Below are 72,089 nucleotides of genomic sequence, written 5' to 3'. Positions count from 1 at the left end.
AAATTTTGACAATGTCAGATTGGAGGTACCAAATTCCTGAGTACTGATACTGCCTCAGTCAATGATGGAAAGAAATACCAACTACAGCAATAATGGCAAAGAACAAGAGCTAGGCTGTTCCTCAGCTATTATTTCCATTCACTCTGGGATCTGCAGGAACTCTGTAAAAATCTGGGAAGAACTATGTTCCCATCAAGTTACTCTCCTCATAATAAAAATGCCAGAATCCTCTTTGGCATCCCTCTATAAATGTCACATGTTTAGCAATAATTTAATGTTTAAGAGGCTAGGACTTGGATGACACTGCCAATGTCTGTATCCACAAGGAAGGTCACTGCTACTTAGCCAAACACCAATAATTCAAGGCTGTGTGGATTTCTGCTCTGACATAGTTGTCAAATTAGCACCTGGGAGTTTACAATCACATCTTAGCTGCGGGTACTCTTAATTAATGGTGGATACATTTTTCCTACAGAGGAGCTAAAATTACTTTGTCTCCTCTGGCTACTTTCCCAACCTATCATCACAATCTCAGTTAATCTGAGTTGATCTTCAGATAGCTAATTAATATCTCTGCTTTGCTCTTCTTTGTGAACCGAAGTGTTGCATCATCCATTATAACTGGAAGATAGAGATTTATACACATTTTCTTCATAAATAGATTAAAAATTAAAAGATCACACACTTCCTAAGGGTGGGATTCATCTAATTTAACTTTTATCCACCTGAAGCCCAATCTGGTTTCCCATACCACCACAAAAAATAAAATAAAATAAATTTTTTTAAAAATTGAGAAAAGTAATAAGCATATTCAGAAGACAAGGTGTTAGACCTAGTTCAAACTTCTGCTTTCAAAGCCTCCTTCTCTCTCTCTCTTGCTTCATTGTCACTGACTGAGGATAATCAAAGTGTCTAGCTCAGATTTGGCCAGATTTTTTTGACCCCAAAGTTAGATCCCACACTAACACCCAAATGGCTCCTTTTCTGTTTGAACACCTAACCAGTGACCAGCCCTATCCTCACTAGAATGATGTTTCAGGGAAAAAAAATATCCATACTCATCTCCTGAAATCTGCCTAAAATGAAGAAAGCAGATATTGAATAGTTTCATCCTACTCTGATAAGATACCAGTCAGTCACTTTACAGTCCTTCACAGGCAACAGTGGTGAAAGCAGTTGTAATCTTTAAAGCAAGTGAAAAAACATCTACTCCAAATCATCAACTACTGCTTACACAGATGCTGTCAACCACCTCAATCTCTCTGGCAGAGCCATCCTCAATTTTTACATCCCGGTGCTCCAAGCTCTCAGTTTTAAAAGCTCTGTAAGAATTCACTTCATAATGAGGCAGGCTGTAATACCCTGAAGAGGACGCAGGTTTTCATTGGCTTCCAGTTAATTTTTTTCCAAAGACCATCCAAAATCATGGGTTTACAGAAAAAGAAAAAAATAATCAAACAAAATCCAAATACTTGCTAAATTGTTCAAAGATATATGGAACCAAGTATAGTCTCCTTGCAATAAAAAAAAAAAAATTAAAAATATAGCTTTTATTTACAAATACTTGATATTCAGAGTTGACTACTGTCAATAAGTATTCTCTTTTGGAAGTCAACATTTTTCACCTGTGTTGCTTTAACAGTTCAAGAAGAGACATTGTTACTTTGACAATATATTTAGCTTTTTAGAATCTAGGATCTACAATGAAAATTTCACAGATTTAGGTGCTGTGTGCTCATGTAGAAAAGCTTTTCCCTTTCTAGATTTCAGATGTCCTGGCTAAATAAATGTCTATTCCTTTTCTGTCAACTTCAAGGGATCTTATAGAAATGGCAAGTAACGAAAAGAACTAAGAGAAAACTTTATTCTTAGTACTTTGACTGGGACACTATTTCCTAGCATTATAATAAGATTTCCTGGAAAGCTAGTGCCCAAAAATGAAAAAAATGGAAAAAACCCAAACTAAACCGAACAAAAAACCCCAAACAAAAACAAACAAAAAAAACCAACAAAAAGAAATTACAACTATTTACCTAATATACTTTGCTGTTTTGTCTTTAAATTTAAGGAATGTATTTAACTTGCAGAGAGAATTCTGATGATGTCTCTGCACGTTTGGAAGCCCAACTAGAATTGAATCTGCTGGCTTACATGTTTTCCAGCACAGAGCACAGTATCACCCTTGATCTAGCACAGTGTAATTGCCACCCATTTATGAAGCAAGAACACAACACTACTGCAGCCCTTCACACACAGAATGATGCAACACAGCATGCAGGGGATCATTAACAGAGCATGCAGTCTTTGACTAATGAGCCACGAGCCAAGGCTGCTTACTCCATCATTAGGGTGAAAAAGTGTCAGAGTAGTTCTATAATTTCTGCATCAGCTCATCACCCAAAGTGCAAGGCAGCTTGCTGAAGCAATGAAGCCCAGAGACCTATTCCTTTCCAGCCTACTGAGCCATTTGTTATCAGTATTGTGCTTTCAAAAATAAAACAATTTCTCTGCCGGGAAAAGAGGTAAATTTGCGTTCTTAGAAGAAATCTGTTTTTTTTCATTAAGACTCAAAAAGAATAAACCAAAACATTAATCAAGGTGTCACAGTAGTGAACCCAGTGTGACATAGGGTTATTTAAAGAGGCTTTCTTTAGCCCAGGAATGCAAATATTCAGAGTAGTCCCTGCAGAAGGAACACATGCTCTTAGAAGTACATTTGAGAGCAGGCTCTGAAACACAGGTGCTCTGACTTATCCACTGAAGGAACCTCTTGATTGTAAGTCAAATTTTCTCAAGCTCCCTGCAAGCCTGACCTTTTCTGGGTTTCATTACCTTTGTAAAACTCCTTGTCCCCAAAGAGAGGAAAAGCTACCACTTTTGACTGATGCTAGCAACTCCTCTCCTAGGGAGTAAGGAAGAGAGAATCAGACATAATTATAGGGAAGAACTTAGTTCATTTTTCACCCATCACATGGGAGCTAAGCCATTGCTGCAATTAGAAGTTGTTAGCTGTTCCCTGGCCAGTATAAACTAGTAACCAGAAGCTGCACCTGCTTTGTACTACATTACACAGGAGAAGCTGCTGCTAGTAATAAATCAGCATAATTTAATTTTGATTTAATGTTTATCTTTTTTCCTTTAGTAGCTACCAGTATTTTGATCCCTCTAAAACATTTTCTCTCACTGTAGTGCTCATTTTGATAAGATGCTGTAAACATATCAAACTTTAGCTTTGAGAACACCTTTTTTCCCACAAGCCTTCTATCTGTAGAGCGCCACTGCATCTCCTCTAATATTTAAGTGATAAACCTATTTAATTACCAATATGTTACTTGAAATCTTTGTTTCACTTGTGGAACTTCCTGTGACAGCTCAGGTTTGGAGAGAGGGGGGTGTTATGTTTACAGTAAAAACAAGCTGTAATTATGAGCTGTGGATATAAATATGCACCTCCAAACCACAGAGAAAGTGAGTCGTTTTAGCCATTAAAGTTATCCAGCAGTGTAAACATTTCAATACTTGTAATGACAGCTTGTTCTCATTTCCTTGCTTACAGAAATTGGGCTGCTTCTGGCTGCTATCAATTAGCACATCCCAACACTTTGCAGGAATGTGGCTGTCAGCGACCTCACATTCATGTGTCAAGATAGAAGCCACGTGCATCTGAATATCTGTCCTTGGCTTTCCTAAGCTTGATGACAGCTTGGGTTGCTAAAACACTCAGTCTGGCACTTCACTGAGCAACAGCTTGCAAGAGCAATAATAATAATAACAACACATCTTTATAATATGGTAATACGCTTATAATAAATAGAATCTATTTCTAACTGGAGAATAACAGGCTACACTGTAACAAGATGATTTCATCTTGATATCCTAGTCCAGTACTTAGCACCTACAGTAGGGCATCAAAAATAAGTCTCATATTTTATTTATAAAAAGCCCAGCTTTTTTAAGAATTGTTGGAAATGGAAGAAGAGATGTATCAGTGAATATTTTAGCAGTCTAAATAAATAAAGCATAAGTAATGAAATGTGAGACTAGGTAATTTTTGAGTCTTCTTTAAACAATGGCTTAGGTGCCTGAGAGCTCAGAAAGGAACTATTGATCTTTACATCTTTCATGTAAAGTATTTTCTCAATGCCTTTGCTTTAACAATTTCAGTAGTTAAACTTATGCTTCCTACAATACTGCTTCCTTCAAAAATTCATTTGAAGTGTTTTGGTAGAGGTAGGCTGCCTCCTCCAAGCATTTTTGCCGCTCTCCTTATTTTGGGTGAGACAGTCAGATCTGGAAAAGTTATAGTTAGCCTAAGTCACTGCCACTACAGCTGGCCTTCCTCAGTAGCTCAGATAATCTCATGCATTGCCCGGGGTCATTAGATGTGGCATAACCCTAAATGCTGAAAATTTACGAACAACTAGCAGTAAACATGAAACCAAAATTTTCCCTTTTCAGGAATTACTCTTGGTTGCTTTAACTCACCCCCATTTCAGCTCATACTATGAGTGATGGAAACCATGAATTTCCACAGTACTTAATTCCAGCTATCAGGATCTTGAATTAAATTCCCAGAGCCTCCAGTCTGACACAATGTGATATTATCATATGTAAAGGCATTTGAGAAGGTTTTAAGCTATTTAAATTTAGAAAAATCAGTTGCATTTAAATGAACTCTCTATTAATTAGAATTTGATTCAGTATAGACATCTTTGATTTCTCTAATAGGGGAAAGTAACCACATATTTATGACCAACTTAAGTCCTCCCTTGTTGAAAGGAAGCAAAAGTAAGTTGTCTTTCTTTCTTGCCACACTGATAAACATTCAATTGTTTGAAACAAATGGGGTCCTCTGAGCATGCCAAAGCATTTCAATCAGTTGGCAAGGTCATTGGAACAATTTGGACTGTGTTTCAGATTATTTGCCAGACTTAACATTCAAAATGCTACATCTTATAAAACCCTTTTAGAATCATAGAATGATCTGTAGTAGAAGGAACCTTTAAGATCATCGATGGGCAGGACACCTCCTACTAGACCAGGTTGCTCAGGGTCCCATCCAACCTGGTCCTGAACACTTCCAGGGATGGGGTATCCACATCATCTCTGGGCAATCTGCTCCAGTGCCTCACTGCCAATAACTTTCTCTTAATACCTAATCTGAATTTACTCTTTTTTAGCTTGAATCCATCCCCCTTTTTCCTGTCACTACATGCTCTTACAAAAAGTCCCTCTCTGTCTTTCCTGTAGGCTCCCTTCAGGTACAGGAAGGCTGCAGTTAGGTCAGTCCTAAGACAGATATTTTCCAGGCTGAACAAATTCAATTCTCTCAGCCTTTCCTCAGATGAGAGGTGTTCCATCTTTGTGTCCCTCTGGACTCTTTCCAACAGGCCCATGTTTTTCTTGTGCTGAGAACTCCAGGGCTGGATTCAGTACTCCAGGTGGAGTCTCATCAGAGTGGAAAGGAAGTGGCTTAATGTTTGTCCATCTTATATTTAACAACTATTTTACAATAAAATTTCCCTCATTTTCATTTCATTAATTCTTCTCCATAAATATTGAACTTGTTGAGAAGAAAATTTCAATTATTTTCAATTTATTTGAAAATTAATATTACATCACAAGTTTTGGAGAAAGGAATAGGCTCACAGAGAGGGTCTGAGCATCAGCCTCTTCCTTGACTCCATCAGAATACAGGATAACTTGGAGGAGGTCGTTCTCACACCTCCTTGTTGAAGTTATGACATTTGAAGAAATGTGTCCTTATCCCCAAAAAAACAAATGCTCCAGATTAGTAGGAAGAATACTTTGGGGCACTTTGTGAGCCACTACCCATGGAGTCTACTTGCTAGTCCTGCAGATATTGGCATTGTACAGTTTGCCATGAAGTAACGACTTGGGAACAATCATGACTTATCTGCACCTTAGGATTTTGGGAAAAAGCATGCAAAGTAACTAAATTCCCCTTAGTGTATAAGGAAACTAAATCTCCTTATCTCATACTCTAGCCAAACACTTCACATACTTTTGTAAAGATATAGGTGAACTTATATCACAGACAAAGTTAAAAAAAATTATATCACCAAATCAGGAAGCTGACAGAGAACACTTGGCTGTGAAAGCCAACAGCGTGCAAAGGAACAGAGAATGAAATGTTCTTTGTTTTAGACTTGTAATAAAACTTTCAGTGCTTCCCAGTGCCTCTTCAGACCCTCTCAAAGGAATTGTGACTCATCAGCTTAAGAATGTGAGTCTGGGGCTCACTTTTTTTTTTTTGGAGACCATGCCACCTTCACTTTAGTGCCTACATCGATAACAGAAGTTGAAAATGTTATGATTCTGCACTGTTCGGCACATTCCACACTCCTGGGAATAAAATGGTTTTGCTGGAAAGAAGGGCAGATGTGATTATGTAAAACATTCTTACATTTCCAACAAGTTATTGCTCTTTCTATACAAGTAAGTCATGGTTAAAATTTCATGTTAATAGCATTGGGGAGTAGCAGGAGACAAAGCCAATGTAATGAAAGAGGCTAATAAAGTAAGGCATCTTTTGGCCTTCTGCCTCCCTCTGTTATCTATACTGTACTTTAATTCAGCTGCACATCCTAAATATTTTGTTAATACAAACATGAAAACTCTAATTGGGAACACTTTGGCTAATGTATATGTGAATCAAGAAGGCTTTTGATAAAACTGAAGAAACAAAGAAAAACCCCATCGGACATGAATGCTCCAGAACATTTTTGTGTGGGTTTCTGGGTTGTGTGTATTTACAGATCTTCATGCTCCAAAACAACTAATGTGGAACACATAGGGAAGGGAAACTGGGTCAGAAACATTCCTATGAGTTTTAATTTTCTTTGAATGAAAAACAACTTCAAAAAGACCTGGAAAGCTTAAAAGATGATATTTCAATGCCAGAATAATGACAACATTTGTGACACTGTTATTGCAAATCAATATCAGAGTGACATGAGGTCAGTACAAGTTATCCTGCTATGGAAACAAACACACCAGGAAATTTAAGACCTAATGATGTTATGTGTGGAAAACTTGTAGCAAGAGATACAAAGAGGGGAGTTGGTGCTGTATCAGTAAATCTGAGGCCTAAATCAAGTAGAAAAACAAACATAGAAGCTGTAAAAAATCCATTACTTAGTAATGTATTTCCTCCTCTGAATTGCATCAGTAACCATGAATAACGTTGGTTCTTTGTCCAGACAGAATATTGCTTACCACAGGAAAGAAGAAGATAGAAAGAAGGTGGATCTGCCTGGCCAAATTCTAAGATTTCCAGAGTCTCTCTGACACAGACATAAATCAGAGCCTCATGTCAGGAGCACTTTCAGCTGGGGAAATAGGCTGAGTTAATAGTACATTTTTATGGCAAAAAAAAGGGGCTGCAGAAGAATGAAGAATAAGGCCTGTCATGTGCAAATAATGTAGGATGAGGTGAGAATTAGGATCTTGACAAGTAATAATAAGAGCTTTTAGGCAACAGGCAGCTGATTCTGCTAAGGAGAGAACTTTCAGCCTGAAAAAGCTGCTGGGACCTTTCCTTACTAAGACCAATGCCCTGAAAGGATGTCAGGACTTAGAAGTATTTCTGTACAGCTCACTCCCAAACCCATTTCACACGCTCTGATTAGCCCCACTCTTTGCTCAGAGCCAGGTGTACAGCATGGTTGAAAACAATGAGGAGACAGATGGACTTGGATGGGAATATTGTTACCAAGAATAGTGGGAACATGACCCAAAAAGATCACAAACCAGCATTAGGTGTAAATTTTAAAACTGTGAAAATTCCACGATTCATTACAAAAATGCTTGAACTGCATTGATGTCAGTGGATCAGGACCATTTGAATACAAGAAAAAATCAGGAAGCGTGCCAGAACAAAACCTATGTCACAGCCTCAATATTATATAACAAAGAATCAGAAAACTATGGAAATTATTGGAAGAGATAAAGGGAATGCAAGGCATAGACTTTGCCTGTTTTAGTAATTTACAGAGGCTTAATTGTGGAGCTTTCCAACTTTGTAGCTGAGAGAGAACTTTATATAAGATCAGATAACGGTAAGATCAGATAAGATCAGACCATTTAGTTGAATAACCAAACAATCAAAAATTATTTTCATATCTTCTGCAAAGCACTACAGAAGTAAAGAAGATCTGTAGAACTGTTTATTGCTTATGCAAACTTAATTAAGCTGAACTCAAGAATCTGTACTAATGCAAATAGGTTAGGCCTTGGGCTCAGAATGTGCAGCCAAGTGCTTATTATACTTATTAACTCCTTAGTGCACTTTTTACTTTTCCTTCCCTTCTGCTGCCTGCTATATATCATCAGCAATTTTTTTAGCTTGATTTTTTCACTTGAAAAAATTAATTTGGGAATTTTACAAATAAATGAAGCAAAACCACACACACTTCTACAAGAATATTCCTTAATGAAGAAGCACACACACACACACACATACACACACCTGCGTTCTTCTGCAAACAATTTCCTGTTCAGGTAGGCACTTTCAGCAGGGCTTATAAAAAAAATAGATTATTTAGGAAGCTGTAGGGCAACTTCACCATGTGGTATGCCCAAAGAATACACTAACAGCCCATCATGTCATACTTCTGTATTAAACATCCCTCATTGACTCCACTTGTAGCACAGGTCTGAACCAGAAAACATGAGTAAATGCATACATGACAGTTCTCATTCCCCAAGTAGTTCATAGCAAAAATGATATCTAAGGAATGAAATAAAAATGTGCAGGGAGAATAAAAACTGTATTGAGCAGATCAAATATTACCTTTTATCTTCCTGAATGTTTTCCATGTTCAGTAACATGCAGGCCATCCAGTGCAGAAAGGTAAGGGTACTGCCCCAGGGCCTAAGTTGCTGTATTATTATATGAGAAATACTATATTATATTATATTATATTATATTATATTATATTATATTATATTATATTATATTATATTATATTATATTATATTATATTATATTATATTATATTATATTATATTATATTATATTATATTATATTATATTATATTATATTATATTATATTATATTATATTGTATTATATTATATTATATTATATTATGTTATGTTATGTTATGTTATGTTATGTTATATTATATTATATTATATTATATTATATTATTAATTTGTTATATCATTATACATATTAGAATAGTTTATATTATTATATCACAGATATAATAAAAACCCTAAGCTTTCTGTTTCAATAGATGATCAACTATTACCCTTCAATGTAAGAAGAATCCAATGCTAGTGCTTGTGAGGCCTCTGTACTGGTGTACATGCACATAGAGAGTGCAAAGCACCTGAGAGTCTGACCTAGAAATTCATCTGTTCTGAGGCCCCTTTAAATCCTTTGCACACTCTCTTTGGAGCCCTGAATGAAAATAAAAGCTTTTAGCACAGCTTCTTTTTAACAAAAGTCTCCACTACCAACCACTGTTAAAGTTTCACACAGTGAAGTGCCTGAAGAACTTCTGCTGAAGCTCTGTGATTTAGAAAAAAGGCAAAATAGAAAGAAACAGGGAAAGAAGGAAGGAGAAAGAGAAAGAAATACAGCTCACTTCTACTGTCTTTGAAAAAGTGGAGCATTTCAAAGGGGATTAAGCATCAGATGAGACAGTTCAGACACAAAGTATAACTGACCAAATAAAAAAGGCACATCACAGGTTAGAACTTCTGTGTCTGCTGGATGATTTTTGGCAGCTGCTTCTGCAAAAGCAACCACTTGCCACTACTCTTCAATCCAGTGGCTGAGGACAAAACACATCATCCATCACTTACAGAAAAAGCTCTCTGTTGCTCATCAGCAACGTTCCTTGTGTTGCAGCCCTGAAGGGTGGAGGGTGAGCTCTCTAGACTGTTTACTCTTAGCTAAACTGAACTACATTCAAGTATTAATCAGATGACACCTGGCAGGAAAAAAAACACAAAGGCTTTTCTTCAGCAGTAATCCAGCCTGCAGGTTCAGCATCCACTGTCTTTTCTTTTCATAGAAACATAGAAGGATAGAAGGATTTGGGTTGAAAAGGACCCCTCTGCCATGGGCAGGGATGCCACGCATTAGATCAAGGTGTTGAAATCCCCATACAGCTTGACTTTGAACACTTCCAGGAATGGCACATCCACAACTTCTCTCAGCAACTTGTTCCAATGTCTCCCCACTCCCACAGCATGGGATTTTCTTCCTAAATTTAATCTAAATATATTCTCTTTCAGTTTAAAATTAGTCACTCTTCCCCTACCACTGCATACACTTCTCAAATGTCCCTCTCCAGCTCTCTTGCAGGCCTCCTTTAGTTACTGAAAGGTTTCTATAAGGTCTCAGCAGAGCCTTCTCTTATCCAGGCTGATCATTCCTAGATTTTTCAAAGGAGTTTTTTCAAATTCCCAGCTCCAAAGGAGAATCAATCCAAACCTCTGATCATCTTGGTGGCTCTTCTCTGAACTCACTCTAACAGGCCTATGCCCTTCCTGTGCTTGGGAACCTCATGCTCGTGGTGGAGTTTCAGAGGGAGAATCCCCTCCCTTGCCCTGCTGGCCACACTGCTCTTGATTCAGCCCAGGACATGTTTGGCTTTCTGGGCTGTGAGCACACCAAGTCACATGGAGCTTTTCATCCACCAATACCCCAACATCCTCCTCCTTTGGGCTCTTCTAAATCCTTGTCCATCCATCCTGTATTTGTCCTTGGGGTCATCTTGGCCCAAGTGCAGGACCTTCCTCTTGGCCTTGTTGAACTTTTGAGCTTTATATGGAGACACCTGAGCTTGTCAAAGTCCCTGATGATGACATCCCTTCCCTCCAGTGTGTTAACTGCACCACACAGCTTGGTGTAATCAGCAAACTTGCTGGGGGTGCAAGAAATCCCAACCGTTTCATTTTTATTTATATTTGTTTTATTTTCTCTTCACTTTTAAATATGAGTTGTCACTATTCGATTTTAAAATTACCACTCTAACTCAAAATCTACACCACAAGTCAAAATGGGATGTAATTATAAACTTTTACTGTCATTATGAAATTAAATTATAAGAACATCTTATGCAATTGCAACTAAACATTCTAAACAGATGGTAAAATTGCACTTTACTACTGCTAAGTAAAGCTGGAAACAGGACTCGGTGTTGATAGAAATCAGTTACAAATGTAAAATTGATCACTAATTGACCAAAACTTCACAGATAATCAACCAAATAACAGTTAATCAAACAAGAGTTAAAAGTTAAACAAATAAATCCTTTGCTCACAGTTCCTCTTTTTGATACCCTGCTCCCTATGAAGGGGACTTCATTCACTGATCATTTAAGAGGCCAGACGTTTTTAGAGCTCATTTTTGCTCAAATTGTAGACAGGCTTGAGACCGATTTCATAAAACAAAGCCTTCAGCACCAGCGACTCCTGTCACAGCACATTATCTCCTCAGTAGTATTGGCACAGCTGCCTGAGAGGCTTTGCCATGAACCAGACCGAGGAGCTGATAAAGCTGGAAATAATCCCGTGGATTTTTAAACTTTTTTTTTCTTCAAGTCAGATCACTTTGTCTAGATCTCCGCAGGAGTGGGAACACGCAGGGAGGCGGCAGTTATCCACTGCCTGCTACTTCAAAATTCTGGGTCACAGCCTAACAACTTATTTTCTTAGTTGTTCCTTTTAAACAGTTGCAGATTATACATGCAAAAGCAGTAATAAATACTCAGCATTTAACACATGTCCCAGAATTTCAAATTTGGGAATGAGGTATGTGGTGAAGCCTTAAAGCTATGCACAGCTGCACTTCTGCACAAGACTGAATTATAGAACATTCAAAATATTGAAATTTCTTTTTTTCCCCCACTTAAATATTTTCCTGACATTTTCCAAGTATCTTCCATTCTCCTCTTACTAGCACCAAGATTGCACCAGCAAGGCTCAGCAAGGCTCAGGCTGCTAGGCACTCTGGACTCTGGACTCTGTCTCCACTTGACGGAGGAGAACACAGGGGTTTACTCTGATGGCGGGAGCCTTGAACCAAATCATCCGTGCTTGACTTGGGAAAGCTGTGCTGTAGCAGATTGCCCCACACCACCTCAGTCTATCCAGGACACTGCAGTGAAAACCTACACCTATAATTTTGGGCCCCATGTGCAGAAAACGCCAAGCTTTGCCTCGGATGAGCAATAATAAGTGGAAGTTGGGGGATTTATAATGTGCAGTTGTGAGGAAATCTGTCTCAAGAACATGTACTTAACTGATGGTATAGACATGCTGAGAGCTGCTCTGCTGAGAGCAGTTTATTCCTGCAACATTCAGTTATTGCTTCAGGGGACTTTAAATATCATTTCTTGTGGCCCAGATGATCACAGGTATTCAGGCGCATACAAGAAATGTAAGCTTTCCAGAGTGCTATTTCACTGAGGCACAGATGGAGCTGTATGATTTATCTGAAGTCACCCAGGGATACAGCAGCAATCAACCTCACCAGGACTATTCCCCAAAGCACAGCCAGACTTCATAATAGATGCTGACTAAGTACACAGTCAGCACGAGGAGAAGAAATGGATTCCTCCACTGAATTCTGTTTATTGCTATAAACAATTTACATGGATAGCAGCTTGTTATGGGCTTTGTGATTCATTGAGATGTCTTACTAGATCATACTTGCTGTATAACTTGAACTGCTGGTACAACTACTGTCTGTGAGGCCGGGCAGTTGACTGGGTTTTGGCTAACTTGTTGGCAATTCAAACAGGGGATTTCTAAACCATAACATCAGATTCAGCAGCAGGTGACAAAAAGCCCTTCACAGAGTGGAAGGAGTTGTGGGAAAAAGGCATAAAGTTTTGAGTTACACTCACAGTCTGAAGATGACATCACATCACTGAAGCCACAGTGGCAGTTCTCATATCATCTCCACAGTCTGGTTTTATCTGCATTGATCTTTTAAGTTTCACTGATGGTGATTTCAGCCCAGCTTCTCTTTTACACAAAGGTATTTCATCCAACTTGAGACCATTACAAAGGTTTTGCACCTTTCTTTGCCACCTACTGTAAGATTGTTTTTAACTGGCAGTGCAGACTGGAAGGATCACAAGATGAATGGGATTCAGATCCCCACTCTGCCCTGATTACTGTGCTCTTGAACATATGTTGAGAAGCCTATAATGGTTTGCTGTAACAACCAACTCACTGTATAATGGTTGACAAATTAGTTATAATATTTTACTGCACTTGGCTTAGTACATGAAGTGGCATATGCAGGGAGCATATTTCAGGATTTATTCAAGTGCAGGCATTGAAACATTCATGTTCTTTGCAGGAGGGAAAAGGAAATAAAGACTTAGATTGTTGAGGTTTTTTTATAAAATTTAAACATTCTTTGAAAGGATTTGCTCTGGTTCTGCTGTTTTGAGGTATTAAATACAAAGCAGTTTAGCAGAGTTATGCTTAAATTATATTCTAACATTTGCTGCTATGTATAACTTGAGAGGAAGAAGGCTGTTTGTGAGATTCTCAGACACAGCTCTGTTAGATGCAGCAGGGAAACTGCCTGAGTCAGGGAAACAGGAGGAGACAATGACCAAGGCACAATCTGCCAAGAGCAGGACAATCCAACAGGCCTTTTCAGTGGGGTTTCTCCACAGACATCTGACATGGGTCTGTGATGTATTAGTGAGATATCACTGCCAACTGATACTGACACCTGCTTACATTGCCATCTCAGGTTCCTCTTTGCCATTTAGTTTCCTTTCTGTAATAGAAGGTGGGTTTTTCTAAATGAAGAAATTGCACCATACCTGTCCTATATAATAGAAGACAGTTGTAATATTATGGTAGTGATAATTGTAAAAGTGAGCCATGGACTGATGCAGTAACCACAATTTGTCCTCCCATCTGTTAAAAAACCAGAGGTTTTTCCTGAATCTCAACATCTTCATTCCCAATACTCAGCCACTAAATGAATGAAGTACTCTTTTAAACTCTCTTTTAGCTGATCATTAGATTTCCATCAAAAGCTGCCATTTGGTGGCTTTCACCCACAGTGGAAAATTATCATCATACCCTATCATTCTGTCCTTTCCAGACCTAATGTCCACTTTCTCCTGTTTGAGACAACACTAGAATGTTAACACTGAATGTCTTCTATTTGAATTTAATGTTAGATTTCTGCCTGCTCATTATTCACTTGGTCCCAGACAACAGCAAAACTCAATCTATGTGAAAGTCAAACAAGGGAGATTCAGCTGTGGGAGAGAAAACAAAGTAAAGCAAAACAAAACAAAATAAACCAAAACAAGCTCACTACAATGAAACAAACAAAAATCCATTTTTTTGTGTTTGTCCTATAATAATACAAATACCTTGTAAGATCTTCAACACGGTCCCACACAACATCTTTACCTCCAGTTGGAAAGATCTGGATTTGAAGGGTGGACTATTCAGTGAATATGAAATTTTCAGGATGGGTACTGCCAGAGAGTTGTAGTCAGTGTCCAGCTAGAGGCTGGTGAGAAAACTCTGTCTTGGGAGGGGTGCTCTTCAATATCTTCATCAATGACATGGACAGTGAGATTGAGTGCACACTCAGCAAGCTGGCAGATGCTATGGACCTGAACAGTGCAGCTGACACACCTGAAGGATGGGATGCCACCTTCATCCTGGGACCTGGACAAACTTGAGAAGTAAGCCCACAAAAACCTCAAGAAGTTGAGAAAGTGCAAGGCCAAGGTGCTGCACCTGGGAAAGGGCAATCCCAGACATGAATATTAACTGGGAGAACACATATCAAGCAGCCTTGAGGAGAAGACTTGAAGGTTCTCATGGATAAAAGGTCAGACATTACCCACCAAAGTGTGGTTGCATCCCAAGCAGCTAACTGGATCCTGGGCTGCATCAAAAGAGGAGCAGCCAGCAGGTGAGGGGAGTTGATTTTGCCCCTCCACTCTGCCCTCATAAGGCTCCCCCTGGAGTAACTGCATCCAGCTCTGAACTTCAGCACAAGAAAGATGTGTACCTGTTGAAGCAGGTCCTGAGGCGGGTCACCAAGATGATCAGAGGGCTGGAGCACCTTTCCTACAGGAGATGTTCAGCCTGGATAAAAGAATGCTACAGGGACATCTCATTACACACTTCCAGTGTCTAAAGAGGTCTTATAAAAAAAGACTGAGAGATATTTAACATGAGCAGATAGTCAAGGGGGAACACTTTCAAACTAAAAGAGAAATTTAGCCTAGGTGTTAAGAAGAAATTATTTCCTGTAGTGAGGGACTAGAACAGGTTGCTCAGAAAAGTTGGGGATGTTCCATCTCTGGCAGTGTTCCAGGCCAGGTTGTATGGGGCTTTGAGCAACCTGGTCTAGTGGGTGACATCCCTGTTCATGGCAAAGTGGTTGGATTTTTAGGGTCCCTCCCAAGTCAGGCCATTGTATGATTCTGTGGGAGGGTGTATATTTCAGATTCAGATGTTAGATACACGTCTTGGTTTTACTTTAATTAGAGTGAATCCTCATCTACATGAATGTGCAGCTTAGCTTTACAGGGACTAAACAGTTGTATTTTCCTCACACATTGAGAATGCTGGGAGTCAGGTTTTATGCTTCAAAAGTCAGGACAAGCCATCAACGAAGGACAGAAAAGTAAAAGTGATTGAAACAAAACTGCACTGTCAGCCGCATTTTCCTCTTGATTCTTAATCTGAAAATGACCACATAACTACATAATTCACACATTGTCATGGAAGACAATTATATGCATTGTCTTGCACAGTAAATTATAGAACCTTGACCAGTGTGTGCTTTTCCTGGCAATTAATCACACTGATATAATTTAAAGATGCTTTCTCCAATTTGTTTTTTCACCAACAAGAAGATGAAAGCCTGAAAAACATACTTAGTTGAGTGCTTTCCTATTGATTTATTTTATCCCATTAAAGCCTTTTTTTCCTTAATGCAAAGTTGTAAAATACTTAAAATCTGTATGACAGAAATCCAGAGTCACAATAAACTTTTTTTAAAGTGATAGCTCCACATACACTCCACTCTGCCTTTAATTCTATGAAAATAAACTGAATTTGCATAGGTGTTAAATAACATTAATTAATTACCATTGGCCCACAGTTACATAGGCTTATATTCATAAAATACTGCAGGCAACAACATGTTTTTCTCCTGTCAACCTTGACCATGACAGTAGCAATTTCCTGTGTCTCCAAGCAATGTTAGAGGATGTCCAGGACAAAATATTGTCTACAAGGATTGAGTTAAAACCCATAATATTAGACATTCCATTTCAGATATACAAGGTTTAAAAATGTACCTACCCTGTTGGGAGCATAGAGCAAGGGAAAGGCATGTGCTACAGGCATGATGCTCCCAAAGTCAGTGAACCATTACAAGAAACCAGAAGATACTGCAGGAAGTTGTTTGCTGAGCCAGAGATCTCAGTGAGATTTGCTGTCTCTGTCCAACCCTATGGGCTCTGCAGCCTCTTCTTCAGTGCCTCCACTTAGTGCTGACTGTCTGCTTCCAGGGACAACTCTGATGTGGCACAGTGGTGCAACCTCAGATCATGCTGATGTGTAAACCTCCAAGATGGTAGAAGAAGATGTGAAAAGCTTTGTCTGGAGCTTCTGCACCTTGCCCCAGGAGCCATCCTTGTCTCAGGCCTGTGTTGCAGCTGTGCAGTGGCTGTTCTGGAATTCAAATATCAGTCATTTTATGATATTTGACCTTCCATATTCAACTCTGTCTTGTCCCTCATGAACACAATTGAATGAGTCAAGACTCCATGACTGCTCCTGCTTCCTAGAGACTTTGCAGCCTTAGTGAAAACCATCTGGATCAGTTCCTGCTTGTTTTAATAGAGCATGAGAGTATAGACATTCAAACAGTAGCACTGGGTTGGGGTCAGACAGCCTGCTGAATAACTACAGGGTTGCAGTAACTACAGGGTTACAGTAAGTGGTTGTAAATAAACATTTATCTCCAAAAATTTGAGATAAAAATTACTTCTGGCACAGCTGAGTGTTTTGAGTTTTGGACATACATTCAAATGATGTTACAAATAAGAGGCTTTCCCTTTTCCAGTCAGAATAGGGTTAATTTTTGCAGTAGACAGGAGGGACTCAGAGGTTATTCTACATCACCTCCCTTTTTCTGGGGATATAGGAAGGGCTCCCTTCCAGGTCAGGATAGGTGTGGTAGAGGAAGGAGTGGGTTATTTTCAGGGGTTTTCCACAGGGTGAGAAATAATGTTTCTTTTCTTGTATCCCCTGCCATTAGTAGTATCACTGTTACTGTTAATTTTCTTATCTCATTGCTGCTTCTAGAAAATTGTTCTTATCTTAATCCATAATCTTACCCTTTTGTGCCTCCATCCTCTCCAGCCCACTGCAGGGGAAGTAGAGGAGAAGTGAACAAGTGACACGTGGTTTGGAGTAGTTTCAACCGGTAGCACTAAATTGGAGAATACCATTCCTAAACCACAGAAGGGGCATTGTTTTTACATATAAAAAGTGTGGCTGTTATGTAGACATCATATCTTATTAACAGCCACAGAAAATTCTAGTTTCACAGTATGTGTAGTGTTCATAAGGTTAGGTTCCAAGAATAACAAAAACCACAGGATAGTTACTAATTTAACTAATTCTTATTGTATAGCAGATATATGGAAATATTCCCCAAAAAGGTGTCAGTGAACAATTTTATGTCCCATGCTGTACTCAGTTCTACAGGATCCATATAGGGGTAATTAATGAATCTTCTCTAACTAGCCAGCCACACGCCCATTACCAAGCTCGTGAGTCAGCGTTACTAATTCACAACAGCTTCAGCTGCTGGCTAGGGATTGTCCCTCACAGCGTGTGCCACGTTTAACTCATGTGTATGACACTAATTACACCGGCGCATGCTGAATAATTCAAGCTTCCTTGGACTCAAACACACATGTCAGTAAGGCTTATTCATGCCCACTAAGCACTGTCCCATGCTGGAAGCTGTGCACAGTGCATTCTGTCCCTATTTTCAACATAGAAAACGGCAATTCCTGATAGAGCTGAGGCTGCCAGGCATGTTGTTTTTTCTGGGCTTGTTTTTTTTCCTGATAAGAAATATTGTTCAGGTGGAATCTGAAAACCCTGCACTGTAATTTGTGGTGCCCAGGCATGATCATGGATGAAGCACCCAGTGTGCAATATGCATGATATTGCCTCATTGCCATGTTTGTAGGATGGACACAGCAGACAGAAGGGAGATGTAAAGAGGGAAAAGTACATTTTAGTTTTCCTGGATGTATTGGACATCCTGAAAATGTGCTGCACCAATGGCCTAAACAACTGCAGTAAATTTGATGTACAGAAGAGCTGGAAACTCATGTGCATTTGTGAGTCACCAGTATGTGAGTCCATACACACAGGCTGGGAACTGCAATTACCCCTATGAGGGTGACATACAACACAGTCTGACAGATGTTAGTGAAAATGAAATGGTGCTGCCATTTGGAAAATGGCGCTGACAGAGTCAAATCACTTTCACATGTCTGTTGAGCTACTTATTGCTGCAAAGAGGAAACTGAAGAGAAAACTGAGCTCCATGGCTGCAATCTGAATGCAGAAGAGTAGATATGGTGTGTGATAAGGGCCTTCTTAAAAGGTTGGCTTACACTGTGGTTTACAAAACAGTGAGAGAAGCAAGTACTGTTAACGAGGAAACTGGACCTATTTTCATTCATCCCTATAGCTCATGAATGCAACAAATTTGTAGTGCTCCTATCAATATCTTCACTTTTCAAAAAACTGGATAAAATATAGGTCCAACAGAGAATGACTGAGTCCAAAGGTCATTTAATACTGTATATTTAAAGTGTTTGGTGCACGGACAGCTTTATTTAAAGAAAGAAAAAATTCAGTCTGGCTATATTTGAGATAAGAATCTGGAAATTACACTGAAAAAAAAAACATGATAGTGAAGGAATAAATTATTTATTGATGTTTTTCTCTTGGCTATACTGATTTTCATATATGTGCTCAGAACCAAACATAGATCTTTAACTCAATGAAAATTTTAGGTAAGTTTCAAGACAATCAAGACAGCAGAGAGGATACAGCTCAAAAATATATTAAAGACATTTGTGTCAGTCTTAAAATATGCAATAATTTAATTAAGAATAGGAAAGCTAAATTTCATCCACCACCCCACACATTAGAACTATATTAAAGCAAGAACTCAAGCTTTCCTTTAATTTTTCATTATAATAGAATATTTGGTACCTTCTCTTCTGCCTATGACATATCTTCACTGAAAAATTCAATCTCTGCTGAAATGAAATCCCTTTTAAAATAAGGTAAAATTTGATTCTCATGTTCCAAACACCTGATCTTGCTCAGGCCTCAAAGAGGGGTTTTTATTCAGGAAAGACATAGTGAAGGAATAATATAGAACTACCAAGACAGATTTTACTCGCCTGTAGGAGTTTGTTCCTGAGTCTCAAAATGGCAGTCACTAGTAACCACCCTGAAGCAGACTGGAAAACAACGCTTTTTCAATGAAAGAACTGCACTCACACAACTAAATGTCATTCTCAGTCAGGCATTTATAGTCCATTTCCCTTGCCTAACTTATTATTTTTTTTCTTTAATTTCATGTTGGATGATTTTAGACTTTGGGAGAGTCAATGCAACAATGTTGTGGCCAGATGTGTGTATCACAAGAGATAACTGTCATGTGCTCTTCCTTATTTACACCTCTAGATTTGCCATCTGCCTCCTGGAATTGGAAGAGATTCAATGAAATATTTCTATTCTTCAAACACTGAACAAGGAACTTGATTACTAAAAGGAACATTGTATAAACCTCAAAGCTACTGTTCTTCTCTTTCCATTTCATTGCAGAGTTTGTGTTAAAATTCCTCTGTGCTGGCTTCTTACTGCAAGCCAAGATAAACAGTTTACAACATCGTCACAGCAACCAGTACACTCTTACATTTACATTGCCTTTAGGCTGATAAGAAGTGTGATCTTACTTTTTTGTTATTAGTCACTTTACCTTCATTTGGCATTTGAAAGTTGTTTCTTCTAGCTGAGTAATTGTTATTCAGTCAAAAGGTTCTTTCATTAATTCACTTAATACTTCCTCCCAGCATATTCTTATTACTTTTCTCCTTCAAATATTGCTTTATATGTAAGTTTATATTCAAACCCTCTGATCTAAATATAAAGCCCTAGGAGGCTTTATTATTATTGCTGCTATTCTTTTCTCTGTGTTGTGACCTATCCAATGTTTTTACTGAATCTAGTAATTTGATCTAGCAAATCAAATCTAGATTGTAACAAATATTTTAGAAATCAGTCTCCTGGAGCTTTTGGCACAACATAAGATATGCTGTATGGAGTTTCAGGGGCATTTTTGCCCTGTTACATATATTTGAAGTACATTTCAGTAACCTATTAAAAGAACTATTAAGAAAGAGTTTTATTTCCAGCTATGTTTCTTTTTTCTTTTATGTATTCTTTCACCTTTGGCTTAAACTGCAGTGGGATCAAGTCTTTAATACTGAATTTACTCTGAAAAACTAAAGATCAGAAATTATGGATTGTAATCTTAGACAACATCCTCAGATACTTTCAAGCAGCAAACAACATACAGTACTTATATTACAGAAATATTTTTCACATGTACTCTTTCTGGCCATTGGAAATTGTATAATCAATAGTCATCTATTTTGCCTCTTGCATCATTTCTTCAGAATCAGTACTTGGCCTCTGCAAGAATTTACTAATCCAGTTTTAAATACAGTTCCTTGCTTTAGCAATCCATAAGAAATCTAACATTTTTACAACATCAAACACAGAAGTGCACACACACCTGCACACACAAATATGGATTTTTCTATGGTTTCAGAAACATCTCATTGTTACGTTAGAGTGAGTGTTATGGTATCTTATATTAAGTTACACAATTCCAACATGGTTCAGGAAAATACAGATGTTGTCTTTCAGGACAAGCCAGGCTGTTGAAATACTTTCCTCTACCTGGGACATTTCCAGACAGAAAATAGTTAATCTATTGGAAGCACCATTATCTGCAACATGCAGCAAATCCTAATTATCCTGGAAGATGGACAGCTCACTTGTTTTGCACTGAAGAGTCTAACAAGTTCCATTATTCTGTTTAGAACAGGTGCAGATAGGCAAAAGCCCAACATCATGCACAGCACAAAACAGAGCAATGCAATGACTGCAGCTCCCCCCGATCCCAAATGAGCAATTCAGTCAAGTAACTGCCCTCATCCATACACTCCAGATTCAAAGTCCAACTCTTCAGTTTTCCAGGAATACTCAACTAATTAGGATATTTTTCCTGCTTTCAGTTAACTTTGAACATGCTTTGAGATATAACTCTTTCCCTTCTTCCTCTCTGTAGTGGTTTAGATTTGCCAATTTTGTTTCCCGGCCAATGCACCAAATAAATGTCGTGGTTTTAATGAAGAAGCTAAAAAATTACTAGAAAACTTACTTATTTCTTGCTGTGAGATATGGATTAGAACAAGAGCAAAACAGGCTTAAAACTTAAAAGGAATAAAGTGTATTAACAAAACTACAAGAGTAAGAACACCAGAATAAACTTCCAGAAAACCCCTTTATCCCCCACTACTTAACCATTCTCTTCTTCACATGACAACATAGAGACAAAAACTTTGGTGTTTAAAACAGTCCCCAGTTCCTGCTGGAGTCTTTTCATCAGTCTTTGTAGAGAAAAAGAAGTCTTCTTCTGATAATCTATGGAGTTTTTCACCAAAAAAACTATTTCTGTTATAGCTTTCTATTTTTCTGATGCCAGCTGCCTGGAAATCCTGTCATCAGTTCACTCCTCCCATTTCACATCACTCTGAGGTGTGTATGGGTCAATGAGTCTAGGGATGTCATTTTTAAGGATGAGTTATTCAAAGGCAAAAGTCCTCTTCATTTGTCTCTGTGAGCTACCCTGGAAAACAGAAATTTTCTCTTTGCCTCAAGCAGCCCCGAATCTTCAACTATTACTTCTCCCCACTCTGTTCCAGCACCTCACTGTATCACAATTACTCCACCTTTTGCTCAAAATCCACACTTTGAACACTCCATTCCTCCCAATATACTCTGTCATGAATTAAAGGAGTTTTCTCAGAACACTACTGTCCTATAGTTTTAACAGAAAAATAGTTTAGCTTATAAAGCATTTCCTTATTCTCTCTTCCCCATCTAAAACTTAACTCTTTTCTTCACTGTCTTTGATGGTTTTATGATGTCTTCTTCATGTTGATTGCCTCTCTCTCTCTGTCTCTCTTGGAAAAAGGAGTAATCTTTAAGTCTCATCCAGGTAGTAAAAGAGTTAAAGTCTTGGAAAAGCTGCAGATGTTCATGGTGTCAGGTTTCAGTTCAGCGGCAGAAACTACAAACTAAACCAGGCCAGCCGGCTCCGTTTCTCGCCCCCACACCCTCTGCGGCCTTGTCCGGCCTGGAGGGTGGAGAGGAGGAGGCCAAGACAGAGCCTTGTTACCTTTTCAGAAGCCGGAAACCAAAGACATCAAGAGAGCCCAGGCTTTACATCTTAAGGTGGTGTTCACAAGTTGATCTCACTTTTCAATGGTCAAAACTGCTGTCAATTCTTAGAAATGACTGATAATTGGTCAGGAGAAAAGACTACCATCACCTCTCGAAGCTTCAACTTCCTCCCAGCTCCCGAAGCTATCTTAAAGGTAAAGTCACCCCATGACACTCTCCTAAATTAAAAATGTTTCTTCCTTACTGATACTCTGGTTTTGTCTTCAAAAAGAAAAAATTGTCATCATTCTTAGCAACCTGAAGCCTCCTCCTGCAACCTCCTCAGCCACGTTTCTTTTGTTTGTTTTATCTATTACCCAGTTTGCTGAACTTGATCCTCCAAGACTATGTCAAATATCTATCAGAGAACAATCTCTCTGATTTTATGTGCACCAAAGGTGTGAAATTTGGTTGTTTACTTGAATGAAAAGATACATACCATCCATAGATGTTATCAAGGATGCGCACAGTCCTGTTACAGGATCCAGATAATAATGATTTTTTTTAAAAAATCATGCTGTATCTGAACACAAAGTAATGATTAAGTAACCTCTCCTATATATATATATAAATAAAGATTTCCAGAAGCAAAAGAAAAACTAAAACAAAAACAGAAAACAAAACAAATAAAAAATGGAAGAATTACAAAATTCTGGGATTACTCCAAATAAGTCATTGCTGATACACACACATTTGAGCCAGCTTTGTTGCTTTTCAGCTGTTGAGAAACAGTGCTTCCTCCTGCTTTATCCCAGAAAGAAAACCCAAACAAATTATTCCATTAAACAATTCTTACTATTCACCTTGTGGATGAAGCTGCAGGACACTCAGGTGGTTGTGACTCTCTCATTCTGCCTTATGGGACACCTTTCATGCTCAGCCCATGCTTTGGCAGCTTTGGGAGGAGCCAAGCAAATCTCCATAAAGGGTTATTGCCAGGGAGCAACACAACCTGTAGTGTTGAGCTCACTGCCAGCAGGAATATCCATATATGTAGCATAGGATGGAAAAGACTCAGGAAGGTCTTATTAAAACCTTTACAGGTAGGCTACTGGTCAGAATGTACCTCTATACTCCCAAGACAAGAGCCACCCACCTAAAATCCATTTTTATTGCAAGGTCCTGAAGGGCCTTTCCTTATGGGCAATGCCTCATCCGACACTGCTGAGCACAGTGCCCTGAATTAATCCATCTTTCTGAGATGCAGGGAACTGAGTCCATTTGCATCAGATGTGCACAGCTTATCCAGTTCAGTTACAACCTGGAGATAATGTTTTTTGCTTCTAAAATCCTTTTGGCTGGTCTTTTAACACTTTTAACATTGTTTTCTATAGCACCTTAATTATTTGGCAATTGCACACATAAAAAGTGTTGCTATCATTATGGAGAAACGAACGGAGGAAGCACACATAAATGGGTGCCATACTTTTACTTGCTTTTGATATCTCTGAGCCTTTCTTGAAATATTGAAAGAAATTCAACACTATGTGAAAGATTCAAAGTTCAGGAGAATTTTAATGAATAACTAATGGTATCAAAAAACTTACTTAGAAAAAATGTGTGCAACTATTACATATTTACTGTGCATTCATTAGTCTTTCAAGGTGATCACTTCAAATAATTTTGTAGAAATGATTTGAATTTAACATCTCCATTAATATATTATATAAGAAAAAATCGTGCTTGATTGAACAGTGTAATTATTGTCAAAAATGAAACCTTTTCAGACACTATTTTTTCCTCAGTATTCTATCAAATTAAAACTTGTAAGAAATGCATGATACACTGAAGTACATTATGTGATACAAGATAGTGCAGTGGAAAAAAGCAATGCTAATATACAGGCTCTGCCACTTACCAAACAAAAGATAATTAACAGTTAGTCAAAAAGTTGGCAAATAAACTCCTCACTTATTGGAATATATGCACTTCCCAAGAGAAGTTTATTCCAAAGTAAGAAGTGTCAGAAATAGTCTTGTTGAACAGGATTTCAAAAAATTCTATTACTTCTTATACACTACGGAGAAAAGCAAGATTATAAGTTTAAATACCTAAATCCCAGACAACTATGGTAGGTGGGATGACTGTCACCTAAAATTTCTAGATCCCAAAGTCCAGGTATCTACCTTTGGAGCTGCATACATTTATTTTTAAAATCCCACAAAATTCTCTTGTATGAATTTCAGTCATGGGTACATACATTTACAGATAACTCCGGAGTAAAAGTCTTGAAATGATGATGTAGGTACTAAAAAATTCTCTAACTTTCTGGAAAACACATTACTATAAATTACACAGTACAAAGAGGTGAGATAAGACTCTTCAACTGTCAGAATAAACACATAATGGACTACCGAGTTCAGCATTCAAAAAAATTGACAGTTCTATAGATTATCACTTCAGTAATTGGCTGTGAGGAAAAACTAACTAGCTGTGAGAAAGCAAAACAAAACAAATTTAGAACCAAAAGATACAGAAAAATAATTTTGTCTCAGCAAACAAAGATACAATATATCAGTATTTTAGATTATCATATGGTGACATGAACTATGTATTTATCAAAGACAGTCTAACTACTCTTTAAATGAATTCTCTAAGGATTTTCCATGACTTGTATTCATGCCCCTGAAGCCAGGTACTCCCACTTCAGAACAGGCTAGTGCTACAAGTGTTGACAGACTTTTCCTTTAATACCATTTAACACAGGAAAAAGTGCACTATACAAGTGCAAAGTGGAAAATTACTGGCACAGAACTGTATCCTAAAATTTGGGAGTCATGATGTTTCCTACACAGCACTGTGGCTAGTTTTTAAGCTGCTTTTCACTTTTAGAAATTGAGACCTCTATGCCCAAATACAACATATTTCCCCTTTGCCACCAGACAAGATAATTCTTAGCAGAGTGTGTATTCCTGTGTCATAAAAAACAGTATTTATCTTACACTTTGAGAGAGTAGTTTCCGATTTGCATTAATGAAAATTAAATGAAAAATAGAAAATTTAACTAGTGATCAGAGAAAATTGGGAAAATATAATATTGGGATTTAAAAAGTAAGTTTCAGACCTATTATGCAGCTTAAGGTCAGTCCAGTGACAACACATGCTGTGAATGCAATTTATGCAACAAAAGATGACATGGAAACATAGGATAAAAACCAGACACTCATATATATTCATTATTGACATGCATAAATATAAAATAAATACTTATTTTCAGCCTAAACTGAAAAACTTCTTATTTGCTATTCTGTAGTTTATTTCAATTCTGAGAATCATCTATTCTCAAAGTTTCACTAGTTATTAAAATATCTTCAGAGGTTTCTTCTGATTGACAATTTAGTTATGGTTCAGCTTTGCCTCATTTCATTGCATGGCTGTTCAAGGGAAGGTTACCCTGACACCCTCCTCTAAAGAATGATTCAGTCCAGATTCCTTTCATTATTTTTCACTAGATAATCAGGCATTTACAAAAGCTGAAAACTAAATAATTAATCAGTCAAAGAGCTGAAAATGTGAAAAACTAATGAGTCAGGGTTTATGTAAGAGTCACAGCTCCTCTATGATGGAATATGTGTAGCACCAATTTATATTTTTATTTAGACTTCACCTTTACAGGTTCTCAAAATTAATGTCTTCAGCCATTTTAAAGGTCAACAGGATTGAGTATACTGATGATTTTGTATACCAATCTGAATTATTTTTAAGGCTGCACCTGGTGTGAGTGACTTTTGAATCATTCCTTGATCTTTACTGAAATAGATCAGTTAGCAACAGAAATTGCATTTCTGTGAAAACCCCATCTAATATATGGAGATTTCAATCTCTCTTGGAAAGGTTACAAGACACCTGGTCATGTTATTCCTTATGTAGAATAACTTATTTTTCTAATTCCAAGCAACATAGGCAATATTTTCCTACTAACTTTAACTAAACATGGATCACTGACAATCCCAGTCTTTAGAGATTTAACCTACTTCTACTGCAAAACCAGAAGTCATGTATTTTATTCAAAAGTACTGCAAGGAAATGAAAATGAAAAGGACCATACATCTAGCAGAAAAAGACCAGAAGGAAAATGTGACACTGACAGATGAAAATGACAGTGAGGTCAGGGGAACTGCCCTGCATATGCCAACATATAAATAGCAGTGCAAGTGGATACTGTAATGTATCGACAGAGCATGAAGAGGTTGACTGCCCCTCATTGCTCTGTGCCATGTGTTTGTCTATTCTGATTGCTCAAAGCAGATTTGTTCCCTGGTAAAGAAGTCCAGTCCTGCAATAAATGTCCCAAACTTTGTGATGCAAAGGTGGAAGGCTCTTGGGATATTCCCCATCTAACACACTGATAAGAATCCTTTTAGATGATTTTCAAGGGCTGTCAAAAAGATATAAACAAACAACTGGAGAGCTGTAAAAGCCAACAGAGAAGGAGAAGAGCTTCCCCCGCCCTTCATCTTCCCTCCATTTATAGTGACACATTGGCTACCTCTATTGTAGCAAAATAAAAAGCACACAGTCTCCTGCCTGAGGACTGCCTAAACATTAAGCTGTTACTAGGAACCACGTTTCAACTAGAAACTTCTCAAACAAATCCTGGACGTCAAGGGTTTGTGTGGGCTGTTTCCAACAGGCTGCCTGAATAAGGCCATCCTTTTTAGGTGGGGAAGAGCATCAGTGGTATGGACATAGGCTATATAATGCCAGCTGGACACAAAGAACTATAATGGATTGGGTTTTAGTTGCTGTTTTTAAACTTGGTAAATGTAACCATTGGATTGAGCCAGTCCAATAGCTTGTCTAAGGCAATGAAAAATAGAAAATGTTTAGGGAAAGCATTTAAAAAACAGGAAAGGTACAGAGCATATATCCCCTCGTGTATCCTGTTGCCTTCCAGCAAAGACCTAGGGGATTTAATGAGCCATAGACTGAAACTAGATGCATTGATTTTAATAGCTTTGTCTTTTTTCCAGCAATTTCCTATGGATGCTAGCTTTGGAGCAGGCTGCAGGCCCATGGCCTCTCAGTCCTGCCTGAGAAGCTAGCCTGAGAAAATTCATGGGAGGATTTCAAAACAATCCTCAGAGACAGAAAACAACTGCCAGGTGCTGTTTGTCTGTCCTCTTGTTTTCCTTGCAGGAGAAAGTCAGGGGGGTGGTAATGATGGTGATGTAGCACTTTACTAACCAATAAGAGTTTCCTTTCTGTACTTTCCACATATCTGTCTATAAGACAAGCCTAGAGCAATAAACTAGAGGAATTCTCGTGTTGTGACTCCTAGAGAGTCTATGTCGTTCTTTCCCGCCGTTCCCAATCAGAACGACAATTTCCAGCTTTGCATTTCCCATTTTCTTTAGGTTTAGCTTTAAATTGAGATCTTTGAACAAGATGGGATCACATCCTTCCTGTCTTCCGGTTTCTGGGACAAGCTATGCACAAGCTACATTGGATCACACCAGCTCCAGTAGATGCAGTGGGCTGGATCCAGAAAATCCAATTCTGGAAAGATCCAAGTACCTGCCTAATCTGTTTGACTTCTCAGTCAGTGGCCTGCTTTGGGCTCCCATGCTGAAGAGAAACAACCTATGATAAGGTGACAGAAGTTCCATCATGCAGTAGCACTTAAACGCTTGAATACTTGAATAATTGAAATTCACATGAGAAAATTCTGATTTTTTTTCAAAATCTTATTTCCAAACTTAATCAGCACTATTTTTTCATATGTTTTCTGGGTTTTGTGGATTTTTCATGAACCCTTCCAAAGGTTCCTTGCTGATAAACTTGTATATATAACTGAAGGCTTTCATAAAAATAATTTATTTTGAAGATTACCTGTTCTCCAGTTTAATTAATTAATTAATTAACATCTCTGTATGGAGTTAAAAGTGTGACATCTGCCTGTACAAGACATGATTTGTCCAAGTATAGGAATTGGTGCCATTGCAGAGAGAGAGGGTGGGGACCTTAGAAGAGGAAAGGAGGCAAGAGACCTTTTGAATATCTGAGAGGACAAAGTAATCTAGGAGAAGAGCAGAGGCTGTCTGGTCTGAAAGGAGAACTAAAGTCACAGTCTATCACCAATTATTTATTAGAGAAAATAAATATAACATGAAAAATACATTTGACTATAGTTCCACTACAGTTTATATTAAAATAATTTCTAATACTCTTTAAAACCTAGATGAGGTCTTATCATCAGATGCAGGAATCCATGACAAAGAAGGATCTAGCAGAGATGAGTACAACAGGCCCATGAACATCAACAGTGTAAGCAGCAGGTAATGCTGCTGGTGGAGGCAGGCCCCATCGGTGTGTCTGATCACTTCAGGGGGATTAACACACCACCTGTGGCACATACGCTGCTGTTTAACAACCTGTGATCAAGTGCAAAACAGATTTTTTAAATCAAGAGGTAAAAAACTGTGCCTTAACAGGAACCTCAGCTCTGCATAATTGTTCTTTTACTTGTGTTAAAACACAGTTTTGTTGATAAGAGTTTTTAAATGTTTTTCCCAAATATCTTTGCTCATCTAGATATAAGACTTTGAGTCATAGTTCCTAGTACAAAAGAAATCAAATTGTAAGCAAATCACTCAGGGCAATTATATTCCTTATAGACTTCATGACAAATAACAAACAGACCTGTTACTAGTTACATTCTAATTAGTCTTAAAAGAATACAGTAGGATAGGCTAAGATGAATACTACACTTACCTAACCAGGAATGTTGATTGGTGATATGGCCTAGGCCATGAAACCTTTAGTTTACCAGCAGTGTCACTACTTATTTTCTGTATTTCTCTTTTTTCTTTTTTTTTTAACACAGAAAATAAGCCTACATTTTTATTTGATTTTGTTTCTAAATTAATTTTACATCTCATCTGTTAAGGAAATGAGATGTGAAAACAGTTCTGTACTGTGCATGAATGCATCCTTAGTCTAGCTCACACTGTCACTAGGCTACATTTATCTGTTTTTTTTCTAATAGATGAATAAAAAACCTTGGCAAAATGAATTCTTTCTTTTTTTCTTTTCTCATTAATAGAAAATAGTTAAGTACATTAAAAAGATAAATTTCAGTGTGGAATGTCAACAGTGAGTGCCCAGGAAGTCATAAATGATCGGTGACCCAGAAGGCTAAGCAGTACATCACTGAGAGTTGGAAATGTCTCTCAGAATTTGCAAAATCCTCTATCACATTACAAATATGTGCCCTCTGCACAGTTAAGTGGACTGGCTCACTGGATCTATGTGTCACACCTGAAACAATAGAATTCTACTTTTGACCTTGTATCAATTTCACTTTATTGTAGTTGCAACGACTCCAGTAGAGTTATTTCATAAGTACACACGTGCAGCTGAACCAATGCACACAGCTCTCTAATATCACTGCAGGAGCTCATCTTCATTATCACCCACATTTCTTCTCTGTCTCTCATTGTACTCAAGAGTTGCCTCTGCTTCTTTTGTATTTCAAGCTCTCTGGAACAGACTGCTTATTGATACTTTTCCAGTCATTGTTTCTGGACATTTCTGTAAAGTGAATCTGAAATAATGATAGTATTCAGAGAGTGTCTAGACAAGGTAGAAGCAATTATTGAGCCAAGGCCCTTCCATAATCATGCATTGCCTAACAATTGTATAAAAATCATCTGACTTCTCACTAGAACATATTCTTGTTATTTTTCGGTCATGTGAAAGGTTTGTTGTCAGTCAAAACCTGATGGCAATGTAATCCATAGGATCATTTTGCAATTTCTTCTCTTGCCTGTAACATACCCAGGCAGTCCATCTCAATCAGAGCATAACAAAATGCAGTATGCCTTCAGTGTCCTCAGTCTTTGTGCCGATTGCTTTGGCTGACCATCAATCCACACTTAGCTGTCTTCACTTCTATCTGTGTACTCACTAGAAGCAGAGAAGGAAACACTGGCATGCCTTCCAGGTCATCCAAACTGATGGAAGCTTACTTTCTCTATTTTACTGCAATATTAAGTGCTTTTATTTTTCAGAATTTGTTATAGAGAAACAGGTCGTCTTTCAGAGATCTCTGCATAGGCTAAAGAAAAAAAAACAATCAAAATTCTATTTGGGGATTCAAGGTTTTGTGCATTTGTTCTCATTTTGTATCCAACTAGCCTGAGATACTTAATGATATTTCAGCATTCCCATCGTCTCTAATGTCTAGGGATAAAAATCCCCACCAGGGATAGATAATAGTAATATTCAAGGTTCTTTAAGGTACAACTAGAAAACAAACAATTTATTTGTATGTGAAAAAAAAACAGCTTTAATTTTGAATGCTAATTAGCAGCACCTACTTGTGTTTATGCCTGCTGGGGTGTCTGAAACTGAATTTTTGAAACTCTTCAAGTTTCAAGCAGATGACTGCTACTTGGTAGATGCAGCTCATGTGGCTAGCTGCAAATTTTGATGATATTCAGACTGAACAAAGTGACATATCCTGAATCCTCCAGTTAATAAGAAATTATGAGGCAGAATCACCAATTAGAAGGACAGTCATGTGTGGCTCTTACACAAATAAGGTATTTAGACTGGAAAAATGGGAGACTCTGGGACCCAGAAAGAAGAGCTGGTGCCAAAAAGAAGTGGTCTCAGGAAACAGAAGGAAACTGGAAAGCAGCATAGTAAAAGCTCTTCCCAGTCCTTAAACAAACTCCAGCATCCAGGTCCCCCACAGACTGTGGTTCAGTCTGCCACACCTGTAACTCTCTGCTGGGCTGTCCTTACTTGCTTTCACCTACTTTATGTCTTTTTTCCTACCTGTCAGCTAAGTTATGTATGAAAACCCTCTATTTCAAGAGTCTCTATCTCAGGCAAAGTGTTTGTCAAAAAAAACCAAACAACTAAATATTTAGAAGAGGCAGTGAATCATTGTAGAAAGTCTTTTATTTACAAAATGAATTCAGAAATTTGTGCTACTTTACTAGCTTCTGCCTTCTCCCTATTTGGATCTGTTACTTGCTTGCTAATTGTTTCCTAGGAGCCCAGAATGCCTGTAATAAAGGCAGCACTTATTTTTCCTGAGTTTTAGGCCCACAAACTTCATTGTTTCACTATAATAGACTAAACTATGTTCTTCTTCAAAAAGCTCATCATACAATAACACGTGTAAGCAATCACTGTCCAGGTGCTATAGTTGCTATTATTTTCCTTTATAGGAATTGAAGTGTGTGAATATGTCAAGAGGAAAGAGTCTATTTAAATTGTTAAATAAAATTAGCTAACTTGACACTTCATAAATGTAGAGAAAGCTGTGAGGAAATGGAAGATCACAAGGAAGCAAAACAGTAGCTTGTTAATCTTGAAAGAATTTTGCCCAGTACAAGCAAGGCATGTCAGGAATTACACAATTTTTGTCAAAAAATCCCCCATAATTCTAAATTAATCCAAATCACATAAACCTGATTTAACTACACTGTTTCCTTCCATGTGAATATTTTTTTTTGAGCTACCCTCAAATCAATTGACCTCATCAAATGACCTCAATCAAGGTCAATCCTTGCTTTTCAAAATTTTGATTGGCAAAATACCTACCAGACCTTGAAACATGGAAAAACCCCAAAACCATGCTTACCAAAATTTTAAAGAAAAACAAAACAATAAATTTTTCCATACTTTAAAATGTTTTGTATTCTGATTTCTGACAATATGCAATGTTGAGAGATTTAATATTTTGTACATTGCATATGCAACTCTTCTGCCAATTGCTAATTAACCTCCTCCAGAGATCATTTAACTGGACAAAGAATTTTAAAGAATGGAAATTTCAGAAGAAATTTGGCTTCTGTCATCTCAAACTTTTTTCCAAGTTTTACTTGAATTTCACCCAGTTCTTTCAAGTGAGAGGCATGCATTCAAAGTCAGTTTGTTAAAAGTAGCAATTGGTGATATTTCCCGCTATTCTCCGATAGTTCAGTAGTTCAAACATTCTCAGTGGAAGACATTCCTGTTTTGTGCCCATGGTTTGTAGAGTCCTGGGAAGGATTTGAGCGAAGCTTTTGCTTCACCTTCCTCTCAGTCAAATGTGTGGCCCACTCAGAGGCTTCAGGATCACATCTGCTCAGTCCTACCTGTTGAAATCTTAACGTTTTTCATATTGAAAATGTACAGACAGAAGCTGCTAAAACCAGTAGTTGGACTGATTGCCCTTTCCCACCACCCATGCAAAGCAGAACTGTCTGCTAAGAACTAAATTCTATGGACTCCTAAGGTATCAAGGAAGGCTGGATGTTCTTCAAGAAAGAAATCCTGAAGGAGCAGGAGCATCTGTCTTCATGTTGTGAAAGACAATGCATCAGGGAAGAAAACTGCCAGGCTGAACAGAAAGATTTTACTTGAACTCAGAGGAAAAAAGGAGAGTTATGATCTTTGGAAGAGGGGCAGGCAATTTAGGATATTGGGAAGTTATGCAGGGCAAAAAAAAAAGAAGACTAAAGCCTGACTTAAACTTAGTCTGGTTACTGCTGCAAAAGATAATGAAACCATTTTTATAAATGCATTAGCAATAAAAGGAGGTTCTCAGTGGTTTGTTGGATTCATGGAGAAACAGAGTGGCAAAGGATAATGAAAAGGCAGAGTGCCTTAGTGCCTTCATAAGACCAGTAGTTGTCTGGGTATTTAGGCCCCTGGATTGGAAGATGGGATGTGGATCAGAATGAAGCCCCAATAATCCAAAGGGAAATGATCAGCAACCTGCTACACCACTTAGACATCCACAGGTCTATGGGTTTGGATAGCATTAACCCATTAAGGGTCTGAGGGAACTGGCAGAGGTGTTCACTCAGACACTCTGAATCATTTATCATCAGTCCTGGTGGAACCCTTGTAATAAATATCCTTAGTTTAATTATTTTCTAGAAAACTTTTTCAGAGTTTTCCTCCTAAACAGTTTTTAAACAAAATATATATTAACTAACCTTGCTTTTACTGACCCAGTTAGATTACATTTATCATCCATTCCTTTAATAATTTTACATTTGGCTTTTATAAAGTCACTGTTAAAAACTCACCTTCAAAAACACACTAGGAAAACATTCAGGAAAGAGATGCACACACATTTTCTCGTCTTCTAACTTCCCTCACCTTCATTACTCAAAATACACCAACAGCAACTTCTTTCTTCCTTCTCTTCCAGTATTATTTCTTCAGGTTGTCATTTCTCTGACATGTTGAATCTACCTAAGACTCGGCCTTTTTTTATTTTGAGTGTTTTCTTGCTCTTCAAAACTTTTGTCTTCCGAAGAGCTGAAATATTCTTATTTCCGTCCCTAGTTCTTCCAGCTGCTTTAACTATGCACATTCTTTATAGATGTTTGCACTCTTCAAAAAAACAAAACTATTTTTGGAGAGTCTTTACTCAACATTCCACAAAAACCCGAGGCCCACTTGCAAATATTTAAATATATTAATAAATTATGAAATTAATTAACGGTTAAAGCCTGTTAAATCCTCAAATGTTCTTGTAAACATGTATTTTTTTGCCATACAATAAAATATTCTTTTAAGAATTAAACTTGATCTGAAAATTAAATAGGAAAATAGAATTTAAATTTAATAATAGTTAACTTTCACTTGACTTTGTAAGGAGAAAGCATGATAAATTCTATCAAACAAGAAAAAATAGTTCCACCAACCATCTTTTTTTCCTCCTTACCCAGACTGATGATCCAACCCAGAGGTATTCCATGTCTTCAAAGATAGAGCTCTTCTCCTGATTAATTTGAAAGCACTGATCCTACAAAAAAACATAAAAAGGTATGGTTTCACTTCTACACCTAAAGCCTTTCAGGCTCCACAGGGTCTTGTTTGCATACACAATAAAACACAAGCTGTGCATTGTATGCTGAGTTTATGCACAGCCTTCTTCTCTTGATGGATTACTAATGTAGGGAATTTGTGTGAGAATCTATGAAGCAGTGTTTTGTAAAATAACACAGTGGCTACTAAAATGAAGAATTCAAGGAGTAGATGTTAAAAGTACATAATAAAAAAAATTATATTAAATTGCACAACTTAGAGTGAGTTTTAAAATTTAGCTATCCCTCAACCACTCTCCATGCTTAGGTATGTCCTTGGGAATTCTGAGTGATTTTAAATACTAGAAAGGTTTTATTGACTGTGCCAAATAAAGGAAATAAGGAATCCACAACCAGTACTGCAAAAAGTCAGCTCTCACTTGATTTGAAAAATAAATCAGAGCCTGAAGAAAATCGAAAAATGTGTAAAGAGTTTGGCTAATAAATCACAGAATCAAAGAATATTTTGAGTTGCAAGGATCATCAAGTCCAACTTTTAAGTGAATTGTCTTCATGGGGATTGAAACTATATCTGGCATTAGCATCATGCTCTAACCAACTGAGCTAAATGAGCTAGAAAACCCAAGTCTATTTATTTAGTCTATTTATTTTTTAGGTAAAAACATTTATAATTTTCAGAATACCTAGAAAAACATGGTCTTTTCACCCTGAAATCATAGCAACCTTTTTGCACCAGTTTTTTTAAAAAGGTTCTCCCTCTTCTTTACACAGGTGGACTGATGTTGGAGGAAGGCTTGTGGGATTTTCTTCCTTTCTTTTATCTATTTAGAAAGTTTGCAGTCCACAGCCTAAGAAAGTTTTGAGAACATATTTGTCTGTCTTTGCTTGCCTCAGTTATGATGATATCAAAGCCAGCATTCAAAATTATGGTAGACAAGTCTGGAGTGTATGAGATTGATACTTTTTATACCTGCCCTTCCTCTTTTTTATTGTTTTTATTTCTCTTCTTCAGCAACTTATTATGTAGCCTCAACACACAGGGCTATCCTCTAACAGACCCAATAGAAAATACTGCAGTGATAAAAAGCTTGCCAGAAAACACAGTCAACCACATGCACACCTTGCCAATGAGAATCTTATACCTGCTTCAAGGCTTCCTGGTATCACAATATACTGATCAGAAGGATCCCCAGAGCAATTTCATATGTGATGAATTTTGAATGTCCGCTGAAGTAAGCCCGTTGTTTTCTAAGACAAAAGCCAGAGTCAATAACCATAGCTGTTTGCCAAGGACACCAAAGAAATCTTTTAAATATTTACAGGAAAAAAAGAAGATATTTGGGGAAATTAAAAAGAAATTTATTTTAGAAAAAAAATCAAGTCCTATACAATGCAATTACTCACTGTATATCAAAGAATTTAATTAAAATTCAATTAAGGAATCAAATTAACTTTTTAGCAAATTACAAGGGTTTAGGATTTCTGTTAAAAGTCATTCCAGATTGTTAGCAATTAATTTATGTCATTTAGTATTGACATGTAATTAAGTTCAAAAAGTAACTTTTATTTCCAGTGGAAGAGCTTTTCTGATTACATTATCAACTTAATCAGGTAAAGGAGCCACAAAGGCATTCCTTTCCTCTCTTAACAAGCAGCAATATATATTGTCTGTGTTTGACAGGCAATGGTGTATACGTACAAAGTTTTAAACCAATTATGTATCTTGTATTTTATTTATGAAAGCATGGTTTTGGTTGTATAATTTCTTTCAATAAAAATTCTATCAAATATAATTACAGGCTGGAAATAGATGCATGGAACAGAATAGATAGACACAAGTTCTGAAAACAAAAACCAAGCAATTTTTTACATTTTACAACAGCCCAAGCTAAACATTAAACTTAAACATTTTCTTAATTTCTTAGTTCTAGTCTATTTTATATTTTGAACTGGAGAAAATGTGTTGCAAACAAAAAATGTGCTGTATTTGCAGCATCTTATGTTTTTCTACTTCTAAATTACTCTTTTCAAAAACTGTTGCCAAAATCAATTATTGATTATGGCAGAAAAGACGCTGAGGTCTTGAAGACTAACAAGGCAATCATGAGAGAGCAGCACACCTTCCTGGCAAAGCCCCTTCTCCTCTGTTCAATACTGGTGAGGCACTGAGTGCTGGGCTCCCCAGTACAAAAGAAAAAGGCATACTGGAGTGAGTGAGTGAGTGAGTGAGTGAGTGAGTGAGTGAGTGAGTGAGTGAGTGAGAGAGTGAGCCCAGAACTGGGCCAGAAGGATGTTTAAGAGTCTGTAACACCTCTCATATGGGAAGAGGTTAAGAGATGGAACAGTTCAGCCTGGAGGAGGGAAGGTTTAGGGGGATCTTGTCCATGTGCACAAATGCAAGATGGGTGGGTGTATAGGAGAGAAAGCCAGACTTTCCTCAGTGGTGACCAGTAAAAAGACAGTCACAGAATTAATAATATCATAGAAGCATAGAACAGTTTGGAAGGACCCATGAAAGGGACCCATGTTGGGTCCCTCATCTAGTCCAACCCTCCTGCAATGAACAGGAACATCTAGTTGAACATCTTCAATAGATCAAGTTACTCAGAGTCCTGTCCAACCTGACCTTGAGAGTTTACAGGGAAAGGGCATCTACAACTTCTCTGGAAAACCTGTTCCAATATTCTACCACCCTCATAGTAATTTTTATTTCCTTATCTCTAATCTAAACATCTCCAGCTCTCTCAACCTTTCTACATAGGAGGGGTGTTCCACCCCTCTGATCATTTTTGTGGCTGTACTCTGAACTTACTCCAACAGGCCCCTGTCTTTCCTGTGCTAGGGATCCCAGAGCCAGATGACGTCCTCCAGGTGGGATCTCACAGACATGGAGTAGTGAGGGAGAATCTCCTTCCTCAATCTACTGGGCATTCCTTTGCTGTAGCTCAGGATACAGTTGAATTTCTGAGATGTGGGTGTACATTGCTGGCTCATGTCCAGCTTTTCATCCACTAGGAGGTAATGATCACAAGTCAAAAGATAGAGAAGTACATCTGAGCACAAGAAAAAACATTTTGATTATGAGCATGGTTGAGCAGTAGAATGGGTTATCCAAGGATGCAGTGAAATGTACTTCCTTGGAGACAGTCAAAATCCAAATGAACATGATTCTGGGCATCCTGTGTTTCGATCAGGGATAGTGGGATAGATGATCTCCACAGGTCCCTTCCAACCTTTGCTACTTTGTGATTCTGCAAATAAAAGTAATTTCCAGTGTCTGAGCACAATCAATGGAGACTATTATGATTTTTGCTATTGATTCCAAAAGAGTGCGGTCAGACTTAATGGATAAGTTGGTGGCCTTGTAATACCATGGGATTGTTAATATAGTGAATTCAAAGTTGCAGAACAACATTGGTGCGCTTAATTATTTTGTTGCCTTAAAGGTCAATACAAAAATGATCTGGAATGGTGGCAAAAACTTACTTCAGATTGCAAATGATAACTGTGAGCTAACAGCCATGGAGCTGACCTGTCTGAAAAAATGGCAAGATAACTATTTCTCAGAAGTTCCATACGTGAATTAACCTTGATACAAAATAATGACACGTGCCTGAATTTACAGTAAACAGAACATGAGATTCACGATATTGAGTTCCTGCAGCTGACTTGCCTAATATCTATTGCTCACTTAAGGAAGTCTCTCACTTAAAGAAAAAAGCTTTCTTCTTTCCAAGATATTTTTCTTCTTTAAAGCAAGGGGAGGTTTCAGCATGAAAACTACCCTCAAAGGCTAAGACTGCTAAGATCCATTTGTTTTGCTTGCTTCAAACTTACATTGCATGAAAATGAGATGGCTAAATGCAGAGGTTTACCATGTTTCTTTTTTTTTTTTTTTTGCAAAGGATTCATAGTCCAGAAGAACGTGAGCATATTACAGAATGCAGTACTGACAAGTACAGCCACTTTATTCATTACCCATTGCATTATCCTGTAAAATCTCTTTTTTTTCCTATTTCCTGTCCCTCTTCCCCACCTCAAAAATCTTAATCAAGGTCAGACTGATATGAATGGATTAAGGCTTAGCATTAAATCAGAGTCATCCATCTCTCTTGGGATGCAATATGCCTACATTTAATTTACCATACGATCCTGAGTAAGCCTTTTAAACAGCAGTCCACTTCTCTTGCTCCTAAACACCTGACATTTTTGAATTTTTCATATTTTTTGCCAATTCATTTGGCAATTTAATTTTTTTTAAGGGAAGATTTATTCACTGACTCAGAAATTTAGAGGCTTTTTTCCACAGAGTGGAGTATATGCAAGTAGGTACATTTGAAGTATTCACTCTTAGTATCTCTACTACTAGTAACAGCAAGACAGAAAGTTTTACTATTTTGAAACTGACCCTTCTGAGAATAATCTTGTAAGAAATTTAATAGCACACTTTTTCAAGGAATCTCCTAGAGTTTCAAAAAAGTAAACCTCAAACCATTATATTGAGCAATATATCAGTATAAAACACTGACTCTGAGCAAAAAAAGATTACAACTCATAGAATCACAGAATCATTTCTTTTGGAAAAGACCTTTGAGATCACTAAGTCCAAATTATGATGCAACACCACTTTGTCAACTAGGTCAGTCTTTTCTTAAATACCTCCAGGGACAGTGACTCCACCACCTCCCTGGGCAGTTCCCAATCACCCTTTCTGTGAAGAACTTCTTCTAAAACCTCCCCTGTCACAGCTGAAGACTATGTCATCTCATCCTCTTACTGGAATGCCTGGGAGAATTTAAAAATTAACAAAATGGATCATTTTAGTTTTTATAATGAGTAGTTAATGAAAATTCTTTGGTTTATTTATAAAGTTAAGGTCCAACCTGGTAACAGTTTTCACATATTATCACATTTTTGCAAATTTAAATGCTTATGCTAAGGGGGAAAACAAAAGATAACATAAGCTATCCTGAAAAAAGATAATCTGAGAAAAGTAGAGGCTAAAATTAAATTATCATTTCCTATAGGGATATTGCCATTAAGAACATTTTACTAATATTGGAGACTGGATATCACCTGATATCTTCATTAAAAACAAAATATTTTGCTCACACAAATGTTATGAGCTCCAGTAAGTACTGTATTCTAAGTTTCATGAAAAAATGTCTGCAACATGATGGTAAGATTTTCTGGCCTTCCCATGGCAGTCTAACTTAATTTGGTTTTGGCAATCCTCTGTGATCTTTCAGTGAGATCCAAAATAGTACTTTGGCATCTGTAGCATAATTCAGAAGAAATGTAAAGACTTTTTTTTTACAACACCCAAAAAACCTGCTTAGGTGATCAAGAGGCCGTAACTGCATAAGTTTTCATAAGATTATTTGCTTTTATGCACACCACAGGCACTTGCACCACACTGAGGCTGCAGGTTTCTTTGCCCCCAGCACTGATTCAGCAATTCAGTGCCCCCAGCACTGATTTTTCAAGCTAAAATTAACATGTGATGATTCATTAACTACAACACATTATTGTTACCTAAATTTAAGAAAAGACAGCAGAAGAATGGTACTAATGACCTTTCATGCAATATCTTCATGATAAGATTCACTTAGCTATTCAGTAAGTTCTAACATTTGTGCATGTCGACTTTAAATCAGGAAGTTTCTAATAGCTCCTATTTATGCTCCTCTCTGAGGATTTTGAGTGAGAAAACTAAGAAATCAAAACAGTAGGACTAAAATATATTTATATCAGAATCAGAATTCTGCTTTTCCTGCTCCTTCATCACATTGGGCTCAAAGAGTTCTCACATCAAACAACTATCAGTAAGAGTGGCTGACACTGGGAAAGAAGGGGGGCACAATATGAGCCCTGACTGATTAGACACCTGACATCTGTCACTGAGCTCGGAGTGCAGAAATGAAAACTGCACCTTCTGAATATCCAAACAGTGTAGTCTCCAGCACTGTGCACTGTCTAGGGACTTCTTATGTATCAGTTGCAGCTAGTGGTTAATGGTTAAAAAAGTCTAGAGAGAGGGGAGAACACATGAAAGAACAAGGTATTAGATTGTAAAAAAGGAACCCTCTACATATAATCTTTACTTTTTCCTTCCTCTCTACCTTTTTGATTGCTCCATCTCACAATCAAGAAGGCCTCCAGAAACAACCACTTTGTTTGTATCTGAGATTCAAAATTCTAGCTGTAAGACTCTGTCATATCTACAAGTGATGTAGTGCCATTACTTCTTAGCTTCATATTCATGTATGTATCTGTATGTCCACATATCAACCTATGAAACAAACATCAAATCTCAGAACCAGCAGCACATCTGTGATATTTATAGAGTCAATTTACTAACATGGATTTAGAAATGGGAGAAAAGATCAAAGTAATTTCTATTTTAAGTAATACAGTCAACTTTGTTTGTCTGTGCTGGTTTTGGAGAGAAGCTATCAATATACAGTCTTAATAAAAACTTTCTATGCCAATTCACTGTTTTCTTTATTGAAGAAAATCTGAAGTTTCAGTTTGTGTTGAATTTAACAATATCTCCCTGAGCTACTACTTTTTATTTTGACTTGATGCCTATAAAATGTCAGAAATTATATCTTTAGACACTTATTCAAATAAATGTTGTCCTTGACAAGAGAGAGCAAAGATCAAATGACACATAGTCTTATAGAGAAAAATACAGATAGTAGTAATTACAGGCATCCAAACCACTTTATCTTGCTACACCTAGGAGCAACTACATAAAGAAAAAAGTCAGAGGGATCTCTTTAAATAAATACCAGTCCAGTTTCCCTCTTCCTCATTTATTTATCTTATAGCTCCCTTCACTTCTTTCTGTCTACCCTGCAAGTACAGAACAGTAGTGATTTCTTTATGGTCTTTCCTTCAACAGTCTCAAAGAGTAATCTTTAAACTGAATATTAAAGGTAAGAAAATATGCATTTGCCCTTCCTCAGGTCAACATCGTACCAGTAATGTAAGCATCCAAAACAGGCCAGATGGACTTTACACTTGAAGAACATGCCCATTTCTCACACACAGAATAACAAGCATGAACAACTACAGTGTTATCTCCAATAATGCTTTCAACACTCTGTCATCTGTAGTTGAAATATATCCCCCCCAATGTAGCATGTAGGCACTCAGGTCATGCAAGTGGTCAGCAAACACCCTGACTGATACAGTGAGGTTTTATGAGCAGTCTTTGGTGCCACCAAGTAGCTCCATCAGCCTTGGGTGTTCCATGATGGAGGCGCCTCCATCGTGGTGAAGGAGGAGTGGTAACATTCCTCACACATCTCAGTCCCTTTGGATTCCCAGCCTCAGAGGTAATTGTGTTTTAAGTCCTCAAGAGTCCTCTGAGATATGCTTGGAGGAGTTCTCACTCTTTTGCACAACAGCAAACCTGTCCAGCATCCTTTCAAGAAAATTACACGTTCACTCACACCTCCTTCTAACAGTCCTGGATAAATCTGCAAAGCACATCAGGATTCAAATGTTCATTTTCTTATGTCTAAGCCTAGACTGTGTTCTGTCGCTAGCTTTCTGATTAACCAAACTGCGCATCTGCTTTGAGGACAAATGCATGGTTTCCCTCTCAGTGAAGATTTATGGAAGCAGTGGGGTTGGTTCAGACATTTTTGCCAGACCTGACGCTAGAAATATCTGGGGGGTCTTATGATTTAGATATAGAATTTTGATGACTTGGATGTTCATTCTTTATCAACATTAATTTCCACAGTATTCCTCTAAAATATATTTCTATTCCCACAGAAGAGGATACATATGCTTTTTTTGTTTTGTACTGGGATTCAAAGTTGAAAATTGAAAGTGTCAAAGATTTCATAAACTGAGGATGCTCAGTTAGAGAATACTTAAGACAGACTTAATGAAGTAATCAGAATTTTAGGTGACACTGTACATGTAAAGGAGAGTTCCTAATAACAGAGACAGCTGGTCGGAACTCCTAGGTGTCAGAGAACAGGTGTGTATTGATGGGTAACCAAAAGATGAAGAGTTTAGTATTAGCAATCATCTTTGAAAACTTTAGGTAACAGTCCTACCATTACATAGAAATAATATAGAAGCAACAAGAACAGAGTCCTTGACGATCTAATGCTTTGTCCATTGAAAAAAAAAAATATTCCTTTTTCTTTTTTCTGTTCTCATATGGAGTCTGGGTCATCCTTCAAAGAATAGAAAATTTGGCAGCAAATACAGCTTTAGAGTGAACAGAGTAGGAAGGGCTTAAGAGAGAGGATCATAAAACGAGATTAAACAGAATTCACCTTCACAGAATATTAGTGTATACTGCATCACATAAAAGTAAAGCAGCCTTCAAGCATAAGCACTTTAACCCTTGATTTCAAATAGCTGTCTTCTTTTGAAGTTCTCCTATATGTGGAAGAAAAACTTAAATATACTTGGTAAGATGATATGAAATACCTTTTCTTGTTTGTTTTTTTTTGCCTGATGATAACAATAATAATAATATCCATTCTTCTGCTTATCTCCTGAAACAATATGGGAAACAAATAATATTTCCAAATCCATATTCAAAGTTTTACTTGTCCACTTTTTAGTATCTGCAGCAAATTAGGTAGAACCTGGAGTCATCGCACTTTTTAACCATAATCTTTGGTTCATCTCCAAAAAAGGTCTGTACTATATTTCCACAAGACAAGGATTTATGTGGATAATACAGCATATGATTAAATAATCATAGACAATAGTGTAATGCAAATACAAAAAGACACAAATGGGGATTGGTTAATCATAATCACAGAATCTCAACCTGGTACTAAGATCTCAGTTGTTACTACATCCAAGAATGGGATACATACCTTCTCAGACTGCAAGCAGTATCTTAGCACTATGGCCTTTTCAAAGAAGGAAAGGTTATGACAAAGCAGTATGCATTGATGAATATTTGTCATCAAGATTTTTAAAATCTATCCTTGCAAATGTATCCCTTAGAACAAACTAGATCACATTTATTAGATCAGTGTCTTGATCTCCGCATAGGTGCAAGCATATATAATAAACTGACCAGATTCACAGCTATGCAACTTGCCCAAAATATGTATTTCCTAACAGTTGCAACTACATTTTTCTGGTCTTTCTACCAAAACCAACTCAAGTAGGCTGAAGACAGGTAAGCTTTTGGTAAAAAATTGTATGTCTCTGGAAATACCACTAAAATGGCACCTTGTCATAAGGCTGCACAGTAGTGTGATGTTATACCAAAGACACAAAACCTTTAATCAGTGTACCTTTGCAGGTAAAATGCAGCATAAAAAGATTAACCTGTTTTTCACAGGAACAGTCTTGGGATATTTTGTAGTCCTTTATGTAAGTGACAGATAAGTAGAGTCTTAATTTAGTTACCTATTCCACCTGAGATACAGGAACATCAAAACCTACACAAACCATTATAACCCAAATCTAGCCCTGCATATGGATATCTTCAATTAAAACTACATTAACTACACCATGGAAATCTAAAAGACTCCCAAGAGTCAGTTCATTGAATTACCAGTTGCATAATAGTTACCATTGCTAATGCCCTCCCTTCTGCTTTTCTCTGCTGCTGAGAAGTGTATAAACAGCCTCTGCCATCTGTGCTGGCTTTCAGCAGGGCAATATCACGTTTCCTGACTGTCACAGCACTCAGCAGCAAGGGCAGGGCTACCCCCCTTCACACAGTGGATGCTTTCTCTGGCAAGAGAGAATTTCTCTTCTACCCACCCTACTACTTCCCTACAAACCTGGAGATACAGGACAAAAGGGGGCTTCACAAGCCCTCACTGATGCCTTATTGTCCTGCCCACCTGGAGAAGCCTTTCTGTACTTTGGACCAGACCTTCCATGTACCTATCCTGCGTGGATATCAACAAAGATCTATGGTCTGCTTCCTCAATACCTGCATCTGAACAATCAGATTAATGCAAGATAAATCTCTCGCATATATAAGATTTGGATGTGACCAGCCCAATAGAGAGATGGTCCAAAATATGGTTCCTCACAAAAGGGGGGACCTTGGTGTGCCTGCCCACGTTGCAAAGCTTATGGCAGAAACTCACTTTGTTAGACATGTTGCCCAGAGAAAGAGGAACAACACTCATAAAATGATGCAAATTTAATTTAAAAAGTCTAGTAAGGATATATGTTTTGCAGGAAATTCTTTTGGTTCTAATTTGTCCCATATGGATCTGCTCATGAAACTTGTGACATGGTGTGCAAAACACAAGTACTTTGAGCTTTTCTAACCATTTAAGAAATGCAGTGTATTCCAAATATCTAAGGCTAACACTGCATATATCTTTTTAACCTGACATATTCAACTACTCTTTAAACTGGAAAGGGACAAATTACTCAGATTGTGTGTATAGTAGACATATATGTTGACAGCTGTATATCACAGCTTTTAGAACACAGATTTTAAGAAGTGTTGTTTGAAACAAGACAGAGCAACTTTGCAAAACACAATTACTGTTAGTAAAACCTTAAAAGAAAGTTTAAGGAGAAACATGCAAGTTAGCAGTGAATCTGTTTGTGCTTTTTATGTTTTCTGTTATAACCCACACAATCCAAAAATTACCAGGTTGTGACTACAGCCCGTAGACACATCATTCTATTTCACTGAAAACTACTTTGTCAGGCACATTCTGAGCCTCTTAAGAAAGTTTTCTTTCTAGAAACATCTTGCATGGGCAAAACACACGTGGGAAGAAGAATAAACTACCCTCTTGATACCACTAATCTTATTTGCAACAGTATAACTGAGTGTCAGGTGGAAAAACAAACACAAGTTTTAAACACACGAAAGAACAAAAAATATTAAGGCTCAAATACACCAGTAAAATTCAGTCAGAGTTATATAAACAGCAGTCCAGTCTGGAATATGGCATTAATAATATTGACAACTTGGCTCAGACTGCTCATTTACTGAACAGTACTACACAGAATGTCTGGAGATGTCTGACAAATGTTTTATGTACATGTTGATGTGTCAGCTCCTGCCCCTCTCACACCTTGCCATGCAAATAAAACATTTATCAAGCTCACAGAGAGGACTGAATACCATTTATTTGCCAAGAAATTGTGCGCTTATTGAACACTTGCCTGGTGTGTATTGTACATCTTGCAGTACAGAATTATCTTTCTGGACCTTCAAGCCAGCTGTGACTGCAAATACTTTGCTTTTTCATGTGTCGTTGCTTTCCAAGGGTCAGACTCTTTCCCACTAGGACTTTTTTACAATTTCCAGGTAAAGTGGTGAAACAACTTGATGGCTAGAGGAGGTAATACTGCACCCTTTATTACTGTCACTGTAATGACAGCTTTGTACAAGTGAGAAAAGCTCACAAACACTATTAGGGACATCAGTAAACAGACAGAAAACCCTCCATTCTTTCTAAAAACACACACAGCTTGAAATGTCTGGGAATTTTGCAATTTGGATATTCCATGCTGTTTTAGGTCTGCTTCTCACCCTTTAAAACCAAACTAGATTTTTAAGAATTGATGGCTGAGATATTGCAATCACAATCAGAACAGGAGGATTTCACTGGGTAATTGTTCTTTGTGTCAACTATTCGGCCAGCACTGAATTCAGATGGAACATTCAGTGTTCAGGAACACATAGATGAATGGAATTTGTCTAGGCCTTGCTAAAACATCTAGCTGAAATGTCAGAGCATATGTGCAAGAAAAGTGGGGTCAATCAGCAATTCACAGGGTAGTATCAGGGTCATAGATGTCTGGTTTATTTACTTTATGTGAATGACCATTCTATGGTGATTTGAACTTTGAACTTCTACTAATCTCCATTCATCAAATACAGTCATTTGTTGTCCCCACATAAAAATGAAAGCTTGTTTATTATTCAGAAGAAAAAAATTAATTCCCATAAATAATAAAAGATTGAACAGCAAATTGTGGTATTGTTTGTGGCAAATAAATTTGTAACAGGGGCTAAAGAGGACACAGTTAAAAGAGTGTGCCACCCAGAAGAAATTGTATAATCCTGAGTAGATACAGAGTGTGAACTATGGACAAAGTATATGCACATTCCAGAGAAATCAAAATACTGGAAAAGAAGGGACCTTCCTCTCATTTAGAAACAAGAGACAAGTGTTGCTTTACATAACCATGTGAAGATCTGCAAAGTGCAGACAATGTGGGTAAAAAGACAACGACGTATTGAGGCAAATAGATTTATTTAAAGACCCCATAGCTGCTGTTGCAACTGAGAGAAGTAATTCTTCAGTCTTGTATTGCTCAACAATATTCAGCCCAAAACACAGAGTGCACACATCCATGTATTCACTGTTTTACAGGCATATGCACAAAAAGAAAAAAGAACAGAAAATAGAAAGTAACTTGATAAACCAGAGTGTTTATGATTGTAACCTTATCCCTACAGAGGAGTGTGTAAACTGAATGTGTGAAAGAAAAATAATAATAAATGGGAAAAGACAAAATATATAATAGAACCAGTGAGAAATGTGTCTATTATAGGATGAAAGCTCACTCAGCCATTGCTGTCCTTCCAGAAAAAAGCAGTCACTGAAAGGCTGAGACTTAAATAAGGAAGAATCTGACACTGCTTTCTTCCTAATGGTGAAGGTAATGTAATAATCAAAAAACCATAAAAAGAGAGCTCAAAGATCATCACCATAGGTTATATAAAAATAATTTTCTGTACCCTGAAATAAAAGTTAAAAGAAGAGTTCATTACTTGGATAATTGTTGTTTAAGTAGAACAGTTGGTAAAGCGGGCATCTTCACTCTTACTTGCAGCTGGAAGCAAAAACCTTTCTTCTTGTATCTACTAGCCAAAATTTAACATAGATGTGTTAAAAAATTATTTTTCACTCCTTGTCATGTGAGAAATCAAACAGATTTCTCAAGTAAAGGTGTCTTAGCTAGATCCAGACAAAGTTCACTTCTTCCTTTTTTTCTGTATTTCACATAATTCACTGAAAGACAGGACACATTTATGATGCCAAGGGACTGTAGCTGTCAGTCTGAAATGCCAGTTTCTTTGAGATTAGTGAGAGCAACTAGCAGACTGATAAACTGTTCACAGTGGTCCTCTTTTTCTGAGGAGATGAACTCTTGGCTGGATTAATTTTACAGAATCCAGCAAGAATTCAAAAGGAAACAGAGGAAAAATATTTGTGGAGAAAAAGAGCCCAAAAACAAAGGTTCAGAATAGTTCTAAAAATATTTTCTGGATAACAATAAATAAAATATATGTCCCACACAATGAAAATGTCATATGAGGTTCTCTTTGGGAGCAAAAAAGCTCCTTGCTTGATATTATAAGACAGGAGTACCTTTAAGCACTGTCTGTCCTAGATGTTCAAAAAAACATCATAAGGACCAGAGACATGCAATTGAAATTGGGATAATTCAACTTAGTAAAGAACATGAGAACTAGTCTAAGATTTACATAACAATGACACAATCCTTAAGTATTCTAAAGATCAAAGTTGTTCACAAGTATTTCAAGGAATTAAAGTAAGGCAATTTCTATGAGTGCAAAAGAGTAATTGAGCTCTGTTTCTCTCCAGTGTACTGCACATTACAGATCATAGCTTTCCTGTGTTCAGCTACTCTTGCAATAATAGACCAGAGAAGGAAGATGTCTCATACATAACATTGGAATACAAAAACAGCAAAAAAAGTCACTTAAAAGAAGCTTATTTGACATAAAAAGGTTTTGGTTTTTTTTTTGCAACTTGTGAGTCTTCAGGATCAGCATTTTTATGCATTGGTAAGACCTATGACTCAGGAGTAGGAGAAAATGAAGATGAGGATGCTGAAGTGCTCAAGGGAAAGTGATCATAATGATCATAATGAGGGGAAGCTGACAGAGAAGAGGAAACTCTGGGAAAGTTTAATTGCTCTTTCCTCTTCCCTGCAATATAAAGGGACACTAACAGAAGATGAAGACAGATTCATCTTGAAGGTCCACAGGAAAATGACACAAGTTAGTGTAAGTTAAACTCAGTCTTGCTAAGAAAAAACTTTCTCCTCAAGGAACATGATTGAGCCCATGAATAGGTTTTCATTTCTGTAGATTTTAAAAATTTAGATGGACAAGGCCCTGAACAACCTTATCTAAACTTTGAAACTAGCCTTTGTTTGAGCAGGAAGTTGGACTAGTTGATGTACACAATCGATTGTTTTCATTTTTTTTCGTATTGACCTATGCTTATAAGTAGAATTTAACAGACCAGTTCAGTATTAAGAGTTAAATTTTGGAATGTAAGTACAACCAAATGAAACTGAACCCCAGTATTGCAGATTACTGAAAAGAGTTGCAGGCTAACAGTATTTCCTTTTATTACATACCTGAGAACCTCATTACAGATTCACCTCATAGTTAGAAGTTGGCAATAAACCCCACGTACACCAACATCTGAATTATGCAACTGCAATTTCAGGAACAACTTTGGACAAATATTAACTTTGTAAATTTTGCAGTATTCTGTAGGTCTTAATGTTGCTGTTGCAATAAAAAAGCCATATAAAAATGAGCCACAAATGACTGTCCTTATCTGTCAAAAGAGTACCTGGGATTCCTCACACTTTTGAAGGATTATTCTTTTACTAACTGCACTATCTCATAAAGCTTCCTGTATACAATGGTAGATTGATTGTGAGTGTCCTCTTTACTCATGATGAAATACTCCATTATGATTGGAGGGGTGATTTCTATCACTTGCTCTTAATTTTGCATATGAATCTGTAGATGGAATTCTTAAACTTCAGAGGATCAAGATGCTGAGATGTGGTTGCATATGATTTGATATGGACATATTGTTGTCAAAGAATTTTCAAAGGCCTCTCTCCACTCCTCTGTGGAATCCATATTGATATTAATTCTTTGTATATTAATTCTTTGTTTCTGTATTAATATTAATTATATTAATTAATTAATATATTAATTATTAATTATTTGATTCTGTATGTTCCATCACAGGGTGTGATGCAAGGCAGGTTGACTATATACCTTCTGGTTTTGGTTTTCACATGGATTTTGTTTGTGTCCACTGAGGACAGAAGGCTGAGTGCTGAGACTGTGCAGACTAGAGTTTTTTACAACTGTTGCAGGACTGAACTTTCCAGGCAGAGGGAATTTCAGTGTGAATACTGTCTGTGCAATTCTGTTTATATGGAGTCACTCTCTTTTCTGTGCTACCTACCAGCAAACATCTGTTGATTACAGCAGCCACATAGAGGCTGCATGCTTCTTCATCCCCACAAAACACAGATGCTGGAAACAGGTCTTTACTGGAAACAATTATCTGTAGCAGAATAGTGCATGGGGCTTACAAAGTGCCTACCACAAACTACTTAAGTTTGGCTCTTATGTAAAAAAAAACTCCACTTATTTGGTGCACATAAACATTACTTGCCCCTTCTGCTGCATCAAAAATATGTGTATAACTCTCTTTCTCTGAGAATACAAATTTCTCCATTTATGCTGGATGGCAGAAAGGAAATTGTTAGCAAAGCACAGCCGATTCATAGTGCAACATGAAACAACAAAGGAATGCCAACCTCTGATGGCTGGACAGAGATCTTGGCAATGACACCAATTTGTCTCATGCATTTCCCTGTCACCATAAAATAGTTGCATGTTGTGGAGGTATTCCAGTAATTCATGCAACTATGACATTCACCAGTAGATAAATCCCATGTATGTGACAGATTGCAAGATAAAGAACAACTCTCACAGGCTATATAGTATAAGCAGCAACCAGCTCAAAACAGCAAGAGGGATATTTGGAGGGGGTCATAAAATCATAGATTTATAGAAGGGTTTGGATTGGAAGGGCCCTTTAAGGGTCACCTAACCCAACCCTCACGGCAATGAGAAGGATCATCTTCAATGAAATCAGGTTGCTCAGAACCTAGATTAACCTGGCCTTGAATGCTCCCACAGATGGGGCTACTGCCTCTCTGGGAACCCTGTATCAGTGTTTCACAACCCTCATTCTAAAAAAAGTCTTCCTTATATCTAGTTTGAATATATACTCTTTTAGTTTAAAACCATTAACTCTTACTTTAACATTATTGTTAGACCCTGTTAAAAGGTTTGTACACCTCATTCCTGTAAGCCCTCTTTTAATACTGAAACACCTCAATAAGGTCTCCCCAGAACCTTCTCTTCTCCAGACTGAAAGACCCCAACTCTCTGCCTGCCTTCATAGGAGAGATGTTCCAGCCCTCTGATCATCTTTGTGGTTGTCCTCTGGATTCATTCCAATAGGTCCATGTCTTTCTTCTGCTGGGGGCCCCAGGGCTGGACACAGAACTCCAGGTGGGTTCTCACAAGGGCAGAGAGAGACCAGCTGGCCACACTTCTTTTCAAGCAGCCTAGGGTAGTTTTGGCTTTAAACTGAAAGAGAATGGATTTAGACTAGATATTAGAAAGAAATTCTTTTCTGTGGGGGTGGTGAGAGCCTGCAACAGGTTGCCCAGAGAAGCTGTGGATGTTCCATCCTTAGAAGTGTTCAAGGCCATGCTGGATGGGTCTTGTTTAGTAGGAGGTGTCCCCTGTTCATGGCAGGGGAATTGGAACCATTCTGTGCTTCTGTGATACAATTCAATGATCTAATGTTATTGCTGTGATACCCTCCCCTTTCACATTGTCTTATAAAACTGATGCAGTACTGGACATTTTTAGAATGACTGACACTTTGCAATGTGTTTTCACCTTCCATTTGCATGGGAAAGCACACAGAGACAATTCTCTGTGGTAGAAATGCCTAGGGATGTTTGTACTGGTTCAACAGAGCACAGCAGAGAAATAGCATGCGCTTTTTCATATTTGTGACTTTTCAAGGTCATAGGCCTTTTTTCTCCATCTTTAAAAAAATCTCACCACAATAATATGGGTGCTTCAATAACTTAGTGAATAAGTGAAATGCAAGTAAGGGCATGAATGAAACAAACCTCTGCTCTCACAGGTTCATTCATCACCATGCAGTGCCCCAAGAGCATGCTTCAAAATCACCCTACCAGGATAAGAGAATTGTTGGACAAAGGCAAATGTTGATCAAAGGCATAAGAAATCATCATATAAATCTCATTAAAACTTATATTATTTAAATACTGTATCTCTAAAGTAACTCAGAGTTTATCTTGTGTGGGTATTATGGACTAAAAATGTAAGATTCATAATCACTTGGTAACTACAGGAGTGCTGAAGCACAAAGTGGCAATTAAACTTTCTTTATAAGTAGCATATAGTCATACTGCTCCAAAAAGGAAAAAGCTAAATAATGGTAGACTGAGAGAATACTGGAAAGATACATAAAAAAGAGAGGCTCTCCCTGTAGTAACCAACTACTGATAGAATCCGAAGCTTTAGTTTTAAGGCAGAAAATATTTCACTGATGTTTTCAACTTGAGACAGATATTTACTAATACACTGGACAACCCAAATAAAAAAATTAATTTTGCACTGAAGTTGAACATCTCCAAGGAACAGGGAAGCACACCCATAAGACTTCAGCCAGCAGACAAACCTTCAGTAGATGCACACCGCTTGTCACTGCTGAAAGATACAGAAGATGACCTATGTAGCTGCTATATCTGTGAAGGAAATGTCAAGTGAAAAGAATAACCTTGACACTACAAAGATTGATAATACAAAAAATAAAATGTTAGTAAAAAAATTGGTCTGAGTTTGTTTGGTATATTTTGCAATTTGTATCCCTTTGTGTTGTGTCAAAAGTTCCCAGATAGACTAAGGTGACAATGTAATTTCTAGGCAGTAGCCAGGTACCATGTGTAGTAACACTTCATAAATTTAATAAATTATGAATTTCTTCCTAAGAAATGCCACAATACCCCTTCAAACCATACCACAGTGTGAGTTCTGACTGGGAGCTTCACAGAGGACCTTATGCACTCCCTCATTTTTGCATCAGAACAAAAGTCCTCCAAGTCAGGAAAGATCCCTAATGCATTTTTTTTTTTCTTTTATATTAGAAAAATATTTCTATGCATATTGACACAGGATGCTAAACAATGCCTTTTTTCTCCTCAAGGAGTATTTGCTTTCACATCCTAACCTGTTCTTTGAAAGCTGAGATGGGATTTGCAGAGGAAGTTGCACGTGGGACAGACCTAATGACTGTGACACATTTCTCTAGCACCATGGAGTTCAGAAGTGTATTTCCAACAATAAGAATGTAAAATATTTGTCAGTCACCTAGAAGGATTACTAAGAATCACAAGGAAAGCAGACAACACCTGCTGGACTGAAATATCTTCAAACCCTAGATCAAAAGTAACTAATTCTCCAGGTGTTTGTGCATGAACAGATCAAACCCACAGAGGTATCTAAAATTAACTTAGGGACATAACTTTATGACGACAATGAAGACAGAAAGGAAAAAACAAAATTTATTTTTCTTCATATTTATAAATTTATTTATCTTCTTGAATCTTCTCTCTCACATAGAAACCCAGTGTATCCCAGTGTAGACTACATCCTGAAGAGAACTTAGTACCCAAAACTTAATTTTCTCTTTTGTATGTTTTCTGACTTGGTTGTTCAAGCAGATTACCAGCTGATAACACTCATGTTTGTGGGAGGCACAAGGAGACAGCATGAGGATGGGAATGGGAAATGGGAGTCCAAAGCCACCTCTTTCAAATGCAGTATCATTTTATACCTGCTGCACTAGATTACAAAGTCACAATTTGGGTGCATCCAGCCATCATAACAACACATATGGGATTGTCTTAAATTTTCTGTTTTGTGGAGATTGAGTTTTGATGTTCTTCCAGCAGTTCAGTCCAGCCTGAATTAAAGCTATTTATTTTGTTCTGTACTTATAATCAAACATCTGCTTTGGTCAAAGTAAAGCTTTAGTCAGAGAAAGGGTTTAAGTTCTAGGTTCCTCAGTTTATGTCAAGGCTAAAAGCCTAATTTGATTAGTGACTGAAGAAAACCTTTTTCATCCTTACTTTTCACCAGTAGGCCCAGGAAGATCAAGATTTCTTGGATCCTGACAGATTTATGGTCTGAACTTAAGATTCAAATATGATTTTTTTTCTCATTAACCTTGACATGAAACAATTATGTGCACATGGACAGTTCTGCACTTAAAAAGAGCAGAGGCATCTCCTTCCCTTAAATGTTATAAGGCAAGGTGCTGACAAAGTATTCTGTGAATCTGTCCTCCCTGTTACATCAAGTTCTATTTGTTTCTATTACTTTAATACCATGTAAGAATAGTGCTCACCAATTTCCTGTTGTTGTTGAAATGAGTACATGAGTGTGTTTATTCTTGTTCTTGACTGATTTCTGATAGATTTGTAAAGCCTTGTTTTCTTGTAGTGCCAAGTATTATTCCAGTCCAAAACACAGAGCTTTCACATGACCATGAACACTGGAGAATGACCATGTAACATCACAAGATTGTGAGTTTTTGAAAATAGAATGAGATAATTATTTTACTTGTATTTTCTAGTGTTTTTTCTAAGAACTGGTTTGGTATATCAAGCTAGCTGAATATAGACGAGAGAACAGACATTGTTTTAGCAACTATTAAAAGTCAATACTAGCATCAACCCTAATTGTGACTAAATCATTGGCTAGGTTATTTTTTTAGAACGATCAATCTTTAGATTCTCACACTGGAATGAGTGATATCTAAGAACTGGAATTTCCATACTAAGCTTTTCAGTCAGTGTAAAACTCTTTTAACTAGACCAGTTATTTAATTTGTAAGGAGAAGTAATATACCAGACACCATATTGTCACGGGTTAATTTCTTTTTTCCTAATAAAAAGAGCAATGATCAAATAAATAATTCCTATAGTAGCAAGAACATTAGGAAAAACATTTCTTCAAAGTCCAAATGAAGATTCAGAGAGATTCATCTGCTGTGAAATAGCATGTTGTTTCACAAATTTCTAGATGCCAAGCCATTACCTGAATAGAGAATCATAGAATGGCTTGTGTTAGAAGGTCCCTTAAAGACCACCTAGTTCCAATACCCTGAGTAGACAGAGACACCTTTCACTAGACCAAGCTGCTCAGAGCCCTATCCAGCCTGTCCTGGAGCTTCCAGATATGGGGCATCAACCACTTCTCTGGGAAACCTATTCCAGTGTCTTAATATCCTCACAGTGAAGAATTTCTTCCTAATATCTAATCTAAACCTACTCTCAAACAATGGTTTGAAGCCATTCTCCCTTGCTCTGCCAGTGTGTGCTGTTGTAAATAGTCTCTCCCATCTTTCTTGCAGGCTCCCTTCTGGTACCAAAAGGCCACAATTAGGTTACACAAAAGCCACCTCTTCTCCAGGCTGAACAAACCCAGTTCTCTCAGCCTTTCCTCATAGGAGATGTGCTGAATCCTTCTAATCAGCTTGGCAGCCTCTGGCCTTGCTGCAGCGGGCTGATGTCCTTCCTCTGCTGGGAAATCAGAAGGAAGTTCACAGAACCTCAAGCCTGCTTCCAGTTTTTAAAAGAGTATGGCCAAGCATATCTTCATGTTTTGAACAATACTGAATGCTGACACTTTTTCCTGCAGCATGTGCCAGGCTAATACAGCTGTCAAAGATGAACATATCCAAATTCCTTCTCTCAGAATGAGAACAAATCTTGCAAGCCAGGAGCTGTAATGCAAGGCAAGTCACCAACTCCTGTGTCATCTAGAAAGCATGTCCTTTGGGCCTCAGTTAAAATAGAAAGCAGCTCTAAGCTGGGCAAAATAGATGGTGAGACAGACAGACCTGTCAGAAAAACTATAATTACTTGGAAATGAAAACCTTTCACAAGTATGTGTCCAATTTGACTATATTTTGGGGGAGAACTGTCAAAACAAATAATTTCAGCATGCTTGTTTCAGTACCATGAAAAACAGTGAAGTATTTTGTCTAGATATAGTGGAAATGCTATAACTTCCGTAATATTAATGTCATTATAACAATATACATATATTATATTTATAATTTCTACCTTATAGAGAAAGTGTTCACATTTTTGATGTTTTAACACTTGTTAAATTCTTTCAAAATGGTATTTTGTTGCAGAATTTTTACACTCGCCTGAAAATAAACACAGGTGAGCTCTGAAAGACAAATTTCGCAAAGCATGACAGTCATTTTCTATCCAGTTTTTGCATGGGATGGATTCATAAATAAGGTGCTTAGTCCAAATATTTGCCACTGACACAGTGCTTGGAGATCCTCAGATGCAAAATGCTGTGAAAGTATAAAGCTGACCAAATACCCATGTATTTTAAGAAATACCTGAATTATAGTAACATCTAGAACAGCTGCATTCCATCAGAATTTCTCTGCAGGGATTATCTGTGATAATATCATCGTATTTTTCACAGCTATGATGTTTCCTACATCTGGATCACTCTTGCAGATGACAGCTGTCTGAACAAGTACCTTTATTTTGTACAGTCTCCTACAGTGCTTAGCACCATTAGTTTGGGAAAAAAAATCCCCCCTTTGGCAATCAATATGCTCTGTTTTATTAAATTTGTTCTCTAATCACAAGCACATTCTGTGCAGTTTAGAAAGGATAAAATATTTCACTACCTGCCAAATAATTAAATGATTCTTATGACTTTCTACTCTCACTTCATCGTTATTAGTATCCTCAGGCATAAAGATGGGAAGAAGGGAGGAAAAAAGACAGGTAGGGCTCTAAAAGAATCCTGTTGGAAATAATGAAAGTAAATGATTAAGCGACAGTCAATGAATATCAATTTTATTTTTATTCAATAAGACATTTATCTGTATCAGTTAATAACAAAAATATTTTAAAGCCATCTGCTGAGACTGGAAAATAAAATACTATATACCAACGCCATGGTAATTACTTTTCAATTGCTGTATACCAATAATTAATTATTATTTAATATAAAATAATTGTTCTAGTGAAGTCTGGGGTTTTATTTGGTTGTAAATAAATAACAGTTAAATATCAATTACATGAATTAATCTTTCCCCAGCATTACACCATTTATGGATAGCTCTGGTTTTGAGTAATTCCTTTAGGAATTCATGCAACAGCAGGATTTTATTCATTATTGTCTGCTTTGTAGTTCTTTCTTAAGTGCATTGGTTTGTGTTCACTGCTAGTGACTTCATTTAGGGGTGTTACTTTGAATGTACTTTACAGCTCTCATGTCCTTTGTATTCTTCTAAAGGATACATAAATTTTGTCTCTTCATCTTCCCATGTTTTACCTGCTCTTTTCTTCACTTCATGTTATTTCTTTTGTGTCCTTTCTAGTGTCAGTCCTACATTCTGTACAGTAATCCAGATGTGTTCAAACTAGAACTTTATAGCTCTATTTGTACTTAATCTACTAATAAGTAATTAAGCTGCACTTTCCTTTCAATAAAGCCGATATGTGAGGGATGTCATGTATACGGTCTGCGCATGAAGAACCTGAATTTTAGATTTGGTGCATTGCAACAACACAAGCAGGACAGGTTTGAGGGAAGTCAAAGTAGGCAGACAAAGTACTTATTATCAACTATTTCATGTTCCTCCATAGATCTTACATAAAGGTAATTTTTTTATGCATAAAAACACCATCATTTGAACTCGACCACTGGCATTTTTACTACCAAACATGAGGAGAGGTATTAACTTTCTAAGTAGCTCATCTTCAAAAATCTTTTGCAAAGGAGACTTTGAGCTTTCTGCTTTATAGACATATATAAACACTTAACATAACTCCTCAGCCATTGCCTCACAAACAGAGCTGGAAAAGCCACTATCAGCTTGGGACTTTTAGCTCACTTGATCTACTATAGTCAAGTGCAATTCTGCGATATATTTAAGTTTTCTTTCACTGGGATAATACAAAACATCATAGAAGTGGTTTCAGGAAAAAATACTTTTTAAAAAAATAGACTTATTTTTATTCTGGATTGCTGGCAGCCACTTGTTTATCGAGGTAGAACTTTAAAATAGTAGGGATAAAGAAAAAAATTATAAGCTCTAAGGAAACATGGAAGCATAATGGAACAAAGATACAAGAATCTAAGATGATTTCAGCAATCCTTCTTATTTCATGGCTCATTATTTAAGTTGGTTGTTAGGTTTTCACGCTGCTCAGTATCATTTAAAACCATGTTTGGATGTGGATAGAGATTTAATTTATACATTCTGGTTGCCCAGGCCAACAGGAAGCTTCACATAACACGATTACTGAATTTGCATGGATCTGATGGCTACAGGATACAATACTGCATAATGCTAACCCATTTCCCAACAAAATCTGGGTGCAATAAGCTCTGCTGAACTAGCTGAATACATTAGAACAGTAAATGGTAGTACTGCTCTGCTTTAGCACAGTAGTCCCCTGCAATGCTTTTTATATGAGGAGAACATGCATTTCATAATTTTCTCCCTAAAAAGTTAAAATTGTTAAGGGATTCCAGAGAAGGTGAAGAGTTCCTTGCTTTAAAGAAATATATTTAGAAGAAAGTAGTCCTTCCTGATACAAAGAGAACAATAATGAATGTTTAACCATCTTCCTCTCCACCTGTGCAAAACTTTAGATGTCCATTATAATTTAAGCTTTCACTGATATTCTTTTAGTGTCAGCAATGAGTTCAGTTTCTTCCTCCAGAAAATGCCAAGGATCTTCACGTCTTTGAGAACATTCTTGATGTGTCTTATATGAAAATGGTCTAAAGGAAACAAACAGGTTATTAAAAAAAGACACAGAAAAACTAGACAGGCAAAAAAATTCTGCCCAGCTTTAATTTCCTCAGCAGTTCAGAGTACAGAACAGGCTCGAGTGCTGCTGCACCTAAAGGAACAGAGCTGACCATGAAGCACCAGCGCTGAGAGACCCAAAAGAGGACTAGCATGACATGGGACCTGAAGTAGTACAGCCTAAGTAGAGCTGGACATCATGATACAGACCCCAGATATGTGACAACAGAGTGTCTGGACTGAGCTTCAGCCCCCAACTCACAAAACAGTGGCACAAATCCGTATTCTCACCTGCTGGCCCAGCCTGGTGGAATGACACCGTATTGATGTTGCTGTGGCACTTAAAATTAGCTTGTGACAAAAAGAAAAGAGTCGGTATTTTATGGGAAAAAGATCTTTGTTCAGAAGAGCCATCCATCACTGAGGCAAGAACTTCTTTTTGTCTGACAGATTTTGGCAACAAATTATCAATGCCAGGCAGTGGCAGTGAATTGAGTTGTTGATAAATGGGATAGTTCAATGGAGCCATCACTCCTGAGTTATAAATTCTCATCTGTTTTAAAATACAAAGAAAGACCATCAGACTGCAGCTAAGTGATGTAAATCTAGAACCACGCAAAGGAATTATTTCTTTTCAAGTCACATGTACCTATTTAGTCTATTGCTACAAACAGTCACTGAGAAAAACATGGATTGCCTAAAAAAAAAAGTCTAGGTATTTTTTTGCAAATATTAATTGTATTTGTGAATATTGTCACCAGCAATGCTAAGGGACAATATGCATCAGAGATAGAATAAGGTCATAAAAATGTCATGTTTAATTGCCAAAGATTTAGAGAAAAGAAACTACCACATAAGTTCACAGCTATTTAATTTTACAAGGCAGTTGAAGTTTCTGAATGTCAGATAAAACTAATTCATCATTTTCAATTATCTCAGCCATCTTTGGTATTCTACTTTATAAAGCAGAATATCTTTCATCTATGAGCAAGTCCCAGCACCGCTAATGGTTTGATGGTTTTCATGGTGTGAATAAGCTGCTGATAACTTCTAAATTTATGGTGGTACCAAGCCACTGTTGTTAAATGTATATTCTTTTCTGTTGAGCTTAAGAAGGCTTCCAGCTGAGTTTCCATTCCATTCTATTGTCATCATGGACTGATCATAGAGCTCAGCTCAGCATCTGAAAAGACACATATTTAAAGGCTTTCAGACATGTGTTTAGCATCTGTATCCTTTGCACATGTAGCCGAGAGTGGACCTGGCATGCAGATACTTTCTGTATTAATATCTACTGTGACTAGATCCCTCAATTTTAATAGGCTTCTTCAGATTTTACCTGCTCATTCTTACTCACCCCAAATTTTTTCCCCTCTGGTTCCTTTCACAAAAGCTCCTTCATTGGATGTGTTCATTAAGCCAGTTTTTATTTCCTTATTTTCTACCAAAGGGGTAAAAATAAAGCAAGATGTGATCTGAGTCCATAAGTTTAAATATCCTAATGAATAGAATCTTCCAAAAGATGTTTGAGGTGCTTCTACTTTAAGTAGGGTACAGGACAGTCTCCCATGGACAAGTCTTCTTCAAACACCCACTAGATTACAAAAAGTAAAAAAAGTGAATCCTAAATGATGATATTTTCAAATGGGATACATTCACTGCTAAGGCTCAGAACCCTTGGTTGTGTACCAAAGATACTGATTTAATTTTCTTGGTTTCACTACCTTCTTAATTCTATGTCTCATAAAGAAAATATTTATTTTTACCTAGCTCAATCCATTACATTTATTTGGTTTTCCTGGGTTTTGGCTCAGCAGAAAGCAGCCCTCCCTAACAGAATATGCCACAGCCCCATTAAAAATAAATAAATAAATAAAGAGAAAATTGTCCCTTCTATCTTAAAACAGAGGTTAATCACATATTCAAGATTTAAGTCACAAGAAAAATATCTTCGATATCCCCTTATCGATACAACAGCTTCAAAATCACTTTCAAACATATATAATGCTTTTATGTTCTGGTTACTAGTTGACCTAAAGGAAAGAAAAAACATAATCTAAATCTAACAGAGTTAATTTATTAATGTTTAATCAATTATGTCTGAGGTCATTAAGGTGCTGTGAAGAACATGATTCACTCTGCAAGAAAAGTTGCTCAATACAAAAAATATTTTGAGAGATCAGGTCCTTTGTTTTACATATTTTCTTGAGCATTTATGTCTGTGCATGTCTAGAAATGTCTCCAGTAAACAGTTATATTTGTGACCTTTAGAACAGTTAAAGCTATAGAGGAGGGAAAAATGACATGACTGACTTCTTCCCTCTCAGCTACTTTAATTGGCCTTAGCAATTGCATCTAGCATCACTGCATCTTCTCATTACTGAGCAGAGCAACTCCAACAGCTTTTTCATGGCCATTATTGCTTTTCTTCTTTGATAAATTCTAGGTCAAAAGTAGACATTTCCACACACAGAGCACAAAGATGCTAACTTTTCTTTCATAGCCCAAATCCCCAGCTGCCCATAAGGACGAAACAGCAATCTCAAGGAGATGAAAGCCAACCTAAACTCATTTCCTCAGCCAGCAAGATACAAAGTGGACAGGAGCATGACCTGATCTGTGGTTGGGTTTGCTTTGTTCTCTCACTCTTACCCCAGGTCTCATTTAGCTTATATTTTCTTTGAAAAACAAACAGTTTTTGCAAGTGCTGAGAAAACCTTTGGAACTTACTTGGTCTTCAGACACCTTTGTTTTCCTTGGGCAGAAAGAAGATTGGGGAGCTGGTGAAGGGGAGGATGGTTTCTCCTAAAATCACACCCCATCAACATGTATACAGCTCTCAGCCTTTGACCTACTCAATCAGAAAAACTTCAGACCAGGACTGGGCACACAAAAGTCAGTCCTTTAAGGGAAGTTAACTCTCTGAACCCTAGTAATGGCCTTCCCTACCAACTGCATAGATTAGCTTCATCAACAGGATCACATCAGAGTATCCTGCTGCTTCTGGCAGCAGAAAGACCAGGGCAGGTAAAAGTTTATTGCAGAGAGAAGCCATGGCCCATTTCCAGATGGGGAAGAAGAGCCCCAGGGCTGGCAGACAGCACTTCACTTCTACAAGGGCTGAATAGGAAGGAATCTGTTTCAGAGACCAGCAGAAAGCAGTTCCAGTGAATAACAACTATCCCCATTCCCAGCCTTGCATGAGAACCAAGTGACTGTGGCTAGTTAGCTAAATAGCAATTGGGAGGTGACAGGTTTAGTTCTGCTCACCACTCTGAGCAGCTCAGCTTGCTGTGCATACAGAAGATAACACTGCCTGCTGTGCAGGGACTTGGATGACTTGCTGCTTCTAATGCTCATTTTACCTGGGGTTACTTCAGGCTTTCCAAATAGCTTCCCATTTTTGTTCACTTCTGAGGGCTTTCTGATCTTATGAAAAGGTACTATAAACATAAGATATTACCCCTTAAAAGACACAATACGATTATCCATCTGCCTCACCCATTATTTCCAACATAGCTATTTCTTTTGTAGCAGTTAATCTGACAGTGATTTGCCTCAAAAGAGAGACAGAGAGCGTGCGACTTGCTGCTGATACCACAACATTTTGCACAATTCAATGAGGAAAAAGCAGCCCCTGGGGGACTCCCTGCAGACTTCACCTCCCATCCACACTCTCTGCAGTCCCACACCAGCTGAGCTGCCTGCCAGGTGCCAAGAGGACTCTCCCATTCAGGATTTCACTCGCCGCCTGCTCCGGGATGCCGCTGTTGGCCTTGCTCTGGCCTGCACCCATGTTTGCTGCAGGAGCAGGCAGAGAGCTGCACTCCCCGGTGCCAGGCCTCGCTGTGGGCATCCCAGGGCCTTGCTCCACAAGAGAATAATACCCCAGGCACAGCTTCATCCACCCTGGCTGCTCAGAGCGCCAGCCTTTACATAGGAATTTGGTAGATGACTGGGCACAAAACTTTCTGCTTCTGTGTTTAAGAAACCAGATCTGCAGGAAGCACTCAGCCCTTCTTGACTCTGTGGCTGAATAAAACCCACAAAGAGTTTGGCAGATGCTAATGCACTATCCTAACAAGCTAGTGGCACAAACTTCAGAAACAGCTTAAATCTGAGTCAAGGCAAGGCACCTCCCCATTACTACCACTCAATACTTCCTACCCACAGAACAAAAGCCAGCACAAAACACTGTCTAGCAAGCCTGTGCATTCCCAGGCAGGAGCTTTGGCTGCTGAAGGAAAGCCTTGAATGAGATTGAAAAAGAATGATTACAAATTTACCAAAATGGCCTGTGTCCATGTATACCACCAGGCTAGGGAACTGTGAAACACCTGCTTGCTGCTTGAAAATGTATAAACATGTTCTTTAGAGGGTTAAAAGGAAATGAGTTCCAACAGATACACTGCTATCATTTAAAAATTACATTTCCATGCCTATGCCTGCAGCATGGGAGTCTAAGCTGCCAGAGCTTAATATCTGTTCAGCAAGGTAGCCTGGTCCAAGCAGAGCACAGCGATAACACAGGGCTTGGGCTGCCAGGAGCCAAATCAGTTTCCTAGAACTGCTGACTCCCCAAATCTCCTCTGTGTCTTTCTTCCTTGCAGGAAGCATAAATGCTCCATCCTCAGCCTGTCAAGGATTTTTGTCAGCTGGTCTTTTAAATTACAGAATGACCCTGATGAAACAGGATTTTGATAAAATGTGATTTTTCATGTAAACAGCTGAGAACTAGAATAATATTAGACATATTCAGAGAGACTAGAGATTTGTATCAATATAAAGAGGCTGAAATAGCTATGTAAAACCAGTACTTTTAGACTCTGCCAGCTTACAGCTGTAAATATTTGGGGTTGTATGTTCCTTTCTACATATTTTGCTTTGCCCAGGAAACAAAGATACAGGACTGGGAACAAGTGGGATTTTTAAACTTATCTTTGATCTGTGCTAATACAGGCGTGCATAGGAACTCAGCTGCATGCTCAGTCTGTATTGCAGGCATTGTCACAGTAGCTTATCAGATTGTTCCCCAAACAGATGTGCTTCAAGAAGAGCAGAGCTTCCAGAAGGGAGGCACAAAGGGTACTTAATTTAATGTTTCAATTGAAGACACATTTTTGCATTAATAATTTTTAATTAAGCTAACCAAGTCCTGGGAAAATACTAAATGTGAACTGCATGACTGTCTTTTCCAAAAAAAAAAAAACAACAAACCAAACCGAATCAAACCAAACCAACACCCTACAACACACACACAAAAAAATAAACACACCAAAAAAACTCCATACCAAAAAAAAACCCACACAAAAAAAAAAAAAGAAAAATACAAACCAAACAAAACAAAGAAAAACCTCAAAATAAATTTAAAAACGCCAAAAACATAATTATAAGTCAAAAATTGGACATTTTGTGGAGACTAAGAGGAGATTAATCCTGGATCAAGAAATGAGAAGGAAAATTTCTGCCAGGTGGTCCCTGGTAGAGACCAGAGGCATGGACTGAGGCACATACTTTGGGCTTTAAGTCCTATCTTCAAGACCCTACTTTCCTAAACATAGCTGACAGTGATTCTGAAATGCCAAGTATGCATGACCTTCCTTTCCCATCAAAATGTGTACAGCCAAAACTGCCATCTTAATATGATATTTGAGGCTCCAAAACTGTGACAAAGTTTTTGCAGCTACACTGATATTTTAAGAAGTCCAAGAAATTATGCAGAATCCTGCAAGGATTTAAAAAAAAAAACCCAACATGTTTGCTAAATCTGGATGACAGATTTGTTGTAAGTACTTAAGATCATATGTTGTTTGTTAACTAGTATTAAGTTTTGGCAGGGAAAGAAGAAGCAGCCCTGGAAACAGTATCTTTAAGGGCCTCAAATTCACAAGCACATAAAACTAGGGACAAGGGCATTGAGAAAAAAAATGTTTATTAAACAGAGCTTGCTGGAGGTGAATACTGAAAAAAGAAGAATGAGATTCAAGTACTTGAAAGCATCTGTGCTCCTACTGGAAATCAATGACAGAGCTGCAAAGAGATTTCAGGCACCTCTCCTCTCCATTACCAGCTCTGATACTGGACTCATTCACTCTGAACCGAAAATGCTGCTTGAAAGGCTTGTGCTTCAGTGAGTCCAAAATTCACTTCTTTCCAAACTGCATCAGACTGTGGAATTGCAGTGATTTTATTAAGAGAGAATGTGCTCCCCACAGGTGAAAAGAGCAAAAGCTGATTCTATTAGTTGTGCAGCTGGCTCAGAGGGTTCACAGATAAGAGATGCAGACTGGTTTTTACCCATTTGCAGAGCACTTCTTTTTCCTTAAGATGACCAGCAAATTGTAGGATTTGAGATGCCTGCTAGAAAGAGTCAAATCCATTACTACTGAGGTAGTAATATAAATGCAATAAAAGCTTAAATTACATTCTTCATGTTTCAGCAACTGGTCACAACCCAGGAGGGATATATCCCCACTGACCATGAAAAAATAAATCTTAAATAAGTATAAATTAATTGCCTATAGTAATAAAGAATCTTTGTAATCATTTATGTTCAAGCATATGAGTAAGTATTAATTAAACTGTGTATTCAGACATTTAGAGAGATTATTTAACACATAAATTAACAAAATCATTAGCTTCAAATTGGAGAAACTACCCTCCACACTGACACTGTTATTTTATTCTACTCAGCATCACTGAATCAAGGAAATAGATAATCTATTCACACAACAGGAGGAGGAGATACACAGTTTGGGATTTGGTACCTGTTCATTCTCACCTGAGAACACACTCTGCATCTACCAATACTTAATGGGTTACTACCTTGCCCTTTTCCAACACACAAGACCTGCTGGGATTTTTAGACCTGACCTTCCTTGTGTCTTCCAGAGATTTTAGTACATCACTCAGAAGAGATTAAAAAGAAAAGGGGAACATTCCAATATTATTCTTATTCTACTTCAGATTTCTGTTTCTGTCTTGATCTCCTTAGTTCCTGCCACACTTTTGCCATGTTCCACTTGCAGCAAAGTGCAGGTGAGAACCCACACCTGCACTTGGTGTAAGGATGGTGCAGGTCCTTCGATGGTCCATCGAAGCGGGGAGGTTACAGGGAGTGAATACCAGTAATGCAGTCAGCTGGAGGGCTGCAAGGAAAGCAGTTACAAAGACTTATTCATGCTTCTGCCAAGCATAGGACACTAGAAATTGTATTTCACCTGTTTTCTGTTTACCCCTACATCATTGATCAATGTACATTATTAGCACTTTGCTAGTTTCAACTCCCTAACCATCAGGAATCAAGTCATCTTGTTGACAAACTTGCTACAGAAACTGAAAGCCCTAAGCATCAGCGAAGAATGTTTTAAAGGTTCTGACCAGTATGAGGTGATACCAGTATAAGGTGATACAAACTCAACCACCAACCAAAACTGAAAAATACCCAACTGTTCTGAATCAGCTACAATGCTTCATACATCTTACCTAAAAAGGCCTGCAGAAAGATTTAACAGAGCTTGAATGACTCCATCAGTGGTTATTAGTGGTAAGATTTCCACAAAGGAAAACAATATTTAATATAATAAGCCCTAAACCAAATACATACATATAAATCACAGAATCACAGAATCACAGAATAAGCTGAGTTGGAAGGCATCCATAAGGATCATTGAGTCTAGCTCAGTCCTGGACAGCACCTCCCAGGAGTCACACCATATGCCTGAGAGCATTGTCCTAATGCCTCTTGAACTCTGTCAGACTTGGTGCTGTGACCACTTCCCTGGGGAGATTGTGCCAGTGTTCAACCACCCTCTGGGCAAAGAACCTTGCCCTGATATCCAACATCAACCTCCCCTAACACATCTTCAGGCCATTTCCTTGGTCCTGTCACTGGCAGAGAAGATGTCAGTGACTTTCCCTCTGCTACCCCTCATGAGAAAGTTGTAGCTGTGAGGGAGTCTCCTCTCAGTCTCCTCCTCTCCAGGCTGAACAGACCAAGTGACTTCAACTGCTTCTCATATGGCTTCCCCTCAAGGCCCTTCACCATCTTCATTGCCCTTCTTTGGATTGCTTTCAAAAATTAAAGAATAGCTAATCATTTTTAGAAGAGAGAAAGAGAGATTTTTTAATGTGCCTACAAGCAGAATGTGGTCATGAGTACAAGATGCATCATGGTAAATGACAAAAAAAATTAAAAGTAATAATCCTGGCACTTGAAATTTTCAATCAAATTATATGTGGAAAATATGGATCTAATGGAAGGTTTCTTACAGTAGATGGCCTTTCAAAGATAATAGCAAATAGAAGCAGAAAGTTTCAGGAAAGAAATTTGAACAAAACACCTTTCAGCTGCAAAAACAGATAATCACTTGCTCAGATTACAGATATGCAATTGCTGTGCATGACAGTGTTTGGTGCTATTGGGCGACATTGGGTCATAGCCACATATGAGTCCTTGAAATCCCAGGATAGTTTACCATGCATATCTGGATACTATGAAATAAATGTACGAGCAACTCTGAAGTAGTTCTACATTGCTCAGCATGCCTAATGTGGGATATAGAATAAAGATAGGAAACAGTTTAAAATAATCACCTAACTATGAATCTCCTGGTTTAGGTTTGCTCCAGGGTTGCTGTAAACCTATCTGGAGTATCTGGGACGTAGTGCCACTTTCTGTGGATATTATAACCCTGTGAAAACAATTTATGAATATAACAATTAGAGAATCACAGAATCATTTGTTTTGGAAAAGATCTCTAAGACCATTGAGTTCAGCCTTTGACTGATTGCTACCCTCTAAATTAGGCCAAAGCACTAAGTGTCACTTCTAGTTGTTTCTTGAACACTTCCAGAGATGGTGACTCTACGACTTCCCTGGCCAGCCCATTTCAGTGTTCAACAGCTCTTCCCATGAAGAAATTCTTCCTGCTGTCCAATCTGAGCCTTCCTTGGCACTATATCCTCCTGTCCTTCACTGGTTGCCTGGCAGAAGAGGACAACCCCCACCTGGCCATAACCCCCTTTCAGCCAGTTGTAGGGAGTCTGCCCTGATCCTCTTCTTCTCCAGGCTAAACCCTAGCTCCCCCAGCTGCTCCTTATATGACTTACTCTCTAGATCCTTCACCAGCTTTTTTGCCCTTCCCTGGACACATTGCAGAACATCAATGTCTTTCTTGTAGTGACAAACACAAAACTGAACACAGGATTTTCTTACTAGTCGAATACTTTCATATTTTTGCTTTATAAGGTTCAGAATATACCACCACTTTAGAAATATGCATAGAAGGATGGTTCTAAGTAAAAATAATGGCTGTTAATGACAACCTTCTACAGTTCAGTTCTGCCTCCCCTGAAATATATGTTAGCAGATCAAAAAACCCAAACAAGGTAATCCACTGGTTTGTTGTGAAAAATCTGCAGGCAGCCTCAACACCAATAATACTTCCCTTTCACCAAGTTAATATATCAAATTCACCTGTGATATTCACATCAGCAGAATCAATAGCAAAGAAAAATTTAGAAGTCAAGAAGAAGCCCACTGGAGCACAGTTTCATAATTTCTTGAAGATGTCTTGGGAGCTGCCCACTGCTTATGTATCTGTCAAATAATGAAAATTGTTCTGAGAAATGCAAAAATCCAAATGTATGCTCTGGGTTTGCTTTATATCAGGGAACATTGAGGTAGCAGAGGGCATGTATGGAAATAAATAAATAAATCAGATAAAAGCCTAAACTTAAACCTTCCTTTCATTTGGTAAATATACTGCCCTACATTTGGACTTGAAATAAAGAGCACAACTTCTAATCAACTGCATCATGTCACGTGGTAGGGAGAGAGAGATGCACCATACTACAGCTAATGAAACTTCCTGCTTGCTGAGACACTGAGTATATTTAATCCTCAAGCCAAATAATTCACCTGTGAATAACAGAATGTTGACAGGATATAGATTTGAATTTCAAAAAGGATATAGGGCAAAATAAAAGTCACTTGTGCCAGAACTGCTGGCATGGCTGTGCAGTGGATTCATTTTTCCAGAATGTTGTTTAGTACTAACTCTCACACAGGCTTGCCATGTGTGGTCCAATGAGCCCAGTAAAATTTGACCTATTAGCTGTACTGCAATGACCAAAAAGTCTCTCCACATGCCAGGGTAGAGATCAGGGTGCTTGGCTCTTTCTGGTCTCTAGCTAAAGGCATGGGACTGTCTACTCATTAAAAGGCCAAATGCAAACCTGATTGTCCATGAGTTTAGATTTCATTTAAAAAAGAAAAAATAAATAAATAAATAAATAAATAAATAAATAAAATATCTCAACAATCACTCTGATTATCTTTCCCACAGGCTGGCTGATTTTAGCCTACCTTTAATTCATAGTTACTAGAACTATCCTCTTTCTCGGTTTTTGGTGTTTTGGTTTTTTTTTTGTATTGCCATTGTCTATCACCTGGCTAGCAATTATTAAAAATTTTATATATGACATAAGCATTGGGGAAGCATTTTGCATATTCTATAATACTCTAAGTCATCAAGAGTTGACAAGGGTCTGACATTAATGTCTGCTAGCTCTCCACAGAACAGCAAAAGGCACCTCTTTAGAAATACAGTTTGAGTACAGCTTTGTCAGTGAAGTAATTTTTTCAAGGACAACAGATTATATCTTCCCTTACAAAATGGAATACATGTAAAAGAATCTGGCGTGGGCTTTCAACCAATTTATGAGCTATAAAAATATTGAAATCCATAAATATGAGATTATATATCTAGCTATCTAATTATAGCCAATAAGGCACTAGTACTTCTAAGTTTAAAAAGTAATGTGATAGTTTGAAAAATTGCTCTGAAAACAGATTTCCACTGTCTCACAACAATTCAATTTCAAATATGTTCTTGCAACCAAAAAACATACTCTGCCCACCTTCAATTTATCTAAGAATATGAAAAATGAATTGTTTCTAGCACATCAATCCATGCCTGGAAAGCAAATCAAACAAAGGTAATGCAACAAATTGAAAGGAATCAGGCATGTTTTCTGTCTCTGCACTCTTCTAGAAAAGCTACCATGGATAATTCTGGCCACCCAACACTTGAACTGAGATTGATCAGGTTGTGCAGAATCCAGGCAGGCAAGAAAAGATTTGAATGCTGCACATCTCCTGATGGGGATATGGTTCATATCACATTCCCCAAAACTAGAACAATGAACCACAAAAATTATGTTTAACTGTCTAAAGTTAAATACTGAAATACATATTTTGATAGTTGCCCTTTTCAGACCTGCTGCAGTTATAGGGTAACCAGGGGTATCTGTAACCCACATTCAATTTTTTGTTGAGTGCAGACACTTAAAACTCAGATCAAATATCTTCAGCTTCTAATTACAGAGTGAAATAACTAATTTTAAACACGTAAATCTGAGACTTTTCACTTGAGCCTACCTATGCAGTTGAACCTTTGCTTCTTCCACTTCAGTGACTCATAAAAGTAGTTAAAAATTTGAATTTGTTTGAGGTCATATTCCCAACTGAAGCATTAGCAAATTGCAAAGTGAGAATATGAGCAGATACAGCTTGTTCTGAGCTGAGTCCAAACTACTTTTATCACTGTCTGTCTGAAATTTTTCAGTAGTGTTGCAACATATGTCCAGTGGTTTTTCTGTAAATCCATACAGAATATTTCAAGTCTATTTTAGATCTCCTACAAGTTCAGTTGAATTGTCTGAATGCTTCTCTGTACAGCATTTTGTGAAGCATCACCTTAGAGGACATTTCTGAAATCCCACTAGATCCCACAAAATTAATTCCATGATACCCATATGATTTAAAGGTAACATACTGAGAAGACATGGGAAATGAAAAAATATGCTTCATTACAGTATTTAGATGAAGTTTAATGCATAGACCATGGTTAGAAGTCAAAAGAAAGCTTAAGGATTTTTATTTCAGCTGTAAAACTACTGATATGTGCCTTCAGTATTACAAAAAGCAGCTGAAGCCTGCCAGCCAAACAATGGAGTGAAATCCAGTTGCAAGCAAATTCAAAGATGCCTGGTGTGAAGAGATTGTATGACTTGCAAGAACACATATTATATAGGTATATTTTCTTCCAGAACACTAAAAACCATTGTTACACTGTTCTTTCGATTGGAATAAGACCCAAATCTGCCAGGAAAAATTCCCACATTCCCTAAGAAGACTGTTTGTTTTCCAAAAGAAAGCAAGTTATTTTTTCTACAGGGTCCTTTTCAGTGATCAGAAACGTTCCTACTGCTGGAAAGGAACAGAGAATGGAAAACTCTGCATGTTTATTTTCTCTATCAATGCTCTTTACACAATCTCTCACAACCCACAAGCTATCAAATACATTAATTAAATATGCCAAGCTACAGAATAACTTCATGTAGCAGGGGGATATTTTTTTAACTTGTGATACACCATATAAAATGCATCTCAAGCTTTACAATGATTTAGTTGTCACAAGAACCTTCCTCTTAAAGTGTTCTGTGTGAAATGAAGATTCCCTATTATTCTAGTCAACTTTCTCAAGGTTTCTTAAACTCTGACATACACAATATCTGACCTTTGGGAATTTTCTCTTTGTTTTCCATCTGCTGGACACTCAGGAAGAGCTCAGTGGTCATTGGAGATGCTTACATGTCTGTACCCTCACATGTGGTGCTTGTCTCTATGCACAGATTAGTCTGGAGAGGAGCCAGACCTAAGATTCAAGATTCCTCTAATAGATATCCAGAGAAAAATTAACTCTATCACTACGGTGGCAGTATTACTGTGTTGTAATGCAGTAAAGTGCCCTGTAATGGCAGAGAAAGGGCTGAAACCATTAATAGTTCTTTTCCATCTCCAACATCTATGTAAGTGGAACACAAAAAATCTGAAATACCTTAGGGAATACTGTAATACTTACTGGTTACTTCATTTTTATTTTTTTTTTTTCCCAAGGAAAACATTAGAATTTGCTGGTTGTCAGGCTAAATCCCAAAAGGTGTACTTTGTGGAGAATCTTGATTGGATTCAGTTTGCTGCAATATTTAACTTATTTGAAACCAAGGAAATGAGGATAGAGCACTTAATCACAGAAGATGAAACTGCAGCCATTGGCCAGGGAAGTTGTAGTCACATTGTCCCTCTGTATTCCCCATCCATAACCACATGTGACCATCATATCCCCTGTACCCAGCAGCTGTTATACTTTATGTTGTACCTTGAACAGTGAATTTCCAGCCAAATGCAAAGCATTGTTTTTTAAAGACCTACAAAAGGAGAGACCAAGTGACAAGCAGGATTGAAGAAAAATTTGAGGGCCTTTTGCTTTTAAAATTGAAGTACTGGATTTTTTTTCCTTTCCTTAGGAAAACAGAAAAATAATGCAAATTTTGAAAAAGCTGTTGAGGGAGCATCCAGAGGCCAAAATGCTTAACACGCTCATGAGTATGTAATGATCCTTCTTTCCAAGGACTTGAGATTGAGCCCTGAAGCTACAATACTTTGCACAGTGTCTTTTTCTTCCTTTTTTTTTTTTTTTTTAATCTTATTCTGTCTTTTTTATTAGTGATAGCTGCAAGCAAAATTTTTTTTTCCCCTCACTCATTTGGTTCAGTTGTGTCACACGTCATGGTTAGCTTCTTTAATGGAGTGTTTGCAGATGAGGTTGTAAAAATCATTAGGCACGGTCGGCAGATGCTAGGTACTGCTAGGATGCTGTTCCAATCACTCCTTTTCTTTAATTAAAATTCTAAATAAATCATGAGGTTTTGCAAACACAAGCTGACAGTACTTGCATAAGATGAAAGCTGTGCTGACTGCTGGCCGTCTTGATGCAGCTCTTTAGTCTTTATTTCTTCCATGTTTTGTTTTGCTGGTTTTTTTTGGTGGTTTGGTTTTTTTTCCCTTGGCCATCATACAAAATCCCCATATGCACTACTTCAGTGCTTA

At 37.6% G+C, this 72,089-nt stretch overlaps 1 long non-coding RNA gene across 1 annotated transcript; it reads right to left on the bottom strand.

Moving 5' to 3' along the window:
* Positions 1–56,143: 56,143 nt before the first annotated feature.
* On the bottom strand, positions 56,144–61,935 carry LOC147654794 (uncharacterized). Its single transcript, XR_015283146.1, has 2 exons — positions 58,424–61,935; positions 56,144–58,104 (listed from the first exon to the last, which is right to left on the bottom strand). It is a non-coding gene; the product is annotated as an uncharacterized LOC147654794 (long non-coding RNA).
* Between the last annotated feature and the right edge of the window lie 10,154 nt (positions 61,936–72,089).

The sequence above is a fragment of the Cyanistes caeruleus genome, chromosome 2 (assembly GCF_971803275.1).
Source record: "Cyanistes caeruleus chromosome 2, bCyaCae1.hap1.1, whole genome shotgun sequence".
Classification (NCBI taxonomy): domain Eukaryota; kingdom Metazoa; phylum Chordata; class Aves; order Passeriformes; family Paridae; genus Cyanistes; species Cyanistes caeruleus.
This window is presented reverse-complemented; position numbering and strand designations above follow the sequence as displayed.